Source organism: Chrysoperla carnea, chromosome 5, assembly GCF_905475395.1.
Source record: "Chrysoperla carnea chromosome 5, inChrCarn1.1, whole genome shotgun sequence".
NCBI classification, from domain to species: Eukaryota; Metazoa; Arthropoda; class Insecta; order Neuroptera; family Chrysopidae; genus Chrysoperla; species Chrysoperla carnea.
This window is the reverse complement of record NC_058341.1, coordinates 20,876,528-20,937,475: the sequence shown is the minus strand read 5'-3', so window position 1 is coordinate 20,937,475 and position 60,948 is coordinate 20,876,528. Positions and strand designations below refer to the sequence as shown.

The window sequence follows — 60,948 nt, the reverse complement described above, 5'->3', positions numbered from 1 at the left end:
AAATCGCAGTGCTTGAAATTCAAATGTAACTTTAACCATTCTTATCTAGAAAACTGCTTTTCTTTATAGATTTTTTTTCCCAATAATGAATATTTAAGAGAATTCTAAAAAAAGTATAAAGTTCCACGCCAATCAAAAATGTGTATAAACAGAACAGCCTTAAAAATAGATAGATGTATTATTTATTGAACATAGTATATTTTTGAAATGGTGAAACAGGATTTATCATTTCATACTATATCAAACTTTTTGTATTCGAAATTAAATCTCAAGAGATATCTATCATCTATTCCTTTGTTTTTAAAAAAAAGATACATTATTTTTCAAACATATATATTGATCAAATGAATATTTTTTGTTACAGAAGCAAGAAAACTATTTGGTGGTTATCGAATAACACCACGATTTTGTCATCCTACACGCACGGTACCAGGTGTAAAAGGTGGACCATCCATATGTATGTTCAATCATGAATGCGCTCAAAGAAATGGTCATGTTGTTGGCGCTTGCATGGATGGATTCTTGTTTGGCGCATGTTGTCAATTACCAGCAACAACTGTTGAAGGGGATGAAATGACAATACCTGCACAGTCAGATGTTGTAATCGCACAAGATAATACAATCAACGAATCAACAAAACAAGCCATGAAACCAATAATCCAAAATTCTGATTTGGAGTTATCCACAAATCAACCCCAAACGGTATTAGAAATAGCTTCAGAGAATACAGTTGTTCAAATCCCACAAGAAGAAAACGTATCATTCCAACCATCAACTCTTGTCACAAACGCGTATCCAAATTCAGCGGAAACTGTACTAATTCATACAAATGGTAGTGAAATAAACAATTATATTAGCAGCGAAGATTTTACAACAATGAAACTCAACAATACAAGCACAAGTCGTATTGTTGAGTCTAGTACAAAACCATTTTATTACCATTCCTCCATAAATTATTTAACAGCTCGACCTAGTACATCACAACGACCCATCACGTCACATCGACCCAGCAGTACAACGGATAAATATATTTTGGTACCGACCATCACAAAATTCCCAACATCGCAAGAGACTGTTCGACCTTCGTTAAAGAATGTCACCGCTCCAGAAATCGAATCAATTGCGAATATCATACAAATGTTAGATGATAATTCACCAAATCGTATTATCACGTCCGAATCGAAAACTCCATCGCCGTCTTCTTCAACAGCATCGACTGTTGTATATTCTAACACACCCATATTTAGTAGTACAAATAAATTACCTTCGACGTCTTACGTTTATAGTACCACAATTCCACCACGTCCCGGTTATACAACTTCTGGATTAACAACATCGAAAAAACCTACAACAAGCTACTTATTTAGTCCAACAAAACGTCCCTTAACAACCACCACGAAAAAGGGATCAAGTAAAAAACCAACAAAAAATCCACCATACGAACACTATTCTACCAATAGTGCACAATCATATATACCAAGTTCAAGTCCTCCACCAACCGTAATCGTACTTGGACCAATATCAGAAACATCATCTTCAACGGTTCCTTATAATAAAATCACTGTGTCGTCAACTCCACGTCCAAAACCTGTATCTCAAGTTACAATTAATAATATGATACAATCAAGTAATACAGTACATATCGGTGGTCATAGACCTGAAACATCTTCAGAAAACCCATCTCCAACTGTTTTAATTACGCCAAAACCTTCTAGTGCGTCAACGGCTTCGTCTTATTGGACAACAAATAAGCAACCATTAACAACAGTTATTGTAAAACGACCTGGTTCTGACGATGGTTATGAATATTTAACGACCTCAAGTTTAGCTTCTTCAACCGCCGATGATTTAATAAATTTCCCACCTGTACGTAATCCAAATTTAAATATGTCCGCTTCAACAACTAGTGGTGAATTTAATGAGGGCAATTTTGAAATAACAACTCCAGCTTTTGTCGAAGATGATGAATTAAACGATAAAGTTGAAACATTTGTCAATAAAATCATACAAAGTTTACAAGGACCGTTTGATGATTTACGAACTGTTATTTATAGTAACAAAACAAGTTCCTCAACTAAGAAACCGCCAACGAAGAAACCATCTTCGAGTACAACAAAAAAACCGATAAAAAATCAAACTACACGAAAACCAGCTGTAACTACAAAAAAACCTAATTCACCAACGAAAAAACCAACAACTACGAAAAAACCAACAACACAAAAATTAACAACCCGTCGTCCGACAACTGTTACCACTACAAAACGTACTAAGCCACCGGTGCGCAAAACTACCACAACTACTACATCTACAACTAGTGCACCATCTTCATCGAGTGAAGAAACTTATGAAGAAAGTGATGAATATTATGAAGATAATCAAGGTTCTCAACAACAACAAATACCCGACTATAAAAGACGTAAGTTTGTACAATTATTGTTGAAACGACGACCAAATATACAATACGATCGTTTTAAACGTCTTTAATAAACAATCAACCATCTTGTTTTTGTATACGTCATAATGTGTATATCACTATCTCTTTTTAATTTTTATATTCTTTTTTTTTTTTAAATGGTGACGGATATATTGACAAAGAGGGTTTTATTTTAATTTCTTTTATACACAAATCTTTCAGAAAATAGTGTATTCTTTTGAATAAATTGATCTCAATGTAGTTTAAATTACTTTGGCTAAGAAATTTTTTTTAGTAGGTAAGTCAAAAGTCATAAAGACTCAAAAATACAAAAGAATACACTTAAATAATTACCAGTTAATAAGAGCCTAATGAGCAAAAAGATGCATATAAGGGAAGGTGTTCTATAGTGATCCCCTAAGACCAAAAAACTATACGGCATATGCACCTACATTTGATTTGTACAAACTTTTAGAACTATTCAATAATTCTTAAATGAGGCCGTTTTACCGACGTTCTAGAAATATCCGCCATATGATGGGGGACCATTTTACCTATTATATAATTTTATATAATAGGGATCATTTTCACCTTTATAAAGGGGATCATTTAACCCGTGAATAAAGTTATAAAAACTGATCTTAAAATTTTGTATACCTACGTCTATTAAAATGTGTTATAACTTTATTAAAAGTTAACAGAAGCCAAGAGTAAAACATCCAGTCGGCGAAAACCAACGCAAAAACACTTTTCTAAGTGCTATACTTTGGTAGAAAGTGGCAAAATGTATCTTTTTGAAAGTATTTGGGCGTTTGACTCTTATAAACTGGTAGACAAGTGTATTCTTTTGAATTGATCTCATGCTTAATTTTTAATTTAACTAACAATTTGCATAATTAGAAGTTTAAGACCCATTAGACTTAAAAAATACAAAAGAATACACTTCAAAAATAGTTATAATAAAATGGAATATGGGTGCTCTTTTCAAAAAATTTCTTTTAAATGCTTTCTCCTTTATTTTCACTCACTGCTTTTTATTTCCATCATACTTGCGCAAATTAAAATCAAAATCCAAACTTGACGCTTTAAAATAATCCCCTTAATAAATAAATAAACGAGAATAAAACGCTACGATACGTACGCAAATACAATTTTTGATGAGCAAAGAAAAGCTACACACCAAAAAAAAAACATTGGTAGAATAGTGGAAAAGCGTTTAGTATGGTGGAAAAATAAAGACAAAGAGATGAGACAAATAAATGAAATAATACAAAATAAATAAAATTAGTTTGTGGTGTTCGTCCATTAATGCGAAGTGGAAGGATTGTGGGTGGAAAAGGAGCAACATTTGGTGAATGGCCATGGCAGGTATTAGTGAAAGAATCAACATGGCTTGGATTATTTACAAAAAATAAATGCGGAGGTGTTTTAATATCCAGTAAATATGTGATTACAGCGGCACATTGTCAACCTGGGTAAGTCAAATTATTATCATTCTTTTTTTTCAAATCCAAAGATCTCCAAGGGTTCGTCATTTCGAAAGTGAATAAACGATCGATTCCTTAGCATGCTCGTTTATTATCACCAGTTTTTATTACTAGTTTCTTCAAAATATTTCTTCTGACCAAGTTCTTTATCTAAGTATCTTTGGATTTGAAAAGACATTTTTGACTTGAAGAAAATCATTTCTAATCAATTTTATTGTTAAAGATTTTTAGCAAGTTTGGTAGCAGTATTTGGTGAATTTGATATAAGTGGTGAATTGGAAAGTAAACGGTCTGTCAGTCGTCCTGTCAAGCGAGTTATTGTACATCGTCAATATAACGCAGCAACATTTGAAAATGATTTAGCATTATTGGAATTGGATACACCTATAACATTTGATACACATATTGGTAAGTTTCTTAATAATTATATTTATGTAATTCCTGTCAAAAATGAACCAGGGATTCGACTTCTGGAAGAAATATAGCTGGATACTTGAACTAAACACGATATATTTAGTAATACGAAAGTCTGATAAAAGTTTTAGTAACATCAAACATATCCTATTACCCTCGTAATTCTTTAGAAAAGTGAGTTTGCGACAAAACGTCCTCAAAGAAATGATTTTTGCTCTCATGGAAGATTGGGATAAAAGAAGTTTTCAAAGTTTCTGCCCAAATTTGCCGCCCTAGGCACGTGCCTATAGAGCCAGACCTGATGGTGTTCTTTTCTTTTAGCTACAGATACGTATATACATAGCTAGGCGAAGGGGACTTGCATTAATATTATTTTGCAATTTTAGTAGATTCATAGCTAATCTTGATTGTAACATCCTGTATATGCAGTAGTTTAATTGCAGTTTGTAGGTGTAGGAAGCCACTTGTTTGTTCATATTTATTATGATTATATAAAGCTCTAAAAAGCTTTAAAAGCTCTACAATATCATAACTTATTTGCAATTTAAATATTTAAACTCTAACATAATACCAACTTAAAACGTATTTATGTTTATAATAATTATTTCTATATATTAAATATTAATATATTCTACGCCAACATAAGAGTTAAAAAACTAAAGCTCGACCACATCAAAGAGGAAAATTAGCAAAAATTTTAAATGGCATATCAAAATTCTGATTCCCTTTGAAAGGTTTTGGATTACAAATAGTTGTAGTTGAAGGCTTTCCTCCCTTCACATTGATTTTTTGGACCTTTGACTATAACTATCATTAATCCAAAATCTTGCAAATAAAATCGGGATTATCATATGCCTTTTAACTGTTTGTACATGTTTCCCTCTTTTGAGTGGTCGAATTTTATTTTTTTATTTTATGGGGGTGATTTTATAAAAAGTTTACCTTATATTTCCAAAATGGAATGGAAAATATTTACACGAAATCTCGTATACGGGAGCGTCTTTATGGTCAAACATTGGTCAACTTTGTTTATTTTAATGAAACTACATATTTTTTAGACCAGATTTTTGTTCTTTATCGTAAAAAAACAAATGAGTAAGGATTCACTTTGAACGGAAGTGTTCAGTTCAAACACCATGTAAATTCCCCTTCAATGTATTTAAACTAATGGGTAGAGCCAAGTCAAAGTTGTAATACAATCAATTTGATCAATAACAGACATTTTTGGTAGAAGAAATGCGTATAACTTTTTATTTATTTATATGAAATTTCCTATATTTTCAAATAAATAAAATATAGGCAAAATTATTACATAAATAACAAAACCATTGTGTGAAAACGCATATTAATCATTTAATGTATATATAGAACTAAAAATATATATAAGAAGAATAAATATTTCGCACGGATTTTTTTCCGACGCTAAATTTGGCTCTGTACGCAACGAATATACATCAGAATCTTTGAAAATCGTAAGAATTTGTGACGAATTTGTTACTAGAAACATTTTTATTAGTTTTATTCAAAACGTTAAAGTTTTCACTATCTCTAGCAAATTAAAGTAAGCGCAAGGCTATATTCTAACAATGTTCGAAACATTCTTTTTTAGAAAACCCTATGTATTCGACATAGATCTAAAATAGTGAGTGATATTTTGACGCTTATAATATAGAAAAGAGTTGTTTCCGGGCACCCTACCGTCTTAATTATTAGCCCATTTGTTCATATACACTTTGTACATTCCTGTAATCTTCGATTTTGTTTCATTCTTGATAAAAATTGACACATTTGCATTCCGTTGGGAATATTACTTTTAAGAATTGTTAGATTATCCCCATGAACTTTTAACATTAGCATATACAAGTTCTTTTTAAAATAAAATTTTTGTATATAAAAAATTTATTTTTATAACAATACATGTTTGTTCATATATTAAGTGTACTCAATGCTCAAAACACATACCTACTCCTTTTGAGTTGTTAATTGTGAGTATAAACAACATCTTGAAAATCAATAAAGTACAGTGTAACCATACCTTTTTTTATAGTGCAGAACAAAGCTAGCGCCAGTGTAAGTTAACATACTGATTTCACTATTAGGAATAATTTCATTTATTAAAATACACTACAATCTAACTAATCTGGCACTTCAATAGCTCACCCGAGACGTCCAATAGTCCGGCACCCAATCGAATTTTATGATGTCCGGCACCCAATCGGATGCAACTACGTTGTCAGGAAACCTATCATAAGAAGGTCAAAAACTCTTAAATCGGTTTTTTTCGTTAAAAATGCATCTAACGAAAAAAGAAATCGAGTGTAAAAAGCGTCCATTAAAAAGACGAATCGAATGAGCTTTTCGTAAGTTCCAATCGGTTCTGCAGTTTTCGTACAAATTGCAAAAAATCACGTTTTTGGACGTTTTTTCAGAAATTCCTAACTCGCGTTCTAATCAGTATTAAGAATATCAAATTTGGTTTTATAGTCCACAATATACGCACCAAATTTCCACTCAAAACAAGTTGTTCGCTCGTAGGATAGTTTTACAAAAAGTTTTTTCGTCTCCCAAAGCTACTCTACAACTTACTTTAATGGCATTTCTTTTCAGCTAGTTTTTTCGACATTCCAACGCCCATAACTGAAAAATGTTTATATTTGGAGCGTGCTACCGATATTGATACTTTTGTGTACCTTGTTTACTTAACAAAACATAAGTTTTTTTTTTCACGGTAATTCATCGAAATTTTCGGCACTGAAATTTGTATATGAACCTTTTTTAAAATAATGAATATTAGTAAGATAGGCATATTATATATATTCATGTCTTATGATCCCGAGAGGGACATAGGGCCTCAACAAATGCTTGCCAACGAACTTGATTCTGTGCCTTCTCCCCAGGATTTGCCTTCTTCCGTAATTTCTTGCTCCAGGGTTCTTCGCCAGGTATGACGAGGTCAGCCCACCCTTCTTTTTCCTTGGGGGTTCCACTGGAGTTTGATCACACGTGTCCATCAGGTTTTCATTGGAAAGCGTGTTGGGCCAATAAATGTTGAGGATGTGAAGATAGGCATAGCAGGTAGTAAAGGGGCACTAAACTCGATTCTGCACGTAGCGAATATTAGTAGCAGAGCAATTTCATTTATATAAGAATGAATATAAGAGCTGGTTCAGTGTAGTTTTACTAGCTTCTAGTCATTTTATAAAACCCAGTAACAAGTGGTACTGGTAACGAGTAGTTATAATTTAACACCTACGTATTTATTATGTAACGTGTAACAAATGTACCCACACGTTATAGGTTTGTTTGATCTATTGTTAATTATATTTTTCTAGACTGGAATTTTTTATTCGTAATCTGATAAGAACAGATTTTCTAATAATGAATTAATAATTATGTAATTAAGATATCTTCTTTAAGTTATAGTGTGCTATAAAACCAGAGTAAAAAGATTAACTAAGTATAAAATCGACACAGGAATAAATTATAGTCGTAGAGCTTTATCACAAAAAAGATGAGAATTATTACTATCGAGATACTTACACTCATTTTGCACTTTTCTTATAAGCCAAGGAGCCGTTTTTTGCAATGGAATAAATATCCCACAAACCTGTGTTTTCGTAGGAGTATCCTACGAAAAAAGATTCTCTAAACCCCCTTTTACTTCAACAAAAACTTATCGAAACAGAAAAGGTTGAAAGGTTCTATTTTTCGAATGACTACTACATTTATCGCGTGCAATGATGGTTCACTTCACTTTATTCATTTCTTCAAGAGTATGTTATTGGTGGCTTGTTACCTCTTAAACAAATTTTTTTTACCCTTACAAAAATTAAACCCTATTGGCTTAGCTGGATAACGCGTTTCCAATTCCGTACGCGGTTTATAGCTGGGATAACGGGTTTGATTCCCGCCGTCACAATAAAAATTATAGATTAATTAATAGTTGTGATTTAGACGAAGAAATTTAGCATTTTAACTCTAAAGTTTTCGAAGTAAGGTAGGTTCTAGAAGGAATTTATAAACTTTGTGAATATTTCAGATTATTGAGAGATAATTTCTCTCGTTTGTACATTAAAAAATGCATTTTTGAGGCAATTGTAAGAAAAATATTATTGTCAATAATGTACCAAATGAACTGAAAATGGTTACACAGGATGTGTTTGGGTCACTGAACACAAATCCGATATCAAAAAGGTCCTCGGAGTACCAGACCTGGGCATTTTGATTTCAAAAGCAGAACTTAGAATTACTAGAATTACTCAAATACTAGGGGGCAGATAAAAAACACTTTTTGGTTGATAAAATGGATTCAAATTTTGCTAATATGCAACAAAATTTTAGAAATTATACTTTTTGGAATTCCATAAAATAAGCATAGACATTCTCATAATTCAAACAATCCTAAATCGATATTTAGTTACTATGTCATTAGCGTACTTCAACTTTGTTTAAAAAAAATACTTTTATAGCAAAGTTTTAAAAATGTTTTTTATACAAAACTTTCTAAATTAAATCAAATATGTTATAAATTTTCTATACGTACTCACGCCATATCCAATCCAGTTATAAGCGCATACTTTAAAACGCAAATGTTAGTTAATAACATCATCGAACATAATACAAGATGCTTCATACGTTAAAGCAATCAAATCAAAAAAATTTATTTGATCTGAAAGAGAAAAATCTAAGTTAACTACTTACTTGTATACATAGTGGCTTATTAAAACTGTGTAACAATTAGGATTATAAGTACACATTTTACGCAAACATTATATTCGACCTGAGCTTTCAAGTTCAATAAAAACTGATTGCTTTATAGCTGATAGGAGACAGAAGAAAGCTCAAATTAGAAAATTGTTCGATGTTAACTTCGAAATTCTTGTGGATCATTTCTTTAATTAAAGTTTTTCTCTATCTATTACTTTTTTCAAAAATTGAATGAAAAAATGAACAACATAGTAAATTTTTGCATTAATTTCTGTTTGCCGTTTTAATCAAAGGGCATTCACTTGGGAATAAATGTTTCTTATATACCCAATGAAGGAAGGGGGTTGTCTAACGAGTTTTGGCAATATAGGATTAATATTTTCAATATATAGCTCCAGATTCCGATTCACCTGGGCTTTCAGGGAACTATAATAAAACGAGAGGCATTATTTAATATTTTGGTATCATTTTCTTTCTAAAAAATCAAATTGAAAACAGAATTAAAAAAATAATTTTTATTTATTTTCAGTACCGATATGTTTACCACCAGATGATGAAGATTTTACAGGGCGAATGGCAACTGTAACCGGTTGGGGTCGTTTAAAATATGGCGGTGGTGTTCCATCCGTTTTACAAGAGGTACAAGTTCCAATTATGGAGAATAGTGTATGCCAAGAAATGTTTCGTACAGCTGGTCATTCAAAAGTTATTATTGAATCATTTTTATGTGCTGGCTATGCGAACGGACAAAAAGATTCATGTGAGGTAAGCAGTATTCTTTTATTTTTTTATCTATTTTACCCTTTGTCAATACAATTATATTCAATAAAAATGTTCCAATATTATTTCCTTATTTATATCAACAAATTTCGTGAGATTCGGGACTTCAATCTCCATCAATATCAGATTTTCAATTAACCGTTAACTTTTCTTGTAGTACAGAACAATGTCGCATTAGTTCTTCTTTATGTTTATTTTTTGTTTGTTTGTTAAATAAGTAATTTCACGTGAAAAGTCTTGCATCTGTTGAAATATTTCCTTTATTTAGATATAAGCACGGTGTCCGAAAGAGCATTTAAAATAATCGACTTCAAACTTTTTTTTTGGAGTTATTGGTTCATTAGTAACTTCTTCGTCCGATCTACCTTTAATGCGTTTGTGGTTTGAAAAATAGCTGCGTATTAAGTTCGGATGCTAATTCAGTTGCTGTTATAATAACTGGTTCGAAACCTGTTTGTCTTATTCGCGAATTAATACGCTGAATTTAGTATCCCTTTTACTCGCTAGGTATTCAAATTAAGTGGCTAAGTGGAGCTGGCACACCCGGCGCCCTCGAAAACTTAGCACCCCGAGAGGTCCCCCCTCCCGGGTGCCCCATCCTAAAGCCACCAATGTACCTTAGCGTAAATATTGTATGAAAAAAAATTACATATCACTCAACGATTTTAACCACCGTTCACTCTTTTAAAATTTTAGCTACCGGAAAAGTCATGACCCTAGACTTTTTTTAAACCATTAACATCATTTTATTTTGAACAAAATTATCCCATACAGTGGTATAATAAAATGAGATTTAGATGTTATTTGAAATACCTACGTGATATGAATTATTTTGGAATACTTTTTTATTTGAATATATATATATTTTAAAAATTGATTTTGACACAATTTGAATTGGTATACAGGGTGACTCAGGTGGTCCATTAACATTACAACGTAGTGACGGACGTTGGGAATTGGCTGGAACTGTATCACATGGTATCAAATGTGCTGCACCATATTTACCTGGTGTTTACATGCGTACAACATATTTTAAACCATGGTTAACATCCATCACTGGTGTACATTGAACAACACGTAACTATTCAACCCTAAACTTTTTGACTGATTAGATTGACTGTTTTTGACAGTTTTCAAACTGTCCAAAAACACAAATAAAGTTTATATACATAAAAAAAAAATGCTCTCTTTTTCACAATTCTAGATAAACAATATTTTTAAATATGTAATAAACATCTGTGATTTTTATAAAATATTTTGTTGTTGTTAATATGTGTGTGTGAATTTTTTTTATAAAGGTGCCTTCGATTTACCAGTGAATCAAAAAAAAAACGAAAATTCAATACGTAAGAACCGCGTAAATTAAGCGAATTTCCTTCGAGACAAGCAACTAAAAATATTCCCCATAATAATAATAGATACGAGGGATTTCGGAATCAGATTTCTAATACTTCCTCCTATAATTATTCAAAGTCTTCTTTGAGGTTCTTCTTCCTGAATCCATATAATGTTGTAACTGCTACAATTCCTTAACTCTGCCGTTCATGATTAATTTTGGCCTTCCTTAAAAGTATCGTCTATGCAGATACCTATCTCGTTTACTATCTACGGGAACAAATAAAAGTCCTCATGACGCTTTTAGCTTTTACTCGGTAAAAGTTCGTTAATCGAATTAAAGATTGATTATCTGATTTGAATTTTCTCCAACGTAGAAATTTTTATGAAATCTAACCAATTTTGAACGAAATAGCTTATCATAGGATTTTTTTGTTCCAAATACTCTCTATTGGGACTTCTCCCATGACGGATTAGTCCAGGTTTCTGGATAAAATATATTTTGCTCCCTCTACAATTCTACTGAACACAAAGAACTTTAAATGACTGAAAGAATCTTTCAGGCAACTTATTATACATCTATGAGCTTTTTAGCAAAAATAAGCGGTAGATCGCGTTCGGCTTAATCCAAACACAAACTTGTGCACAAAAATAATTCTGGCTAGCAGAAAAAGTAGCAAAATAACAGAGCGGTCGCTTTATTTTTGTGCGTTAGCAAAAAAACGAGCGCACCATAGACTGCCTATTTCTGCAGAATAAGCCTTTTATCTTCGTATCTTGTAGGTAAATAGCGAAAACTTTTTTCTTCTCAAACTCAACAATTTTTTTCTTAATCTACATTGAATTCTATAAATTCAACAACCGAGAATTGATGAACTGTTTCAGCTCTCTTCAGTAGACGTAGAAATCTATAACCAATAGTTCCATTTCTTATAAATGAAAGGAAATTCGCGTTAAAAATATATAGGTAACATAAGCTTCTTTTGGTCTTCCACTTTGTAAAAATATTGTATCGTAAAATGATTTTCCAACTGAATAATTTTATTTACCATTTGATCAAATAACTAGCAAGCAACACCCACATTTGTTTGTGTATATTTTCCCTAACTAGAGATAATTTTTTATTTATTTATTTATTATTGATGTAAAATATAAAAATAAAATATGTCAACTCCGTTCGTATTTGATAGAATCCGTATTTATATAACTCGGGTGAACAAATAAATGTCAATGAAGATAATTTTTTTTTTATTCAGTTTAAAATATCAAGTGGAATTAATTTTAAAATAATTTCACTATTTCTCATAATTTAAATTGTAAATTTTTAATTTATCGTAATTTATTGAATTAAAAGGTAACTGAAGATATGCCGAATACATCCGAGTATATTCGACAAGTTGCAGTTCATTAAATTCTTTTATAAAGTTTATTATCTCACTAGTTCATTCGGGTCCGTAACTAGGGCGTAGCAAAGTAGGCACTCGCCACCAGCGCAACAAAAATTGAGGAGCAAAACAAAAAGTATGTTTTATACGTAAAACAAAAAGTTAGTAAAGAATCATGTAAAAGGCGCTCATTAATTTACAATATTATATCATATAATTTGGTGATTTTAAAATTTTTTGAATTCTGATGACGTCATAGAGTTAAAAGAATTCGATTTTTTTGATAACACGGGTAAATTTGATCCGATCTTATTGGAATTTTTTTTGAAACCCACTAATTTTGAGTCATTCTTTTCAGCTGTGATGTCAGTTTTTCGCTAGCTATCGCTTATATGCTTAATTCCAGGACCAGGACTCCACATTTCTGAAACCTATTACAGCTAGGTTAATTTTGATCACAAATTTGAAAAGTATGACCCAAATTTAGTAGAATTACATACTTGGTTTATCAAATTTGGATAACATTTGGATATTATAGAGCAAAATTAAATTTTTTGGATTCTGATGACGTCATAAAGTTAAAAAATTCGACTTTTTTGATAACTCAACCAAATTTGATCCGATCTTATTGGATTTTTTTTTGAAACCCACTAATTTTGAGTCATTCTTTTCAGCTGTGATGTCAGTTTTTCGCTAGCTATCGCTTATATGCTTAATTCCAGGACCAGGACTCCACATTTCTGAAACCTATTACAGCTAGGTTAATTTTGATCACAAATTTGAAAAGTATGACCCAAATTTAGTAGAATTACATACTTGGTTTATCAAATTTGGATAACATTTGGATATTATAGAGCAAAATTAAATTTTTTGGATTCTGATGACGTCATAAAGTTAAAAAATTCGACTTTTTTGATAACTCAACCAAATTTGATCCGATCTTATTGGATTTTTTTTTGAATCCTACTATTTTTGAGTCATTCTTTTCAGCTGTTATGTCAGTTTTTCGCTAGCTATCACTTATGTGCTTAAATCCGGGACCAGAAATCCAAATTCTTGAAAACTATGAGAGCTAGGTTAATTTTGAACACAAATTTGAAAAATACGACCCAAATTTAGTAGGATTACATACTTTATTTATCAAAATTGCGAATATGGTACTTTTGGATACAATTTACAATTTTTTTGATTCGATGAAATTTGAGAATTTAATAAATTGTCCTATGAATACAAAGATGTGATTGGATAAGACACATTTTAATACAACTAACGGCGTAATTAATCGAAATTAACGCACGATTACCTCGTTTATGGTTAATAAGATATGAGCTTGTCCAGCAAAGTTGTTAATTAGAAATCGAATAATTTTAAAGCAATTTTTTGTAAAAAATTAAAAGCAATTTTTTGTTCGCATTGTTTGAATGCAGTCATCACTAGACACTCTATTATATCAAAACAATGACATATTTATTTTTATTGTATGTAAATATTATTTTACAATTATAATATTAAAATCAATCTCCATTCTCCTTCCATTTTCATCCCCATTCCATTTCATTATCAAAAATAATAAAATAATATTATTTTAAAAAATAAACTAATTGCTTGTTACTTCATTATTAAAAATTTTTGTTATTATTATTATTTATTACTATTTTTTAAAATAAAAATTGTAAAAACACAAATAATAATTTATAAATATTTATTTATTTATTTTTTTTATATAAATTGAACATTTTTATAATAATAATTATAATGTTCAATTTATATGGAATACACTATTATATTTAGTTTAAATATTATTATTTTATTTATTTATTTATTATTTTGTACATATTATTTTTAATTATTTATTTATTTATTTTATGTTTTAATTAAATTCTTGTTTCTAAATATGATTTTCTTTTGCAATAATTTTCATTTTAAAATGTTTGCATAAATTTTATAAATAGAGAAAAAAATAAAAATAAAATTGTAATTATTATACATGAGAGTTTTTTATTAATTATTCCTATTTTAAAAATTATAAAAATTTGGTTTTCTAAAAATCTTCAAAATTTTATTAAAAAATGTTTAAAACTATTATTTATTTTAGTAATATACAGGATGTTTTTTAACTTTAAAAAATTTTCAATGATTTCGTGTTTAAACAAGAAACACTCCTTCATGTTCTACAAATTTTCTTTAAAAACAACTGTTCTCGTATAAAAAATCTGTTATTTTTTCCTCAGGTCAAGAAAAAATCAGGTAAAGTTATCTTTTTTTCCCTATAAAATACGAATCACCTACAAAAAATATAGGGTTCCATTTGAAAAAATGAAGTTAATCCTCTTTTAACCTAGAACTTATTCAACGAAAAATAAGCATGCATTTGGAATTGATCGAGCTTTTTAAATGATTAAACTTTTTTTTGAAATAATTTTTTGTATTTGATTCTTTTATTTTGTTTATTTTTTTCCAAATTTCAAGTTAAGAAAGACGCCCTGTTTATAAAATTGTATCTGTAATAGTCTTACAAAAGTAAGTAAAAAAGAGTTGGGTAAGTTATTCAAAATGGGGTTAGTATACCCTTATGTCATTAAAATTACATCAGTCAAAACGTTCTAAGTGTTATTACTATACGTGTGATGAGTATATTTGGTTTTTCATCTTTCCAAGGCTATCTTATTTTATAAGTTTGCAAAATATGACCGTTTGAAACTCGTAATTAAACACAGAGGAAGATACTTTAAAAATGACGTCATTATTGAGTATCACAAGGAGATTACTTATAAAAATATGTGTTCCAAGAGGGTAAAAAACTTTGAATGCTTACAACTTCTTTGTTTTTTCATCAATTTTAATTAAACTTTCAAATTTTGTTATGTCTACCCAAAAATTTTAATTTCATCTACCCAATTAAATCAGTGTAGCCAAAATACTAGTAATAAATTATCTTGCGTAACATAATTTCACAAATTTACGAGAACTCGATTTACAAGAAACGCTGGTATCACAATCTATTATATCCAAAATAACCATTTTTCTATTGCCCGTAAAAAATTCTTGTTTGCTGCGCTCTATACAATTTTTGCAGTTTACCGTGGGGATATAACGATCACAAAATAAAATTGGGTAATTTAACTAAAAGTGTAAATCTGAATTAAATAAAATTGAAAAAATACATGTATATCAGAAATCGAATCCAGGTCCTAGGGGTTAATTCCAAGTGTCTTACCAGCTATATAAGGAATTGAAACACAGAGAGTAAAAATACGGTAAAATACGTGACATCAACACAGAGGAATTTGACGAAACTTGAATATAATAATACTTCTATTTCCCAATCACAGATAACGCTCATGTACTAAAATTTAACAATAGTTCTATTTCCCATTCACAGAAGGCAATTTATTGCCGTTCTACATAATCAATTATAAATATTATTCGTCGTGAGTACCCCATACATTTTTTTTTTCTCAACTGGAATTACACAAACTCTATAAGACATATTTTGTAGTTAGACATTGTGGTATCATAATAAATAATTTATAAATTTATATCCCTTATTTTACGACATGAATTATGGATGTTATCTTCTACATGATGAAATTTTTTATTAATAACAAAAAAAAAAAGAGAAAATATGAAAATAATAAAAATAGATATTTTCACCTGCGTTTATTAAAAAAAATATGGATCAGAACTAAATTAAACTAGACACGATGCGATTATTTTTATACGATTAGATAGATGATTAGACGATTAAATGACAATTTTTTTTATATAAATTTTTATTTTTCCATCAAATAGTTTTTATATATTCTATTACGTAATAACACAATCTTTTTACGTAAAATGTCGTAAATACCTTTATCTATGTGTGTTCGTTATTCAAACTTTTTAAGGGTATATCGTAAATATAGATATTACGTAAATACTAGATTTATAACGTGTTCCTTAAAAGAACAACAAACACCTACTCGAATTCGAATATACACACTTAAGGTAAAACGAGTACCAAGGCAATTTTAGATTTAGGGTTGAAATTATTTGTATCTTATTTTCAACTTTTATGATGAATTTTGTTATAACTTCATGAATGTAGACGTGAAATAAAAATAAAATTTTGTAATATCTGCCTTGGTTTTCTAAGTATCGAAAGCTAAATAAAAAAAATTTAATTTTTCGATATATATCGAGAAATTTTATCGATTTTCATTAATACGATAAAATTATTCAGTAGGAATAAATGATTTGTGTGGGGGTAGCCAACGATCTAACAAAATCGAATCTACCAAACAAAAAAATGTAATGGTAGTCCTGTGTAATGGTAAAACAGGTCTTCCCGCTCCAGTCATCGTAATGAATAGGCTATATTGAAGTGTCTCGCCGTATGTTATATGGTATAATGTTTTAATAGGTAAAAGCTATTAAAAATATCTTGCATGACCTTCAAAAGTACGAAGATAAACAAGAATTTGAAACAAATGTATATTTGGTTATATAATAAAACTATGAGTTACTAGTGAAAACAAACAATTGACTGAGTTAATTGTTCAAATATTTTTTATAGAAATTGTTAAATGTCAGTGCATGCATTATTTTTAATTATAATTTTGTTTCGAGAATCTTTCACAAGACCTCTAGTTGAAGCTATCTGCAAATTTTCAGTTCCCTATCTTTTATAGTTTTGGAGAAAATGGTCACCAAAGATTTGTCCTAATTTACGTCCTCACGGATAAACCATGATCCATACCAAAAAAATGTTTAGAACAAAAGTTGTATTTATTTAACGTGATTTCATGAATTTGTGCTCAAGCAGATCCACCATTTCATGAAAAAATCAATGAAGCTCATTTTTTGTTAAACTGCTTCATGATAGAGCAATAATTATGGGCGCTTTGGAATCAAGAATACAGTCCATTAATCATATTTACATCCATAAAAATTAAAAGTTTGGGATAGTTTGGAGTTTAGAAGTGGTTATTAAAACAATTTGTTACAAAAGAAAATGGGCATGAAATCATCGTTTTTAAATAAAAATTCTGGCGTTTGTAATAAAAACAAGGCTGTATCCTTCTGCCGTGGAGCTCACTGGGCTCGTATACAGCTCTAAAAAATATCTATTCACAATACCTGAATAATAATAATAAATTATACCTCAATACTATTCAAATAGCTTATCACAATCCTATATAAATATGGTGGGAGCGCAAATAAATACATTTGAATAGTCATACATAGTGTAATATACCATTTATATGCGTTTCCACCATTTATTTCAGGGTTTTAATCTTTTGGTACGGAGTCCTGAAAAACATTTTTAAGTGGACCAAATTGAGAATCTAATCCATCTTCGCATTCACTCGAACACACACAAACAAAATTTTATCAAAATCGGTAAATCCGTTTAGGAGGGGTTCATCTAAAAAGTGCTTAACATGCCAAAAAAAAGTTTTCACTTTAAAATACGTTGTTCCGTATATTCTGGGACATTTTTTTCTGAACATGTTTCGTCAAATACTTTATTTGCCAAAAAAAACAATATACTAAGACACTAAACTTCCTGAAACTTAATTCGGTTTCGCAGATTCAATTTATCGAAGTGAACATATACTACGAATATTGTGAATCGATAATCCTATGTGTTATACCATCTTACATCCGATGTTACATCAATGTTTACTAGATTCAATACTAATCTATTTTATTGTAAATATTTATATTAGAAATATATTCCATCATACATCGAAATGTCGTCATTGCTAGAAAATATAAAAATACATTTGACGTCTGTATAACTAAAATCGGATGAACTATTTTGTAAAAGCAATATTTGTTTACCCATAGGTACAATTTGAATAAAGATAAAAGTTAATTCATGAGATGTATTTCAAGAATCAAACACTCATGTGTACTGTCAAGAATTTACCAAAGGTTTCGATTCTTTTGAACATAAATAATTTTAGATGAAGTCTTCACTACATTACATGTGGGTTTTTGTTTGCTGAATAATTAATGAAAGAGAAAATTACTAATTATTAGGTTTACTTATGAATAATTAATAAACAATAAATCTATTTTAACACAAGCAATAGAGACTTTGAGCTTAAAAATTTCTTAAAATCGATGAAAATTAGATTATAAAATGTAGAATATCAATAGCCCTGTACCGTAAAGATCAGGAAAATTTAGGGAAATGAAAAATAAGCATCAGAAAATTGATTTTACGCGTATAACTGATATCGAACTTACGCCTTGCTGAAATGTCATCGAAAATTATGGTAATCGCATTTCGTTATAAATCGGTGAAGACATTTGGCCAATATAATCATCCATACATACTATAATCCAAAATAAAATTTTTAATAATACATTTGGAATCACCTTTCTAAGTTGTTATGTACGAAACCTAAATATTTTAGCAATTTTCGGTTTGTAATAAGTACTTGTAAAACTAATGGGTAAGGAAAAAAGGTCATTAAAAAATAATAAATACTAGTTTCAGTAAACAATTTTATTGAAAAAGGTGAATAAAAGGTATGTATATAACTTTATTGATCAGTATAACATGACAAAGGTAGAGTAGTGGCTAGCTCAGTTGCCTCCGATTACAGAGTACCTCGGTTCGTATCTAGCATTGCTTCGATAATTTTTATTTAATTTATTATACCGAGATAAAGTCGTTTTTTTAGATAATTATTATGAGATATTTTATGTTATTTTAATTCCCACCCTCTCTCTCTTTATCTGACAGAAGAGTGATTTATGACATATGAAAGTGCGACTAACATAATTCTTTCTTTTTTTTTTTGTGAAATATCATGTTCTCCTATTACAAAATCTTATAAAATTTCATTTAAGAAGAATAAATTTTAGCATGTACAACAAAAAAGCAAGCAAAATAAGTATTTTTTTAAATATTTTGTAATAGGCGAATATGTTATAAAAAAAGGAAATAAAATATTTAACATGTTCTTCTGTTACAAAATTTCAAATTTTAGTCTTAACGAGCAATTTTTTAATTTATAAATACTAATTTTAATATTTTGTAATAGGAGAATATGAGTGAGATAAACTATATGACATGTTCTCCTATTAAAAAGTTTCAAATTTTTTGCATACCAAGCCATTTTTGTACATAGTTTTAATATTTAGTAACAGGAGATGATTTTAAAGAGTAAGATTGATTTATGATTATTTAAATTTCCACCCCCTGATAGAATAGTGATTTATGACATATGTATAACTGGAGTTATTTATAGCAAAGAGGCGGATTATATAGTTTAATATAACCCGCCCCTTTGCTATAAATTTGTTATACATATGTCATAAATCTATAATTTTAACTAGAAAAAGAACGGGAAATTTTAAAATCAGAAAAAAATCATTTAATTTAAAAATAAAGTTTAAGACACACCAGGATACGAACCAGCGTACCTTGGTTTCATAGGCAAGTGCTATATCCACACAGCCACCTTGCTTCTTAATAATATCATAATTAAAATAATACGTTGGCTAAGTAATTTATTCATTGATAATTTTATTCTGAAAGAAAAAATAGGATAGAAAATTAAAAAAATAAAACAATTTAAAATATTTAACAATTTTTATTTATTTATAACAAAAAAAAAAACTTTGTTTTAAGTTTTCATGAATAATCAAATTGAACATTGATCGCTAGCCTGTAAGTGAATGCGATATGCGAAGCGAGAGAGAAGACTTTTTGAAGACGTTAACTTATTTAACTCTATTGCTTGTACTATTCGTAATAACTTTAACCAAAATAGAAATTAAATTTAACATTTAACACTGAGAAGGATACTGTTAAAGCAGCCCATACACGTTTTGCATTTATGTTCATTATCTGTATAGAAAATATATTCTTAACATTTAAGTGAATAAATAATTTCGTGGCTAAAGAAAATTTATTTTTGATCCAAATATTGCAAAAATCACAACAATTTGGATTTTAGACTTCTGTTTTTCAAAATGATGAGAGTAATATCTCGAAAATTTAAGTTTTTCCATAACTGGAGACTAGATAATTTGTTCTATTTATTCCTGTAAAGCACATTATGGTCTTATGTCATCTGATCAATTTACAGACATTTAAAGCTTTAAAAAAAGGCTATTCTATATACTGACCATGAGACCAGAGATATGAATTTAAAAATGTCCATGGACAGCTTATCTTATACAAACAATATACATTAAACTGAATAAATAATTACATATACTGGATCTGAATTAATAATGTTTTCATTATCAACTTACCTCAACAATTATGTAATTAAAAGTTGAATGACATGAAAGCTAATAAAATCTAACTTGTGATCTGCAAATTTTAACATTTAAAATTAAAAAGAAATTCTAATTCTCTTAGTTTGGAAAGTGATAGATTTAAAAGGTTCATGATGTCTACTGTTTTTGAGCAAACTCTTGATGTTAGTTCAAAGATTCATCTTAATATGTCAGGAAATTATATTTTTCATCGGTTTTCTCCAAAATTTGTATAATTTTTGAATCTATGCAAATAAAAAAATAAATTTTGTATGCCTGTTTGTACCGACTAATCTCCGAAAAGTCTGGACTGATTATAACGGGATTTTCACGGGCAGATATCTGATGTTAAAAGAAGTAACTTAAGCAACTTTTATTTTAGAAAAATAATTAGGATTTCGTACCAAAAAATTGATGGAGAAGACCCGATTCAATGATCAATACAATTATATTATAGTCACTACTATGGTCACTCCCTGGAATAAATATATTGCAGCGAATAACACGGTTAGTTATAAATAATTTTGAAAATTAGTTCTTGTGAGAAGATATTTGTTTATATTTTCGGAAATAAGCAGAAGAGCGGGCGAAAAACGGCTAGTATCGAACATTCGAGAATATTATACATATGAAATATACTGTCCGTACGTGGAAATATAATATGCACACAATTATTTTGTAACTAATCAATATACTATTGATTAAAAATTGATTCAATTGATATTCAATCAATCATTGTTACTGTTAAACATTCATAAAAACAAAAACTTAAATCAGGGTTTATTATATTTGCGCCCTTCGGGTTCTCAAAATTCATTTTTAGAATCCAATTTTACAGGCACAAGACCTATATTTTACAGGCACAATTTTTTTTAATAAATAGCGCTTATAGAAAAAAAAATACAAAAAAAAGCGTGTTTTTCGCACGCTTTTAGGCCTTTAAAAAAGGGTAGCATTAAAAACATATTTTTGTTAGGGGATACAAAATAGAAATGACAAACCAAATGAGCCAAGATTCATTATTCGAACGAATCGTTTTAGTTCGTAAATACATGGTATAATAGAAAAGTACACCCCAGCGGTGATCGAACCTGCAACGGACTAGCGCTCTAATCAACTGACCTATCGAATGTATTTTACATTGTGCATTATTAAAAAATTATTTTTCATTGAGAATTTCATTATTTTGTAAACTATCGTCTATTCATTTAATAATTAGTAAATCCCATCAGAAATCAATACCAGAAAGTACCACCACAAATAAAAAATCGAGGGGGAGGATTCGGGAGCAATGGTTTATACTTGATTATATAATAATATTATAATAATAAACCAATATTCTTGTAAACAAGAGCGTTGATAGGTTATCGGATGCACACAAATGCATTCATTCATTCATTATTGATATATTTATACTTGTTTGGTTTGAAATCAATAAATTGATTTCTAAATAAATTAATAACATTCTTTATAACATTTTGTAGAATATACAATGTGCAACGAGCGATGTCTCATATCTAGAAAACTTTTATCTCAAAAATACATCAATAATTCTTTTTTTTAACAGAATGTCCCAAAAATTTCACATCATTAGAAGATTATATAGCATAGAGCAGTCTTTCGGAAATACCGCCCCTTGTAAGAGCTGAAAATTTTAAAGAAACCAGCGAGAATGCTCTTTTGTGGGTACTAAAGACTTTGAAAAACTGCTCAAAAACTTTTATTGAATTTCATTCAACTGTTATATTAAATTCCGGATTTACTAAACAGGAAAAAATAATCAAAATTTTAGCCTCCGTGAAAACATCTGGTAATTTAAAGAATCTAGAGTAGTAGATAAGGAAAAACGTTATGAATGAATGGGGGACAGGCCTCTCTTGGGTGACTGCTGCTTAAAGTGAATGGTGGCCGCAGCAAGTTTGAGAATCTCAATATTATTGAGAATATTATTTTAAGGGCAAAGAGCTCTTTGGACTAGATTACAACATTAAACAAGTGAAATATACAAAATTTAAAAAAAAACTATGACAAATGTTTCGGGTACAGAACCCTAAACTCACACTTAAAACATAGCTAAGAACTCTCCAATAAATTACCCTTTTCTTTATGCCCTTCTCCAAACTGAACCGATTTTGAAAATCATCACCTCTTTTTTAATTGTTTCGGGTACTGAACACTAAACTCGCACTTGAAACATAACTAAGAACACTTTCCATTACGTTACCTTTCAAATATTTAAAAAAAACGGTTCATTCGTTTAAGAGCTATTATGCCACAGACAGACACACACACATAGCGGTCAAAATTTCAAATTGAAGATACGTTTATATCTTTATTTAACTTTTATCGAAATTGAAGTTATTTTTTGCCATCCCTACTTCTAAAACAATAGTTTTGAACAAAACTACACAAAACAACAAACTTATTAATAAATCAGATAGAAAAAATTGGCTAAAAAGGTAAATGGTATGGGTAAATCATTACACAAATGAATCTAAACATCTCAACCCCAATTTAAACTAATGTAATACTCTTTAACGTTAATAATATTGACGTATACTAATTACAGGTGTACTGGGGATTTTTTTCAATGAATTTTATCTAATTGTTAAATATTTATCAAAAAAAAGTTTTAACATGCAATGTTAAAACATGTGACGTCATATGTACACCCAATTGTACTACAGGAGTGTGTAATCTAATAAAATATAATTACATATTATTTTCATTATAGAAAAATAAAATGAAATAATTGTTTTAGCTTCTATTCGCAGTTTTGAACAAAATGAGAAATAGAAACGAATGTCATCGAATCAGGAAAATCGTCCCTTTTTTTAAGTTTCTGCAAGGAAAAAATCTAGAATCAAAAGTTACATTTACGTGTTTTTATAGGCGTATTTTCTTTCGATTAAAGTGCAATAATGACATAGTTTTAAGTCATGAGCACAGGCATTTCCTTCGAAAGCTATCGATATTCAAAAAAAGTAAGTCCAATCTGATATCAGAACATGTCCCCATTCAATCTGATATCATTAACTATTTGATAGATTAACTACAAAATGAGATATTTAGGTGTTTAGATTAAAATGACATTGGTCGAAAATCGAAACAGAGAATTTTGAAAAAAAGAAAATACCAAATGAGGATAGAAGTTTATGTGGAATCATTTTGCAAATGTTTTTATGAAGTGAAATGTTGTTATTAAAACACATTATCTTTATTAAAAATCATACAATACTTCACTCATATAATTTTATCAATAACAAACATCGGTCAAGTGCAACTGTCTCGAAAACAAAGGTTCTACATTTTAATGTTATCAGAAAAAAGTAAACACCAAAGCTTCTTATCTATATTTTGAAAAAAGCGGTTCCAGTTTGGAGAGAGCTGCAAGGAAAAATCAGGCAACGTCAGGCAATTTTGAGATTGCTCGCATACCACCATTCTTATAATTAAAAACGAAATTTTCAAATCATGCAACCGCTGGCAGATGTCCGTCGTACTTTATCCCTACCTAATTTCAATAAGAAAACAAATGTACAAAATTCGCTAATCCTAAAATTCCATTTCGAAAACATTGCCATTATTATTCAAAAAGAACTGTCACATTATTGAACGCGTGATAATACTGATATTCTCAAATTCTGTAATATTTAATACAATAAAAACTCATTTAATTAGTGTTATTAATCGAATTTATATTTAATAGGAATCGGGTTATTGAGATAATTAATGCAACGACACTTTTCAATGCGCGATGGCGGCATATAATTTGTGTAAAAAAAAGCAAAAAGCAATGTGGATCAATCTAAAATTTTGTATATCTAAAACTATAACCACTTTAGTAAAAGGAATCGGATTACTAAGCTAATTAGTACAACGACGCCTTCGGATCGATCAATAACATTCCATTCTCGTGAAGTTTATTAGAAAAATACAAAAACTGACCTTTTAGAAGAGTAGTTTAAAAGTACTCCCTATTCAATAATAAACATGAATAGAACAAACAATTGTATTACGAATGGATAGATATTTTTCTACAAAATTTAATTAAATTTAAATAAAGTACATGTGAATAAAGTTTAATGCATTTAATGTAATTGTAAAGAAAACAAAACATTTATTGTTTCCCTTTGAGAATATGGTCAAAAGCGTAAAGAATCTTTTACAGAGAGTGTCCGCTATTTCTATGCCATCTTTAAAATTATACTATGCCTTATTTGCAACAAATTTGACCTATGGACCCTAGCATTTTTTAAATTTTTTCAAAGTTTCCATCATAGAGATATTATAAGAATAGAGTTTCCGAGTTCTTACGCTAGCCATAAGCAAGAGTGTAGATAAATGAGAGAAGAGATGGCGTCATTATAGAGGAAATGTGCCTGAAATCACCGATGGGCAGGCTTTGACGGCTTTTAACTAGAAAGGTATGTTCCGAAGTCATAAAAATAGTTTAAATACAGAGAGTCTACCTGTTTAGAATCTAAACAGAAAATAGTTCACTGTTGTTAAAAGAATTACAAGAGAAATTCTATTTTATTGGTAATTCATTCATTTATGAATTTCTTCGAGGATTACTTTGAATAGGGTATTCCACTTTATTTTGAAAAAGTACTTCAAAATGTTGATTTTGCTAATAAAAAGCCACCAAAAATTTATTTCGGAAAAATACACACGCTTTCTTGCCAAAAACTTAAATTAAATTTTAAACATTTTTTAAACTGTCAAAAACGCGGACATCCAATTTGATGACGTAATATCGGTATTATTACACGAAATAACACAAATAAGTTTGACAGATATATTCATAGACATCTGATTATAATAAATATAAATACTTATTATCTATGTATATATTATACTCAGCTGTCTACACTAAACTAACTGATGGTCTATGACTCATACCGCTATGACATCACAGCAGTGCTTACCGCGATTTAGGTCACGTGATACACAGTTTAAAAATTACGATTTTCAATTTTTATATTTTAAAAGAAAAATGTGCTTTTATGACTCGAAATCCGAATATTTAAGTATATTTTTACATAAATTTTAACTATTTTCAAATTTCATGATTTATTTTTGACTAACGATAATTGAAAAAGTAATTATTATTTTTAAATCAAAATTTCATGCAGATGGAAAAATTTTTTTTTTTTTTGCTACTGTGAAATTTCATTTTTTGTAGGGCTTTTTAATTTATGACGGTAGTATAAGTTTTGGAACCATATAAAAGAGACTTTTCTAACATAAAAATGTATAAAAGTACATGTGATTATATCGTTAAAAGAAATAAAATTGTAAAGTATTGTTACACTAACTAAAACCTTACATTAAGATTGTTTCAAAATGATTACCTATACTTATTATGTTATTATTATTATTTTTATAAGAAAATTTTTATAATAATATTAAATATTATAACAATCACATAATAACGAGAACGCTGAACGACTATTATTATTATTATTATTAATATTATTAGATGTAATAACTAACTTACTTACAATCTACACTTTACACTCTACAGCTACTTTTACAGTTTAACGTTCGTTTTTACCCTACAGCCTGAAGGGAGTAAAAATAAACTCAATTATTTTTACTCATATATTTTGTAATATACCGTTTTCTCAATAAAAAAAAAAACGTAGTTAAAGTTTTATACACAGTATATAAATTTCTGTAGGTACTATTATGAAACTACAGGATCATGTTTTCCAGAAAATTTTTTCTAATCATATAACAACACTTGCATTTTCCGAATTGTCTTACCAAATACCGAGACCAGGACTCCACATTCTTGAAATATATTATAGCTAGGTTAATTTTGAACACAAATTTGAAAATAATGAGCCAAATTTAGTAGGATACCATACTTGTTTGATCAAAATTGGATAAAATTTGGATGTGATAGAGCGAAATTTAATTTTTTGGATTTTGATGACGTCATTAAGTGTAAAAAATCGATTTTTTTGATAACACACGCAAATTCGATCCGATTTTAATGGAATTTTTTTTAAAACCCACTAATTTTGGTCAAACTTTTCATCTGTAATGTTAGTTTTTCGCTACCATTCATTTATGTGCCAAATACAAAGACCACGGCTCCACATTCTTGAAATGTATTATAGCTAGGTTAATTTTGACCACAAATTTATAAATTATGACTCTAATTTAGTAGGATACCATACTTGGTTGATCAAAATTGGATAAAATTTGGATGTGATAGAGCGAAATTAAATTTTTTGGATTTTGATGACGTCATTAAGTTTAAAAAATCGATTTTTTTGGTAACACAAGCAAATTTGATCCGATCTTAATGAAATTTTTTTGAAACCCACTAATTTTGGGCCAAGCTTTTCATCTAGATAGGTAGTTTTTCGCTACCATTCACCTATGTGCCAAATACCGACACCAGGATTCCAAATTCATGGAATGTATTATAGCTAAGTTAGTTTTGACAAAAAATTTGAAAATTATGACCTAAATTTAGTAGGATACCATACTTGGTTGATCAAAATTGGATAAAATTTGGATGTGATAGAGCGAAATTAAATTTTTTGGATTTTGATGACGTCATTAAGTTTAAAAATCGATATTTTTGATAACACAAGCAAATTTGATCCGATCTTAATGTAATTTTTTTTGAAACCCATTAATTTTTGGCCAAGCTTTTCACTTAGAAAGTTAGTTTTTCGCTACCATTCACCTATGTGCCAAATACCGACACCAGGAGTCCAAATTCTTGGAATGTATTATAGCTAAGTTGATTTTGACCAAAAATTTGAAAATTATGACCCAAATTTAGTAGGATACCATACTTGGTTGATCAAAATTGGATAAAATTTGGATGTGATAGAGCGAAGTTAATTTTTTTGGATTTTGATGACGCCATTAAGTTTAAATATTCGATATTAATACAAACTCTAAATTTAAATTAAAAACATTTTACTTTCGATGACTGTACAAAGTATAGTAACAGGTTATACCATTCTTCGTTGTACGTTTAATAAAATAAAAGACTTCTAAAAATACACTACCGTTTATTTAAAATAATGACTATGTACAATTTTATTTTTTTAAATACATTGTTCGTTTATACACGATGTTCGTTAATATACGATGTCCCCTTGAAGAAGTTTACACCGGGGCTTATTTGCAACAAATTTAGTCAGAATACTCCAAGCGAACAATAAACAGACATCGAGTTGTAGCATTTTCCAAAGTCTCCATACTTTTTCCCAAAAAAAGCGTGTATTTTATTTTAAAGAAGTTATTAGCTGTTACAAAAAACTTCATTTATAGATACCCCCCAAAGCGTCGTAATTTCAAGCACGTCTTTTTTGGGAAAAAAGTCTAAAAAGTTAAAAAATATTACACCTAGTATAAACTCCTTTAAGGAGTCTTTTAATTGCACACTCTATATTTATATTTTTTTCACATTTTCATTCCTCGTATATTCATTTGTCATAGGACTTTACGTGTATATTTCCATTTTATTATTGTCCTCCCAAACCCTTTACGTCTCTACTACTCCCACCCAATCAAAATAAATAAATAATCTAACATTTTTTTGTAAATATTATTTTAGTGATAACTTGTATTTCATGATACGATTTTCACGAAAAACCTAATGAATTATACATTTTTTCATGAATAAACTCATACTCATTCCGTTCTCTCACAAACTCATTTCGAGGTCTGGTCAATGGGTATTTAATATATCTTCTGTATAAATTTCAAGTCGATTGTCTGTTCGGCTGACGAAAAATTACTTATTAAAAACCGACATTTTAACATAGTAGTATATGGAGAAGTCGTAATAAATGTTGGTTTTTCGTCAATAAGTGCTTTTCAAAAAGTTACCATTTACATAAAAAAAGTTTTATCTATATTCCTCAAGTTTTAAGATTTATACATCATACAAAAATTAAGAACTTTCTCATTATTTAATAATTTTAACAAAACTGGGTATAAAAATGAAATACCGATATATTTATATACTCAGTCAAAAATAAACGCAAAACTTAAACCATTCTAAGTGTTATCATTACAACATTACATGTGATTCACATATAATGTTATAATTATAATACTTAGAATGATAAAGCACGTGCATTTTTGTTAAGTAAAGAGTGAAAATGAAACCAAAAATTTTAAATTTGATTTATCAATTAATCACCTATTTATACATCTTTTGTGAACAATGCAAATCAATTATCTGTAGAATTTATAAAAGGATGATTAATTGATAAATAAAATTTTAAAATTTTTGGTATAATTTTCATTTTTCCGGTATCGAAATACCTTGGGTAAATTAGTATATTTAACGGACATGATACGCTATGAGCTTCGTAACATCATCAATAAAGTATTCGAAAAAACTATCCCAGGCGAGATAGAAAAAAAACCCTATTCATTCGCGATTAATTTTAGCCAATAATATCATTTCTTGTTACTATTAGGTCACACAAAATTACCGTTTTTTGATCAAAACTCTTATTACCGGGGGAAATGAAAAATAAAAGAAGCCTTGCCAGTCAAATAATGGTCAAATTGGTTTTTTGAAAGTGGAACTACCTATTTTTTATAGCAAATTCTAATTCTTTGCGAGAAAATATCAACTTTTGTCCGGAAATTTTTTTTACAATACCTAAATTTTCAGTACCTGAGATTACAAGAGTCAAAAACTATTTAAGACATTAATTTTATGCTTAATATAAAATGTCGAAAAAACAATAGATCAAAAATTGTAATTCTAAAAAAAATTTTCGGGGCCGCTGTTCACTCTATATCAAAAGTAGATATGACAAAGGCAGCAAATAACAAATCTAAGCGATATTAAAGAAACCTGCTCGATCCAAACCATTGAAGAAATATTTAAAATGAATTCATATCAGGATAAACATACTTCCTTCCGCATCAACAAATATAAAGCTAAAAATAAAAAATAATGATAATAAATTTACGTATGAATTCATTGACAGTGAAATGAAAATAAAAAGGTGAATGTGCTCTCACATACGTAGTTATTATTTATTCATACAAATTGTATGGTACTTAATTATGAAAATATTCTAAAATATCCTTTATTCGAAAAAAATTGAGCTAAATATAGTATTATATATAATTTATTCCTTTTGTATTTTTTAGTTTAAAACGGAATCAACAAACGAAACGGCGCAAGTCGAGCGAATTCAAGTTGGCAAAATATAACAAGAAGTTTTTAACTTGTTTTTGTAACAAACAGAAAACTTACTCCGCAAAAAAAAACCCTTAAACGCTTTGCATTTCGCGAAATGAATTCATTCATCATTTCAACTAAATCGAGCTTGCCGATCATATCCGAATACATATGTGAAATAGCTACGTTTTTGAGCCGATCTTGCAACATTATCGATCTCAAATATGTTTTCAGTCTACGGAACTCTGTTCATTTGAACAAGATGATTCTGGAATTGTTACTAGCAAACGAAGGAGGCGCACAAACGAATCTTAATCGACGCGGAATTTGAGGTTATTGAAATTTGAGTTCGATAATAGCTTTGACACTTTTATCCCAAATTTCTTCAACCTTGAAATGGCGAGATGTGTTTAAGGCATCAAAAACTGCTTTCACTTTCTCATGCGATTAAAAAGCTACGTGTTCAATAAGATCGAAAATTTCAACTATCACTGTAATGCCAAAACTCTGTGCTCTGACTGAGACCGCACTATCGTTTTGGTTGTCCACTAATCAATTATGGAGAAATTCTTGCCATTTTGGATAATTCTAACAATCTTCAGAGGCCGTGATCGCATCGCCCATCTGTAAAATATAAATGGAAAAAACATTTTCTATCGTGACTCAACAAAATTACGATAATGATTGTAACCTCGTCGTGAGTTTAAAATTAGAAGTTGAACATACTCGATGATATTATGAATTCGGGTGGGTATTTACCTATTTGGTATTTCTTGAATGGGTAGAACTCCCTACTCCGCCCACTATACCTGCCGGGACTGCATAAATGTTGGTGTTATTGGCTGCATTACTGACAAATATATTTAATTATAAAACAAATTACTAAAAACATATTTAATTGGAAATTAATTTTGCGAGTCAAATGTGTTTTCATTAAAAATAAATGTAAATGTGTTAAATTGTAAAATATATCACAGTTCAAAACAAATTCCCCTGGGATTTTTACAGCATAGAAGCCAAATAATTGTTACAATTGGTCATAGGTACGGTGGAAGGAATTGAAAAATGGCAACTTTGAATAATTTTACTGAAAGCCGTGGCAAGAAAGGTTCATTGATTCATTACGAATTACAGAGGCACTGATTGGGAGGCAAGAAATAGGGAAGCTCAATCAGTTAAGGTTTAAACAGGTTAAAGTACCAATCAATCAGCGTTGCTTTGACATTTGTGGACGTAAAGTCCGAGGAACGACTGCAAAAGTGCAAACAAGAATGGAAACGACCGAAACCAAATTCGCAGAAAGAATGCTAAACAGAGGAGATTCCTGAAAGTCAAGCACCAGCCATTGATAAAAGTTCTTCGAAGTTGAAATCCTGAAAAGAACTGTTAAAACTTTATACAAAACCACCAACTTTTGTTGGAAAAACGTAATAGACCAACTACTTCATGCAGTTTGCATCTGTTGCTGCAGGTAATGAGTGGTCAGATAATTGGGAGGCAGTAGTATTAACTGTGACCTTTAAAGGTTGATACAGGTATGTTGAAAGCATTATCACCAGCGAAACGAAAACGATTACCAACAATTGATTCATCATCCGGGAAATTCAATTTAGACATTCTCACTTGGAAGTTGTATTGAAATTTGTAACATCTATGTTCATTCAACTATGATCAGTGAACATATAGGATGGTCCATTTTAATTTATACATCTTAATATTTCGTTTTGTAGTTAACCGATCGAAAAAAACTTAAACAAAAGTTACAGAGTTTGATGGGGGGGGGGGGCATCATGTTCTGGCATCAGAATGGAACTAGTTCTTCAGGTTTCTTTAATAGCCAATTTAGATCCTAAACGATAGAAGATCCTAAAAGATAGAAGATAGAATAACACTTTAATTTAGAAAGTTAATCCTCATAAAAAACTAACAATTTTTGTTCATAGCTTTAGCTTTCGGAGGATAAGCAACTTACAAATATGTCATTCTTGCATTTAGTCGAAAGAAAATACGTTAGCTACGGAAAAATGTTTTAGTCAAAAGTTGTCAAGGGAAATTCACCTTTATAAATGACTTTGACCTACAATTATCCATAAACTTTAAGCGTATTTTCTTTCGATTAAATGGAATAAAGATATTTTTAATTAGCATTTCCTCCGAAAGCTAACGTTTTTCGAGAAAATGTTTAAAACAATAATTGTTGGGTTTTTTTTATGAGGATCAACTTTCTAATTTAAAGTGTTATTCTATTTCTTACCGTTTAGAATCTAAATTGGCTATTAAAGAAACCCGAAGAGCTAGACTCAATCTGATGCCAGAAGATGATGTTCCCCATCAAACTCTGCAACTTTTGTTTGCATTATTTTCTGATTGGTTAACTACAAAACTAGATATTTAGATGTATAGATCAAAATACCCCAACCTGTATATGTTTCAAATATAAATGAAATGCAATTCAATGATCAGAAAGCCTTCAAAATAATATTCGTAACCTATTTCCAGCATGTATTCGTAACCCATTTCAATAAATATATATTTTCCAATGGGAATGCACGATTTTTAGAAAACATTGTAAAAAAAAAAGAAGCATACATTGTATATTCAACACGATACAGTTTCTCTCTTCACTCGTACAATTGTACCGACAGGATGCGATATAGTACTGTATAGGTACAGTCCTCCATGTTGGTGGAGGTAATGGTATGAAGGTTATATTACGTATGGTGGAGGAGGTGCAGAAATGAAATCAATGGGAAGCAATATCATAAACCCGCCAACGCAAAACCATTTTAAGGTAGTTTGGTACTCAAATCTATTATCTTTTAATTTGAATTATTTTGTCAATATTTCAGCACCGAATTAAGCCTGTGGCATGAAGGGAAGGCATCCTCTCATATTATATTTTAATTAACATGGTCGAATTGGCCACTAAGTATTTTTATTACTGTTCATAAGTTGTTTCTTTTTTTATAATTTTCCAATAACATGCGTGGCACTCGAAACTTGCGGGGCCAAGGGTTACAGCCCCTGCTAGTCCCCTGATTAATCCGGTATATTCACATATAAAAATTTATTTTTACCTACATTACCGACTAAGATTTTTAATAACGTTTAGGTTCATTCACAGAAAGCGAGACTATAGTTCGCGATATACCTTATACCTGAGTATTTTATTTAAATAGTTAAAGACCCAATATAATTTGACATGCAAAAAACCTTTGCGTATTACTCTCACTATAAAATTCCTTGTATCATTAGCTGTAAAAGAAATAACTTAAAAACTTCTCTTATTTGACTTCGTTTTGTGAGTGACGAATAAACTACCTTAACATAAAATGGTGAATGGAATATATGTATATTGTATTCGAGTTTATACGAACATGTACGTTTAAACGATTCTACACGAAGGAAATTTTAAAGATTAAAGAAGAGATTTTTATATTTTACAATCATTTTGGTTACATTTAATAGAAGAAAAATACGGTTTAACAAATTAGCATAGATAACATAAATACGTTTTCAAAATTTATAAAAATAAGAAAGGTTTTAAAAAATTAGCATAATTGAGGATTTTGTTATAAGTTGATATGATCAAATTGAAAGTTTATAACAGAAAAAATAATTGATTATAGATATAGCGGAACTCATTTTTTCATAAAATACATTTAAAGTAATGAAATGAATGGCATTTGTGTGTTATTTTCTTTTACAAGTTATTTTCGCTAAATCAAGGCATAAAAAATTTCAAAAACTATGGTATATATCAAACAAATTTATTTATTCTTAATTTTCGTCTAATTTTTCCATGTTCTAACAGAATCCACCCTCAAAATTTGAATCCTATAAATCTCAAATATTTTGATAGACTCATTTATTTGCGAACGTCTCTTTCATGGCAAGTTTTAAGGAAAAACTGTTCGAAAAGTTTTGTATATTTGTATTGTCTGATTTCTCTGATTACACTTCAAAAAATAGCTTAAAACCATGCATCATTTTTTATATTATATTTATAGATGAAAGATAAAAAGAAACATAAAAATCCAATCCCTAAAATAAATAATATTGTAAAATTACGTATTAGATGAAAATAAACGATAATAGTCGAACCAACACGAATACACAAAACAAAATATAACATGAAAATACGAGCTATACGAAGCAAAATACGAGTTCTACTATTCGTGTACTATACTACATAATATTTAAACGGGAAATTGTTATACTGAGCTTATAGATTCACTGCAGTATTCAAAGCTTTCACGTCTCTCACCACCAATCAAAGTGTCTGAAAGCTTTAAAGAAACTTTAAAGCTTTTTTATTAAAACGTACGTTTATTAAAATAATCCAGCAAAACTTTTTTTAATTAAGAAATCAGTGTAAAACAAAAGAAAACAAAATAAACTTTAACCAAACAAAAATGAATAATTCAATAGTGAATTTAATAATATTTGGTACATGTATATGTATAATGATTGGGGGTCCATACGGTACCGGTGGTGTACACGCTTGGGGTGGTTTATTTAATCGTTTCTCACCAGAAATGTTAGCGAACATGGGTTATGGCGGAAATGGTTATAATTCACAGCCTACTTCATATTTACAGGTAATGATGATTTAATTTATCTAAAAAGTACTTGCATTATGATGAGAAATTTATACTTAATGATAGAAATTTAAACAATTTTTGTATGAGATATCATTAAAAACAAGTAAAAATAAACAATTGATTGAGCTAATTGTTGAAATACCCTGTATAGGAAATATAGAATATCATTGCTTGCATTATTTTTAATAAATTAGAAAAGTTGAAAAAACCAATAAAATTGCTCATTTTCTAGAAAACTTGTTTTTTCGTTTTGTTTAAATCTTTTATAAGGCTGGCTAGGTGGCTAGTTCAAGCCACCTACAAATTTCCATCTCTCTATCTTTTATAGTTTTGGAGAAAATTGACATCAAAGTTTTGCCTAATTTGCTTTCTCGCGTGAAAACAAAGTTGTTTATGAAAAAATGTTTCAAACAAAAGTTGTTTATTTTTTTTACAAGTAATAATTTTTACGTTTAAACTTTTGTTCTATCTCTAACGGTTTATAAGATGTGTCCTACGGACCCAAAACCCAATTGACTTAAATGACCTAGGATGGTCATTTAAGAAATCAAGCTCACTTTTTACGTGCTAAGCCCACTAAACAAGTTTCAATTTGATATCTCCTTTCGTTTTTGAGTCATCATGTTCACAGACAGACAAACGGAAAACCTATAACACAATTTTATTTGTATCAGCAATTTTTAAGCGTTACGGACTAAAATTAGTATACCTTTATAAATATTTCATATTTACCCACAGGATATAAAAATTTTATGGCAATTTATGGGGTGATACATGATACTAGCCAAATTTTATCCGCAACGTCGAAGGCAAGCGCATATTATGGCATTTTTTGTGCTTTTTTAAAAGAGATCTCGATCAAACCTCATATTTTGATGACGTTCACATATTATCTGATTATTTTTTAAACATTTTGGTTGAAAATTTCTTGCGAAACGACGAATATTCTATTAATATTGACAATATGAGCCAATGAAAAATTGAACTGTTGCATTTCGTCTAAATTCATCATCAAAGTTGAACATTTTAAAAATAGTTTACGATGGGCTTGAAATGTTTTCAAAAACAAAATTTTATGCAAAAATTTGCCCCAAAATCATCTTTTTGGCGGGTTTTTTTCTAAATTTTGAAAAATGGCGGTTTTCTGGGATTTTCACTAAAAAAATTAAATAGAAAAGTTGAAGATAATTCACAAATACGTATTTTTAATCAAGACTCGATCGACCCTTTATTGCCAGCAAATTAATACAAAAATTTGATATTTAGTATAATTGTCAGCGGCGGTCCATTAATTTTCAAAAAGAAACATGTATAGGCCAGTTTCCATTATTAATACAAATTCAAAAAAAATTTCATAAATAGTACATAAAAAGAACTACCTTTTTATACTATTATTATCCCCAAAACCCCACCCTTTCCGAGAAAAAAAATTTGAAAATTTCAAAACTTCAATTGCTTATAACTAGAGAATTTATGAAGATGCAGGGTCGAGTCTTGGCTAAAAATACGTAAATTGAATTATCCTTCCTATTTCATGTTATCAGCGGAAATTAATAGTTTTCCCAAAAAACTCGCCCTTTGTTGAAAACTTTTCAAAATACCCGCCAAAAACGATTTTTTTTGGGCAAATTTGTGTGCAACCTTTTTGGATTTTTGTTTTTGATAACATTTCGAACTCCCTATGATCACGAAGTGTGTATCTGAGAAAAGTTTTTTCTAAATAGGGGGCCTGAACTAAATTAACGCTGCTAACTTAGTTTACCCTGGTCGTACTTTCATAATTGTATCTAACTTTAAGTTAACAAAATTTTTTAATATATTTTTCAACACTTCTAATAAACATTTTAATTAAAAAAAATTTATCTGTTTATTAAAATTTATAAACAAAATTCACGATAAACTTCTAAATACCCTCATTCAATGCTCAGTAAGGTTCACTAAATTATTGATAACCTAACATATACTCCCTGAAGATTAATGTACGGACGAATCAAAAGTTATTTTTAATGTTTGTTATACCAGGTATCCCTAGGGAATATATCCTCCTGCGTCTGGACTTGTATTGACATTGAATTGACCTAGATAAGAATGCAGAAGCATCTCTCTCTTCTTTAAAGTAAATACCGTTTGTTTGAATAATTCGTGTAGATGTAGCCAATTGATTTTCACGAGAACGAGTGAGCCTTTTCGATGTATTTTTGCCCGCAGAATCCGAATATAAAACTCATGTTTTCGGAAAAATTTTTATTAACAAATTTAATGTTTATAACGCTTGAAATTTGCTGGAACAAAAATTTAAAAAAATTATTGCTTCAAGTCTAAGATATTGCACAGATAGTGCGAAAAGGTTTACTTTTTAGTCGTTTATTTAAATTATTTTGGGGTTAAAATTTTGTGCTCTAGTATAACAACATATATATTTTGTACATGTGCTAATTAAGCCCTTTCATTTGATACCCAACACGGCATCATTAAAAATTACTATAATAATTTAATCTTTAGAGGGCGACATTTTCAATTTAATATGACAACCAGCGGACGTTCAAGATGCTTCGAACGGTACCTTAGGTGAACAAATACAGTTTATTATTAAAATATCTCTTTTTGCTAATATTTAACGATTTATTCTAAATTTTGTTTTTCTCCCTTCAGAACTATATTTTGCTTTGGTAAAATCCTACCAATTTAAGTGTGGATCAAATGGGAACGATTCCTCACAGAATCCCACAATCAATAAAATTAAAACAGTTGAATTTCAATGTGAAAGATATCATAAAATATTTAATTTTGCCTTTCGAGTTGAAAATAAAAGCTTTCTACCAGAAAGTTACAGAAATGATTTATCAGGTTTTTCGAAGTTTGTAAAGTTAATATTATGGATAGATTTTAGAATAGATAGAATCACACTCTTTTGTAATACACGGTTGTATAATTTAATTGGTGTATAGAGATCTTACATATTTTCCTAACGGAACGGAACGTGCTTCGATTTTATAATTAAATTTTGTTTGCCTCCGTATTAGATTAGTGTAGACGCTATATGGCAATGAGTGTTAAAATATCAGAGAGTATATCAATCTTTCTGATCAATCTGTTTTCACCTTTGATAGTAGTGCAAATTTAAAACTGAAACTTAGCATACCCGCCAAACTTTGCTTAGCCATTTTTAGAACAAAATACGAAGGCTTTTAGAATTTAGATATCTAAACAGTTACAAGAATTAATTTAAAAAATAATGAAAAATGTGAAAACTGGACCCGCTAGTAAAAACTGAGGCAAATTACTTCCTTAAATCCAGCGTTGTAGCATCTTTTCCAAATCTGGTGAGTAGATAACCTTGCCTAAAAGGTTGATTTTTCGAATTAAAAAGGCTAACTTTCAAAAGTTCTAATATCAACATGAGGCCAATTGAATTTCAAAACGCGCGCAACCAGCTACTATAGCTCTCTACACAAAGTGAAATCTGGTTTCATAGCTCAAATTGAATGAAGTCTAAATTGCAAAGATCTCACTGATTTGGAGTATTATTGTCAAGTTTACCATAATAGTGCACGGGACAGCACTCTTTTTGTTAAATGATCAATACATACTTGAAACTTCGTAAGTGGCTCCCTTTTAGGCGAGTCTTTCAAACTTTCTCTCTATGACTTTTTTCGAAAGTACTGTATTTTAAAATGAGCATGATAACATCATATTTATGCTATCGGCTTGAAAAAACACATCATGCTCATTTGAAAACGGAGAATTTTCGAAAATAGTCATAGAAGAATAGTTTGGTAGACTCTCCAAAAAGAAGCCACTCACGTAGTTTCAAGCATGTGTGAATCATTTAACAGAAAGGGTGCTGTACCGCGGACTATAACACATTTTTACATATTCAACTCAGATGAGTATATGCACTCTGCACAATATTTTTGGCAAAAAAATTTTATCCAAAATGTTGTATACTACCGTTACACGTATACCAGGATTTATAATATCCAATTTTATGAATTTTATTATCGTTAAATATTACTTAAAAAGGATGTCGGATGTATCCTTATATTTTATAATATATCCTATGGGAATATTACATTTTTAATGTTGGAAATTTATTAATAATATATTTACATTGATGAGAAACGGATGTAAAGGTGACTCAAACAGAAGATGTAGGTTATACAGCTTCAGGTCTTATTATTATTAATCTAATTTCTATATCGAATCTATAAATTACCTACTGCCGGGAATAAGAAATTAACGCAAGGTTGTTTGTTTTTATTAAATTTTACTCAAAATATTTTTATCAGAGAGTTCCAAAATGTTTCTGGGCGAATTATAGACAGCAATAAAGTGTATTTTGAATTTAATATAGAATCAATAACAACACATCTCTATGCGTGTGAGAAATCCCATGATATAGTTCGTACAAAACGAAGTGGCACCGAGCAAGAGAGAGTGTAGATACGAGTGCACATACATATACATCATACACTCTCTCTTGCTCGGTGCCACTTCGTTTTGTACGAACTCTACACACAAAATGATCTTTAGAAAAGCACTCAAGAGAAACTGTTTTAAACAGGTCGTAGTGAATTTGGCTTCTGGGAGCTTACAACTTTGTTTATCATAAACGTTTCCATTTTACTTAAACTAAAGCAAAGATATTCCAAATATTTATGTTTTAAAAGCGTAAATTATCTTAAAATATTGTGACCCACAACTATTTATAGAAAAAATTATCTGGAAATATATAATAATAGGGTTTAACCTCCGTTTCTAAGACCACGTTTATAACAGAGGCCACCCACATCATTATTTTTTAATCTTTATTTATTAAACTACATCCGATTATACAATTAATTTTATGATATTGGTGGAGTCGATTACTTGGTTCTTATCCAAGCAACGACAGTGTGACCAATTTACCGCCCCATTAACTATTTTTGTTCACAAAGGCGCTTCCTGGATTCGAATCTGCAACCTCTCAATCAGTAGCCTTAGCTCGCTTGGCTATTTAGACGGTTTTCTGTCTGTAAATATACAGCACTTACAGAAAATGTGATAGTTATAGAAATGATGTGATAGTCATAGTTTAAGAAAATGAAGCGGCGAAAATATTTAATACAAGTGACGTGTTTTTTCTGAACCTACTCACACAAAAAAAAAATGGTTTTTAGAAAAGCACTCGAGGGAAACTGTTTTAAACATCAAAGAAATAATATTTTTATTTCAACTTTACTCTCATATCTATTCTACACAATGAAAACTTATGATTAAAAGTACTTTCTAAAAAAAACAACTTGTTTTTCTTACTACAAAAAGAATAATAATAAAAAAAAACAAACGTTTAAATGTCTGCCACACCATTTTTCATGTTGTGATAATATGCTTTTTTTATTTTTGAAGCTTTAATCTAATTCTATCTCTCTCTTTCTCCTTATGTATTTTTCTAATAAATAAATAAAAAAATTAATTGCTTTTTTTTCGAAACGTTTAATTGTGAAATCATTGGAGAAAAAGTATTAAGTCACCGTAAAATACTGCGACAAACTTTATTCAAAGTATGTCATAAAAATCCTTCTCCATCATTTAATCAGTGCTTCCCTTTATGGTCTGATATAGAAAAATATTTCAAGCAAAATTGGTCATGTCATAAAGGGGCAATTCAATCATAGGCATCTTGAATTGAACTTTACCTCTAATCAAACCTTACCTACACTTTCGATCAAATTACCCTTTCAGCAAAAATAAAAAATAAAATCAGTTTAGGAGCTACGATGCCACAGACAGACCGATACACAGACACGTTGATATTAATACTAATTTGCACCGTGCAGTTTTATTGGAGTCATTTCCATTGTACTTTATTAATATAATTGTATGGCGATGGACATACAATTCCATATGGTTTACATTGAAAATTTAATATTATTTTCTAACAAAATTTAAATAAATAATTATGTTAATTTTTATTTAAAAAATATAATTTTTGCAATTTCGTCTTTTATTTTCACAATTTTTTCGTCCCATTTTCGGGGCATTTTTTGCTAAATTTGCAATTTTTCTATGCACGCGTTTTGGCAATATTCACAATAATATCTTTTTTTTATAATACAGCCTGTATCTGTAGAAAAGGACGCTCTCCTGGCAATAAATGTATTTTTAAATTTTCATTATTTAAACGTTACCATTTGATCAAAAAATCCTGCTGTTATAACTTGGTTCACCATCTGTATCATATAATTATTAAGGTAGGAAAACACGTCAGTGTTTTCTTTGAAATTGGGAAAAACTCGTACTAGAAAATGAGAGGGAGAGATGAAAATAGTTAGAAAGATGGGAAATTAATTTTTTCCGATACAAACGATTGAAGATAGTACAAAATTATTAAAATTGAAGCAAATTCAAAAATTTTGAGTTAATTTCAGTTAACAAGTGAGATTTAATAACGTATGACCTTTTCCCTCGTTCATTTCCTTTGGTAAATAGACCTCCTATGAAACTACGATCATGTGTGTAGGTGTCCTAGAGGGTAAATAAAATAGTACAATCACTTTTTATATTAAAAAAAAAAAAAGACTTTTGAGCAGCATATTTTCATCACTAAGGTCATATTTTCCCCTCATTAGATGCTTCTTCTTATTATTAGATATTCTTGAAATGAGATTTTTGTTTTTTCATGTTTTTGAAGCCATTATAATCGCATAAAGAAATACATAAAATAGCCATTCTTAGGGAGTCCTCAATAACCCCGCAATAGCCCCGATTTTGATGAATTTTTTTTATAATGTTTCTTTTTATATATTGTTTAAAATCAGAAATATTTCAGAGGGGGCAAATTATCTGGGGCGAAACTTAGTATACCTTGATATATGTTACATATATAGATGGCATAAATATGTCTCATCTGGTTATCAGATGAGTGAAGATCGACCTAATACCGTTCTACCGTCTCTCGTACTAATAGCGTTCTTTTTCCATTGATTCTTCGATACAGTACGTAAGTCTATATTGTTGTGGAAAATATCATTGAAAATAGAATTTTGCTTGCGGTATAATATAATGATGTTCCGTGGTATAGTCGTTGCGTTGTATCCTTTATATACTTTATAACTAGGTACTGTTACTATATATGACAATGACAGGATAGCAGTGGTTAATTATATTTAACCTACGTATTTCCTTTACCTCGTCAACGAGAGAACTATATTCTTTGAGGTTTCTAACAAACAAACGGAACCTAAATAAATTATGATTAATTATAATAACTAGAGAGACGTATTATATCACAACTTGCCGTGTTTCATTGTTATGTAATTGATTTTTATTGTTAATAAATAAGTCCTTTGTTGGAAACAAGAAAAAAAATGCTGCGATACATTCTAAGATAAAGTGTGTACACAACAATTTCTGCCAATTTCATGAGTGCAGTCATAATGATGTAAACTTTCTTCGCTTCTTCTTCGTGGTATTTGATCTGGCAATAGTGGCAGGTAATGATTACCAAAGAGAATGGAATTAAACAAATTATTTAAAAAATTTTGATATCGTTGACGATATGTGCTTGCTGGCACACTTTTTCCGAAGACTTAGAAGCAAAGCTAAGTCATTTAAATAGGTTTTAGCAAGGGTTTACCAATATTGCTAACTAGAGAACATCATTGTCACTGTTGAACGGTTTGGTCACGGTGGCTGAAATAAAATGTCGAATAAACAAAGCAATAGGCATCTATTCGTAATGTTTCAGTTTTATTTCGATGTTTTTTCGATCAGCACAATGTCTAAATTTTTCTTCTCTAACCGAGACGTCAGAAACCACTAAAAACCGTGAAGTTTAAACGCTTAGTGCTCGAAACGAGACGGATTCTATGGGATAACGTGGACAATAGAGAGCTGTGGATAATAGACACGTGGACAGAGAAATTTTCCATAAAAGGGGATGGTTTTTAGAATACCCTAAACTGGCATTGTAGCTTCTAAACCGATTAAGATTTTTTTTCTTAAAGGGTAATTTGATCGAAAGTGTTCTTAGCTATTCGTTTTAGTGCGAGATTAGGGTTCCGCACTCGATAACTACTAAAAAAGAGGCGATGATCTTCTACCGGATGAGCAGATTTTCTTGAAACATGGATAAGAACACTCTTGAATTACCTTTCAAACAAAAACAAGAAAACCAAATTATTTCATCCGCTAGGAGCTAAGAACGTTACCATAAACGAATCAATCAAGCCTGATTTTATGTCGAATTTTTAATTTTATTTCTATTTATAAAAATATTTATCATAAGCAAAGTTGTATTAAGTAAAATTTACTATATTTAAATACAGTAAAAGTAGAGATTCATCAACGTTGAAACAATACAAATTTCCCGAGCATAAAGTAATAGCGCTTTTTAACAAAACAAATAATATCAAACACGAATACTCTGCCGGATCAAACACGAATATATGTCGGATATTTAAACAATTAAGCTAATCACGGCTCATTTCAAATACAATGCTTTTGTTCATCTGTGAATTATTGTTCTTGGAATTAAAGTTAATATCCACTACGAACAGCCTCATATTTATGCTGATTTTGTAGTCTACGCTCAAATAATGTCTATGCTCGTGCATAAATCGTAGCACAGATAAAAAGATAAAAAGCAAACGATCAGTAGAATAATATAATGTTTCGCTACAGGCATTTTTTTGTATGAATATAAAGAATTCATTACATTTTACAATAATGAATGTTATTACATTTTTACGTTTGAAATATTATTATATTAAATTAAACGAATATAAATATGAAAATAAATTTTCAATTTTACATTTCATATACCTTATCTACTTAGTTCAAAAAAAGAAAATGAATAAAAAAAGAAAATCGTATTTAAATTACCTACCTTATTATTTATCCTTCACTGATTTCAAAAACATTTTTATAAATGAAATAAAAGTTTAAGCTTTAGTTTCAAGTTTATAAAATGTAATTTAATAATAAATAATTTACGTTATTCTTTAATAATACAGTAAATAATTGTTTTTGAGAATTATAAAAAATAAATTACCTACGGTTTAAAAAAACTAAAAAAATACGCTTTAATGCAGTAAAAAGTAGATGATATACGTAATATTTTTAATTGTGATGTAAAATTCAAAGCGTGGGGTGCTTTTTCCATCGTCACAAGCCATGAAAATGACAGGATTTCATGTTATAGCTAAATTAAAGGTGGAAAATGTACTCATTTGTATAATATATGCCTATGTGTATGTAGGCAAATACATATACAGATATGCATAACTATATGCATATGTATGTTTTTTTAATGCATGGGTGTTGTTTTTTCATTCTTGTTTTTTTGAAAATATGTTAAGAAATTCAAAGAAGAAGCAGTGTTAAATGACTTGTGACCATGGGAACTTTCATTTAGAATGACTTAAACTATCATGCGAGGTCTTATCTGACTTATTTATATATTATTATTATCTTTTCTGACTTATTTAGAAACCTTACGAGAAAATGAAATAACGTCCTACATTTGATATCCGCGATAGTTATATACGATATCTTTTGTAACTTATTGAGCACCCTGTAACTAAAACATGCACAATGATTTTTTTTTTAGTAAGATAAAAAATTACCATATTATAATATGCAAATAACGGGTAATAAAACATAAATGAGTAGAAAATATTATTTTTGTAAACATATTTCTACATTAGAATAAAATAAATATATCATTTTCATATATTTTCTTAAAACTTTCAGCATAAAAAATAGCATGCACTACTGCGTACAGTCGTCAACAATAAAATTAAAACAACCTGAAATTAATCGGATAAAAATAAAAACTTTATTTTATTGACTTTTGATATTGAATAGAATGTGCAATCCTCAAAAATGGAAAAGGTATTTGTGCACTGTATAAGAAGTATTCATAGACCACGTGGCCCGATTAATAGGGGGACGGGATTCGTTCAAAAGCTGAGCTGCGTCAGTCAAGCTAACAATTTGCAATTTAAGTTGCGGTATACGGATATTTTATTTCAAACATTGGATGGTTTTATATTTAAAGAATTTTGAATTTTTTTTAAACAATTTATCTCAAACGCTGAAGAGAGAAGGGGCGTCACTATCACATTTCTACCCCGGTTATAAATCTTAGACCCGGGGCTGATTAGAGTAACAACTAGCCTCCAAAACCGTTTCCAGATGTATTAACAACAGTGTAGTTTCTCTGGCAAGTTCAATTTTATTTATTTGTCTCAGTCAGAGTCGAGTAGTTTAAATTTTTAGTTACAATGCTTTTGTTTGGCTACCTATTTTAATTAATAGCTATCTATCCATGCATCGGATCAAAAAATGGAACAGGACTTTTCGTCTTAGAATTTTATTTTCTACCTGATGCAACAAAAGCGTGTTGTACTTACGGGACACCCTGTATATTACATACATAATAAGGTACCTACATAAATAAAACACAATTCTTGACACTATCATTAATTTAATTACCATTTTTCATAAATCAACAAAACAATACCACAAATTCATTTTAATAATTCCATTATTTATCATATTTCATTCATCTTACATTATTTTATTTAATTCTTGGGCAAACAAAAATACAATAAATAATAATTTTTAAAAAACCAACCTTATTATGAAATATAACAAAAAGGTTCTTCTAAGGCTCATCGTTCATCCATCAGTGTTTGTTATTAATGTATCAAAATAAGATACATGGAAAAAGGTTTTTTAAAGCGAATTTCCGCATCGAGGAAAATGACCTATTTATAAAATGTTCATTGATACTAACTAGCAGATGACGAAAATTAGTTAAGGCTGTTCTATGCACATTTTTGATTGACGTGATATTATTCTTTGATTATGGCGTGAAATTTTATAATTTTTTTAAGAATCCTTTTAAATATTCATTGGTGGAAAAAGAAACTTTAAAAGAAAAGCAGTTTTCCAGATAAGAATGGTTAAAGTTACAATAGAATTTCAAGCAATAGGATTATACTCTTTACTCTATCGATTTGAATTTGATATGTTATAGGTATTCATATTATATCTGCCCTGAAAATCCTGTTAATTTTCCCAATTTGTATTGTTTACATTCAGATACTTTTTCTTATTCCACTATACCTGGATGTGAACAATGAAAATTGAGAAAATTAACAGGATTTTATTTTATATGAAGTTGGACTAAGTATTAATCAATTCTGAAGTTTAAATGGGGGGGGGAGGTGGAGTTTCCCGATTATTTAAATATGACTTCAAAAGTAGGCATATTTAACCATATTGGTTTTTATGGTAAAACGGTAGATGGATGGTATGTTTTCATTGATTTCTCCAAAACTATGGACTGCTATTTCTCCAATTCTTATTTTTGATCTATATTCATGAAGTTATAACAAAATTATAACAAAAAATCATTAAAGTTGAAAATAAGGTACAAATAATTTCAACTACAAGTCTAAACTTACCTTGGCGCTTGTACTACCTTAAAGTTAAAGTTAATTATAATAATAAATATTTGGAATTTCTAAGTGTTAATTTTATATATTCTTAAGTGGACATTCACTTGGTTTACGTAGCTCCTACGTGGCGAACTATTTTTTTCATATGATACAAATGGGAATATGGAAAGTCTTGACGTAATACGTTTTACATATACCTACTTAAATATCGAATAGAATTTAGTTGATATCCCTTAGAGTATTTGCTTCAACTTCGATTTAATTTTATCATTAATCAAACATTTTTTTGTTACGGCATTCGACTATTACTAACAGTTTAACACATTTGTCAACAGTCATCACAGACAATTTATTATTATTTAATAGTATTACTTATCGTGATCTTTAAAAAGCAAGATTTATATAAGATATTAATATTATAAAACACTGCAAATGATTCCTCGCAAACTTCTATCCCCACTTTTCATTTTCTTTAAAAAAATAAATTTCGAACGATTTGTGAAGAGGAGCGTAGATTTGGATCTTCTAATTTTGATCCCCATTTCCTTTGGCTTTTGTTTCCCCAAATTATCATGAGATGTTCCATCCCTAGATTTTTTCAACCATTTCTATTCATTTGGCTTTGTTCTTCGGATCTCTCGTCCAAAGGCTACCACATATCTTCCTTCTTTCGTCTACCCATCTTTTATTTTGCCTTCCCCCGTTTTTTTCCTGTCTAAGGGTGTCGATTCTGTCAGTTTTTTTTTCTTCACTTGCTTTTATAACATGGCCAGCCCATTTGAACTTTAACTTCTTTATGACTTTCTCAATCCGGTTTGTTCTTAATATCTTGTTAGATATTTTCGTTGGCTTGAGTTAAAGCCCATGTTTGGCACCCAAGAGCAAAATTTACTGGTGAAATAAAAAAAAAAAAAGCAAATTAAAGTTGCACACTTCTCTGCCCACTCTGTATATAAATTGAATTTCTTTTTTCAAAAGGAGTGCCGCATACAAGTAACTCTAAATGAATAATTTTATTATTTAAAATAAAATCTACAAGTTTAAAGAATTAATTACGAAAAAATTATGGGTTGATTAAAATTACCTAGAAATATTTGTTAATTATTTCCTGAATACGAAAATACAACAAAAACTTGCTTATTCATGTTTTTAATTATTATTACCAGACATAATATTACTCATATTATTATGAGTAATAAAATTTACCTCGAATATTCTAAGTTAGAAAAACTAAAATCAATGTTTTACAAATAAAAACAAATAAAATATAAGGTGTTTATGTTATAACGTCATTAGCGAAATTATTAATATTTATAAGTGCGCACTATTTATAGGTAATATCGATCGCCAAATTGAAAACAAAATTATTATCAAAATTGATTTAACACAGTGAAACGAAAAATTAATGGTAATTTCAATGTTTATCACCACTCGAACTGGAAAGACAGTTTAGAGAGATTCATTTCATGGTGCTTTTTTCCCTAAAGCTCTATTCTCAGTGATTGGGGGGCTGCGCAATTAAGCATTATCTGAAAACTATTGTACACTTCGATTGTCCGAGAACCTACGATCAACGTAAGAATAATTTACGGATTCTTGTCCTTATTCCAAAATAAGGAAAAGTAAATTTTAGAGTCTCTCTTTCAAATGAGCACATAATAATGTAATGAATAAAGGCGTAATGGAAATGTCAAAACAACTTGGGTTTAGATAACTACTCATTATCACCATATAAGTTTTGCCACGAAATTCGGCTCATTAGCGGTCTATATATGATAAAGTCTGTGATAGTCTGCCTACGCGGTATAGAAGAATATCCCAAAATGGTTGACTTCAACCAAAACAATTTATATATAGACAACTATAGAGTATTATAGGATATAAATATGTATTCTCTATGATCTATGAATGAAACGGCCTTGGCAAAAATGGATTCAATACTCTATGTTCCCCACTTCTTTATTTTATAATTATTTAGTTATAAATTAATAATAAAAGATTCCTTTTTTACAGAAACAAAATTCCGATGAGAATGTTTTTGGTGAATTAGAATCTGATGATCCCATTCCATGTTATGAGAGACAATGCTCAACAAATGAACATTGTTGCCCAGGACAAATATGCTATGATGTTGACGGAAGTAAGAAATTATTATTTTATTTCATATTTGAAAGTCGTCAACATTATTTATTTTTGTTTTGGTAATAGTTACGGGCTCATGCGTATTCATATATGGACGTCGAGCTGGTGAATTATGTCACAAGGATAGTGAATGTGAGAGTGGCCTCTTATGTGGTGGTCCAATTGGAGGAGATGGCGGAGCACGTGTATGTCAAGTTCCAGCAATTGGTGAAAAACAATATGGAGAATTATGTCATAGCAGTAGTCAGTGTGATATTGCACGAGGATTATGCTGTACTTTACAACGGCGTCACAGACAAGCACCCAGAAGAGTAAGTAGCTAATATCAGTGTAGTTTGAAAGACATTTTGATAATTATAAACCGTCATACTATAACCCTTAGTACAGAGAAGAAGTTTTTAATGATGTCATTCTCTTTTTTTCTAGGTCTGTTCATACTTTAAAGATCCTTTGGTATGCATTGGTCCTGTTGCTTCCGATCAAATCAAAAATACTGTTGAACACACAGCTGGTGAAAAACGTATCACCGGTTACAAACATCGACTAAATCAATTTTAATTCAGTAATGAATTTAATTTAAAAAAAAAATATATTTAACTCCCAGATTAAAACACAGGCATTAATAACATGATATATTATTTATGAAAATTCCCTAAAACTTCCTCCATCAACCCTTATTATTTCCTTATCTCAAAAACAACTTCCTCCTATCATAAATTTTACATTTCAACTCATTCTTAAAAAACAATATTAACTCTGTTTTGAAGAACAAGACTATTCTACTCATCTAACAAAATTGACAATTGGTCAAAAGTATTTGAAATATGAGAAATTTAATGTTCTAGAGTTAAATAATATTGTTATTTTTTATCAGAGCTTAGTGCAAATCCATTGAGCCACAAAAAGTTAAGCAAAATGTATATGATGATAACATATCTTACATTAGGTTACGCAGTTTGTGGATTAATCTAAGCCCTACGCTCTATTGGGCTGAGGCTTAAATATAAGTAACCATGCATAGATTTCGATTGATCATGAATAAATGCCCAATAAATTATCATAATTTCTACAGTTCGTTGGATATTTTTGCATCCCAGAATAAAAATCTATGGGTAGCTTTCTCTATCTAATTGGTACCTTTTATTTAAGCCTCAGCTGAATGCATTATATTATTATTCATTTATAATTTAAAATCAAATCAATCAATAATCGATAATAAAACCTAAATGTTTAGAAACATTCCACAAGAATTTATGTAAAGGTTAAAATAAAATAAACACTCAAATAATCAAATCCTAACTTCTAAAAAGTTAATACCTTAAAAATATCTCTAATGTTAATTTAAAATTAAAAATAATTAAACAAAATAAAATAAATAAAACTGGCTGAGGCATTCAAGTAGTTTTTAAATTAATTAAAAGTATATTAATTAACTGTTATTAAAATGAAAATAATATGTCGCTAATTACCTTATAAAAAAAAACAGTTTACATTAGAATCTATTTTATTGGCCTAAAAATGGTGTCAAAGAATATGACATGACAGACATTATTCCTTATAGTTGCGCGCACAAATCACAAACCAAAAATCACCATACAAAAATCAGGTTGAGTTTTCATCGCAACTTACAAATTACAAAAAAAAAAAATCATCATAAAATTTATTTTATCTTATTACTAAGTATCTGTGATTGAAGTATTTTTGACGGTTTAATAAAGATTTAATAATGTTTGAAGTATTTATTATTATACAAAAAAAAACTGATGGCAAAACAACAACTTTGCAGTTTAATCGAAAGTTATTTTAAACTGCAAATTACATAATATCAAAATCATTGCTGCATCTTTATTGCAGACCAATATGTAGGTATAGAAGTAACACTCTGGGATGGTTGCGTTCAACCAAAACATTTTACATATTAACGACTATAGAGTATAATAGAGTATAATATATGTACTCTCTATGATCAAAGAATGAAGCAATTTTGAAAAAAAATTGGATAAGACAAGATGGTTTTGTTCCACACTTTTAAGATATTATTTTCTCACTTATTTTAATATAAAAAAAAAAAAAAAAACTAAACATATCAAAGGTGCAGTCAAATACATATCAAAAAAAGTAAAACATAATATAAAATTTACATAATTTAACTAAAACTATTATATATTAAATATATTATATATAAATTATACAAAATGTTATTACGCCTACAACAAAAAATATTTTAAAATTTTAGAAGAATAACTATTAAAAAGAAAAAAACTATTATATAATTGATGTACTATTGACAAAACAGAAAAAAATATCAATTACATGAAAAAGAAAAATGATTGTAATTATTGTAAATGTATTTAAAACAAATAGTTAATAAATAAATATATATTTATGTGTCTACATCATCTTTTTACTACTTAACTCAAAAACCCTTCGTTATTCTCACAGTTATGTGCCCTAGGTCCAATATGAGAAAAACGATATCTTAGTCGATTTTTGACGTTATCTCTAAAAACCGCGTGTAGCATACTTCAATGCCGCATGCTACATGTTGCCTCAATGTAAATGCGCCTTTAGACTATTTAGTTAATTTTTGACATTTGAATCTTGAAATATGTCAACAAATAATGTCGCAAGATATGGTCATGAATCATGATACTTATTACATTTTTAATAAAATTTATTATTTATTTACAATTAATTAATTTTAACACAATTAATGCGAGTATTAGGATGTATTCAGATAGAAAACGTAAGTGAAATATGTATCTAAATCAAATAATAAAATTGTTGCAAACTATTTTTCGTCAATTGTACATATTATGTATCATTAAATGAAATGTGAGCAAACTGCAAAAGCGACAAATTCATTTAATTATGCAAAAACAATAATTTAAAAGTTGTTAATTAGCTCATAGAGCTGAGCGGAAGTATTATGTTTCATTAAATCCTAAATATTTTAGGGTGTTATTAGAGTTAGCAATTAGAAATGAATGTTAGGCAATGACATTAACATTTTCGGGCTGCTTTTTGCCTAAGCTATCTCAATAATAGATTTTTTCCCATATAGAATAAAATACTATTCCAAAAGATCGTATGTCAAATTTTGATTTTTTTGCTTTATTTAACATTTTTTACGTTCCTCGAACGTCCACAAAGCATCTTAGGCCAACTAAGTAGTGGTCCACTATATTTCAGATTCGATAACGAAAGTGAAAACTGGCATAAATAGAAGCAGTTAAAAAATGAAATTTTGACTTGTAGGGACGATTCACGACTGAATTCTAAAAGTCCTAAAGTATGTCCGGCTACTCTGCGCATAAATCCATAAACGAATTGTCTGTATGATTTCATACGTTTTGTATTTAATCCTTGTACCATGATGTATTTCCTTTGTTTTACAGATTGTCGGACATACTCCGAACACGTAAATTATTTATTACCAAATATAAAATTTTTAGTAAATTTATGTAAAAATGATTATGAAATTATATGCAGTGGAGCTGTCGTACATCGTTATTGGGTGATTACAGCTGCAACATGTTTTACCAAAGATTACAATTCTAATGATAATATTACAGTGGCCACATATTTTATAACACGGTCCTATATACCTCGTAATGTTAATGAAGATTATAAAAAACGTCAATTTCATATAAAAGATGCATTTATACACCCATTTTTTAAAAATGACTCTAATTCAAATAATATTGCATTACTTAAGGTATATATAAAAGAACTATTTTTGGTACAATTTTTTGTTTTGAATATGATAGGCCCTAAACTAACAATATATTCCTTACTCCTCATTTTCTTAAATTGAAACTGACTCGAAAATTCATACTTCGTTGTCAATTATGTTTTAACGCTGTCAATTTTCTCGATCTGACGCACTTTTCTTTTAATTTTCGTGCCTCATCCACCTTCGTCATTGGGTGCGTTACAAAATCCTAGTAGTCTCGATTGTCTTTTGGAACTAATGCGCAAGTAGGTAAAACTCAATTGACTTTTTGATCTTGAGACTGTTGACCATGGTCATGGATATTCGTCGCTTTTTGCGTAAAAAATCACGCATTGAAATTATTGATAACGAAAATATAAAATGTTTCCTTACTCGAAACAAGAATTTCTGGTTTTTATGGACTTTATGACATGATTTTGGATGATTCTGGCGCACGAGCTTGGAGTCGAATATGGTATTTAACTAGAGTATAAATATTGTGAAACATACTCCTAGCTAGAACAATTATTGAAAAAAGAATATCTTTTCGTCAAGTATATTTATACGATGTATACTAAATCTTTCTCAATTAAAATTATTTAATTTAGATGGCAGAACCAGTAACTGACGCGTATACAACATCTATAAAGCTTCCACCTAGGATTTTTATTTTACATCCAGCAATTAATTGTACTACGATAGGGTAAGTAATAATTTAAAATTACTATTAAGTATTGAATAATTTCTCCAGAAATCTATTCTTAAATCAAATTGCCGTACGGAACACGTGTTCGTTCCGAGAAATCCGAAGATGAAATACATAAAGTACTTACTCAAAATCGTTGACTTGGCGATATATAAAGAAAACTATACTTAGATATAAAACTATATCGAAATTCGTTGAGAGCAGAACTCGCATTTATTCGAATTTTTAAAAGTAATATTTGCACCGCATTTTACATTATAGTGATATAAATTTACTGATTATTTTAAAAATGAACCAAAACTATATCACTTGTGTAATACGTATTGCATATACTTTCTTAAAAAGTCTAGTCGGACTAGTGGTTTTTTTTTATTATATGTATTGTGTATAGTTTGAATTAAACTCGCATGGAGAAGATTTCGATATGAATCATCGCAATTCAGTTTTATAAATCTGACCCAAATTTGTTTGGGATATAACTAAAAAAAAAATGTAATATCTGACTTTTCATATATTCTTCACAGAATTACGTCACAGCACTTTTTTTTATTTTGTGTCTATATCTTGGTCTAATATTAGAAATTACGCGCTCCCGTTAATATTCTTGACCGACCTGTAAAGTATGATTTTAATTTGTTAGTTATTGTTACGATAATTCAAAAAACAAAATAGCGTTAAAAAGTGGATGTGAATTAAATCAGGACCTTGAAGATGTTTCACAAAAAGATAATATTAATCCTTTAACAAGATGTACAATAAACAAAGAGATAATGAAGACCCAATCAAATGAAACATGTACATTGATGGAAGGAAGTGTTTTAATATGTTTCCCAAACGTTCATTATATGCAAAGTATTTTAGTCGAAGGCAATCAAAGTTTATTTGTAGATTTAGGAAGATTTCGAGAATGGATTGAGGATACTGTACTTGGAATTGATCAATTTAATGTTATACAGCCATTGGAATTTATTAATTATAAAAAAAATGGTGGTCATCAAATTCAAAAATCATCTTTTTTATTTTTTGTGTTGATTATAAAATTTTTAGTAATTAATCTTTTTTGTTAAATTTTAATAAATTGAAGGGATGCTTTCGAGATAAATAATTTAAAAAAAGTTAGCTAATGTAATTTAACCCCCCACAAAATTTATTTCGGGTTAATTATAAATCTTTTTTAATCCATTATCCGTCGTTTGTTCTTCATTGTTTGATCATTAAAATTATTAGTTCGATCATTATTTATTTATTATTTATTAAACAATTATTTTGTCATTTGTCATTAAGTTAGCCCCCCATACTATTGATTTCCACCTTTTACTTTCTTAATCAATGTATTTTAAAGAATTATTGATTGTTCGTTTATTATTAGCATTTGTTGAATTATAAATATTTCACATTAATTAATTATTTATTTTCTATATACAAGAAAAATAGGTGGTAAGTAATTTTTCAAGAAAACCTACATTTATATGTTCATACGATTATAGATTTATAATTAAAAGTAAGTTATAAGAAAAATTATTAGTAAGATAAGTATTAAATTAAATATATGATTATCAATAACCCGAGTAGCTGTGTGGGTATAGCACTTGCATGTGAAACCAAGGTACGCTGGTTCGTACCTTGGAGGAGATTACATTTTTTACTTTTATATTAAATAAGTTTCTTCTGATAAAAATTTAAAAATTTTCCACTCTTAAACTTACAGTTTAAATTATTTATCTGACTCACTCTCTTGTTTTTTATAACGTCAGTTATGCATATGTCATAAATCATTATTCTGTCAGGGGATGGAAATTTAAATTATTATAAATATATCTATCTCACTCTTTTATATCATGTTCTCCTATTATAAAATATTCAAATTTCCATTAAAATTTAGCGCATTGCTAAAATTTAATTCTTTAAAATCATACCTAAAACAGATGTATCATAAAACAGACGGCAAAAATTTTGTAAGGTGTGAAATAAAATGATAGACTAATGTGATAAGTAATTCAACATTTGGAGACAATTATCCTTACGATTTACGATTAAGGAATACATATTTTTTGCGACAAGCCTAGAACATACGTATAAGTAACAGCTATTTTAACAGTAGGGGTCTTAATGTCTAATATGTATATATATTAATTTATAATTTTGTTATATTTATTTGTGTATTTTTTATTTAGTTATCTTTTTTAATAAATAATTTTATTAAAAAAATTTAAAAATATGTGTGTGTATTTATATTTAAAAAAATAAATCTCCAAATATATTTCTCTGATACCAATCTTCAAAATAATTCCAGCGTAACAAAGAAGTCATAAAATTTTGATTCATACATTTATAATTCATAATAGTCATACAAGTTGCCTAGAACAGCAAACAATAGTGTTTTGAATCATTCATTTATAATTCATAATAGTCATACAAGTTGCCTAGAACAGCAAACAATAGTGTTTTGAAAATTATCCAGTTCATTTGACAAGTGGGTGAGTATTCGAAATAAGTTTCGTAATATCGCTCTTCTAATTATACTTAAGATAGTGACAGAAGAAAAACAAAAGAAACAATTTTTACAATTTGCCAAAATTGGATTCTTTGTGCCATTACAAAGTTCATGAAAACTTTTTTTTTTTTATAAATAACTAAAAATCGTAATATATTTTAAATTTTGTTTTATTTTTTAAATTTTCTATATTATTTGTTCTTTCAGAAGAAAATTATCTATTAATTAATTATTTAGCAAACGTATTAAGTAAATTATAATATCATTAAGAAGCTGGGTGGCTTTGTTGGTAGAGCACTTGACTCTGAAACCAAGGCAAGCTGGTTCGTAGCCTGGAATGGCTAACTTACTTTTAAATTAAATGAATTTTTTCTGATATTAAAAATTTTCAACTCTTTTTATAGTTTAAATTATCTATATAACCCGCCCTCTTGCTATAGATAACGTAATAATTCTAGCGTAACAAAGAAGTCTTAAAATTTTGATTCATATATTTTTAATTCATAATAGTCATACAAGTTGCCTAGAAAAGAAAACAATAGTGTTTTGAATCATACATTTATAATTCATAATAGTCATACAAGTTGCCTAGAACAGCAAACATTAGAAATTATCCAGTTCATTTGACAGTTATAAGTATCCGAAATAGGCTTCGTAATATCGCTCTTCTTATTATACTTAAGATAGTGACAGAAAAAAAAAAAAACAAAATAAACAATTATTACAGTTTGCCAAAATTGGATTCTTTATGCCATGTTTGTGCCATTACAAAGTTAAAAAAAAGGTTTTCGTTTCGTGTATACTAGATTTTCATGAAAACTTGAAACTTTTTTTTTATAGTTATAAATAAATAAAATTTGTTATATGTTTGAATTTTGTTTTAATTTTTAAATTTTCTATCCCATTTCTTCTTTCAGAATAAAATTATCTATTAATTAATTATTTAGCAAAACTATTAAGTTTATTATATCATTATTAAGAACCCGGATGGCTGCTTGGATATAGCACTTGCGTCTGAAACTAAAGTACGTTGGTTCGTATCCTGGTAAGTTTATATTTTTATTTCAATCTTTTTTTAGTTTAAATTATCTATATAACCCGCCCCCTACTATAAATAACGTCAGTTATACATATGTCATAAATCACTATTCTGTCAGGAGGTGGAAATTTAAATAATCATAAATCACTCACTCTTTAAAATCATATTCTCCTGTTACAAAATATTAAAAAATTTGTATTAATGGCTTGGTTACGCTAAAAATTTGAAACTTTGTAATAGGAGAATATGTCATATAGTTTATCTCACTTATATTCTCCTATTACCAAATATTAAAATTTGTTTATATTCATAAAAAAATCACTTTTTAAGACTATAAAATTTGAAATTTTGTAACAGGAGAATATGTAATATATTTTATCGCATTTTTTATAACATATTCGCCTATTACAAAATATTTAAAAAAATACTCATTTTGCTTGCATTTTTGTTGAACATGCTAAAATTTTTTCTTGTTAAATGAAATTTTATAAGATTTTGAAATAGGAGAACATGTTATTTCACACAAAAAAAATTAATTAAATATGTTGTTAGTCCCACTTTCCTAATTATGTCATAAATCACTCTGCTGTCAGGGGGTGGGAATTAAAATAACATAAAATATGCCTCGGTCTCTTACTTATTTGTTGCTTTTGGTTCTCATAACAATTATCTAAAAAAATGACATTATCTCGGCATAAAAACTTACTTAATTAACAAATTTTTACCAGATATGGCCAGATATGAACCGAGGTACTCCGTAACCGGAGGCGATTCAGCTAGCCACTACTCCACCTTTGACATATTATTCCCATCAAATAATATAATATACATACCTTATACTCACCTATTTTTCAATAAACTTGTTTTCTTAAACTTTATTTTATTTTTCTTTTACTTTCATTAAACTTACCCATTATATATATTTCTTTTTACTCATCTTTTTCAATTAACTTATTTATAAATGAATAATTGTAGTAATATTTTGTTAAAAATGTAGGTTTTGTTTGAAATTCCTGAAAACGACCTTCGTGGAAAAAATATTTGAAAAAATAATAAGTCTTAATAAGTCTTAGGAAACTCTGAAAGAGTCTTAGAAACTTGAAAAAAGTATTAAGAACTCAACTCTGAATTAGACTGGTCCGAAAACGTTGAGAAATTCAAAGTTCCTAAGACTTTTTCAGAATTTCTTATTCTTTCTTCAAATATTTTTTCCACCAGGGGATGTTAAGGATAAAAGATAAAGGTAGGTATAATATTGAATAATAATAATTAAACCAAGAAAATTGATAAAAACGATATTTTATTATATATAATTTTACATATTTCACCTAAAATAAATATGAATGAATAATGGTTAACTTTTATACATTATAAAATCATTTTTCGGGATAACGTTTTCGAAAAATGAGTCTCTAGAGTGGGATAACCTGTGATTACTCTTCAGAATTTTATTAAACGAAGTTAAAAATTATTTTATGATTTTAATAAGCTCAAAAATCTAATTTTCAGTCCCGTTTTTTCAGCTTTTAAAATGGTCTGTTTGGAGTTTTTCTAAACATTAAACTGTTAATATCTCGAAAACCTAGGGTATACCTTTTACTTGGTTCAAAAAATGGCATTTGGCTGTTTGTTTTTATGGAGAGGGGATATACAAAAATTGGACTAATACGGTTTCTGGCAACTCTCGGAATATTAATCTAGAAGCTTATATTTCGCACAATCAACCCCATCCAGCGCTGGCGAAATATGAGGGGGTTGCCAGAAACCCTTTTGTCCAATCTTTGACTAGGGAAAATTGTAGGGGGTGACATGAAAAAATATTTATACTAAATTATAGACTTTATTAATTACTATAAATACTTACTGATTAGTATAAGTTTTCAAAAACACAAATAAAAATTATCAAATAAAATATTAAATTATTATAAAATACAAAAAATTGGAATGGAAACATCTTTTTAAGGCACAACAAAAAAACTTTAGAAATATTTTAAAATCAAATGCAAGAATTAAATAACTTTTAAAACCCAAAATTAAATTACAAAAATGTCATTCTCTAACTTTATTTAGAAAAGAAAAAGATTATTAATATAAAAAATTAACCGGCCATAATAAGACGAACAAATTCTTCATAATTAACATTGCCTTGTGAATCTTCTTGGCCTTGTAATAATTGTTCGACTTCGTCGTCTGTTAATTTCTCACCTAATGTTGTTAATAAATGACGGAGTTCTGCGGACGATATGTAACCATTACCATCTTTATCGAAATGGCGTAAACCTTCAATAAAATCATCGGCGGTATCAGCTGAACGTGATTTTGATATGGCTTGATAAATTGGTAAGAACACTTCAAAAGACACACGTTGGTCAGGTTTATGTTGTTGCGTGAATTTTTTTACTTCACTCTCGGTTGGATTCTGTCCAAGGGCACGTAAAGCATCACCAATTTGTGAAACATGAATTTTGCCATCACCACGTGAATCAAATAATTGGAAGGCCTCTTGGAATTCTATACAAAAAAAATAGAATTTTAATCAATTTATTACCCGACTATGCAACGCAAAGGGGTGTTAATGTATTTATCAGCGTATATATGTATGTATATCTGTTCCTTTGTGGCACTCTAGACTCCAAAAGCGTGGGCCGATTTTGATGATTCCTACGTTAATCAATTCTTCTTAATATTGCGAGTGTCACTAAACTCAATTTTGCGACAACCAGACCCCATATTATGGAAAAGAAAAAAATGAATATCGACGAATTATGTTAAGTAGGGTATCATTGATTATGTTAAGAATCATTTAAATCGGTTCTAGAGTTTGGTCTCTACAGCCCCACAAAGGACCAAACATACATACATAAGCTGGGGTATCATTGAATAATTATTTAAAATCTTAACTAAAAAGTGTGAAATAAAATAATAAATTTGAAAAATCAAAAACCCGACTTCGTCAAGGTGAATTAATCTGTGTAAAAAACGAACTTTAATTAAAAACTGAAAAGAAAAAAACAAGCCCAATAGTTTACATAGCGACTTAACAGTCGGAACTCATTCTTAAGCAAAAGAAATTAAATGAAAGAAATATCAAATGGAAATGCTCAGTTTAGGCTAAATTTACTTTTGAAGGAATTTCAAAGTCCAGAGAACATCACCGCCCATTTTTCAAGATAGATATTGCCTAAAACATTTCCATTATTTTACAATTTTTACGTTATCTCATTTGATTAGTTATTTCATAACTAGTATTTTCATAAATTTTAAATCGACTGATCCTTTTATACTGGTGTAAATTGGCTATTGTTGTATAAAACGTTGTTGAACTAAATATACAAATAAGGAAATTTAAATTTTAGATACAAGGACAAGCTATATTTTTAGGTGAATTTCACAGAAATGCATCTATTACGGGAATCCAATCTTCCAACCAATTTTTGTGGATTTTTAAAAACAGATTAAATTCTAAAGGACTACCTAGACTGAAACAACAATTGCAAAAATTGAAAAATATCATATTTCTATGATTTATATTTAATTTTTTTGATTACCTACTGTAAAATTCATCTTCTAAGCTTGTCTCTTATATTGGGACTTTTGAAAATTAAAAAAAATGTAAAAAAAGAACCGACCTTCAACAGTTGATAGCACAATTTTACCAGGTTGATCGTACAAATACATATTACAAAATTTTTGCAAACGTTGCAAAAAAAAATTAAATGTTACGTTGCGTAAAGTGAATATGCGACTAATTCACTTGTGAAAAAGAACCTTACTCATGTAAAGCAATTCATTATTTTTATACTTTCAAAACAAGGCCATATATGGGCAAAAATATATATACAACATATGATGAAATCATTTTTTGTTTAAATCGTTCAATTTCATAAATTAAGATCAAATTTTAAGACGATCAAAAATTATACATCGTTGAAAAGCTCAAGTCAATGAAATCGGGAATTTGCAAAGAATTTCTAGGATAACATAAAGAAAATTATTGAAATTCTTGCAATATTTTCTAGATTAAGAAAAAAAAGACGTTGTGAATCATACTTAAAGGTGGGGTAATACAAAGACCTAATTATTTTATACAAAACTTTCTTACCGGCCATCTGATCTTCTGTGTACGTTGCCTGTGAAAATCATTGAAAATACATTAAAAATTGTGTTGCAATTATAAAAATAATTAAATAAATTATCATTAACTAAAATGTAAACTTACCATTTTTGAATGCTATTTGTCTATCTTCTGTCAAAATTGTCTATGTAGGCGGAAATACGTCATTTCCCAGATAATTCACGCACTCATTTCAAATTCCGGATATGAATATTTTTCAAAGTACAAATTTTGATTTTTTTTTTATTAAATTTGTATTTATTTAAATATTTGATGCCAGAAAATTTACTTTTAAAAATTATTTATCACTTAAATTACGACGTAATTTATTTAAAATTCATTCGATTGTTTCTTACTTCCATATACAAGCTCCAATGTGGTACTTACTTAAAAGCATAGAAATATTAATATTAAATCAAAAGTGTAAAAATTTTCTGTGATAGATACACTTAATATCTTAGTTTTCATAAATGAAAAAAACATTTCCCGTGGAATGATGTGAATGGAGGGATGGAATAACTATTTTTTATGTAATAATACCTTGCATTTGATTTTATTATGCGATTTTTTTAAGTCCAAACGAACTCAATCTAACGGGCTACCTGTTATTAACTGTTCGTAGTTCCAATGAAAAGTTAATGAATTTTTTAATTCGAATTCGTCTACCGTATTTTTATTGAATCTATCGTTTTTTAAAGGCACTATCTATTGTTG

General features: G+C 29.0%; 4 protein-coding genes across 5 annotated transcripts; 3 read left to right on the top strand and 1 right to left on the bottom strand.

Moving 5' to 3' along the window:
• The first annotated feature begins 444 nt into the window (after window positions 1–444).
• On the top strand, window positions 445–10,871 carry LOC123301039 (serine protease filzig). Its single transcript, XM_044883767.1, has 5 exons — window positions 445–2,380; window positions 3,702–3,888; window positions 4,124–4,308; window positions 9,551–9,786; window positions 10,707–10,871. The coding sequence occupies exons 1-5, from the start codon at window positions 460–462 to the stop codon at window positions 10,869–10,871; spliced, it is 2,694 nt and encodes an 897-aa protein (XP_044739702.1). The 5' UTR covers window positions 445–459.
• A 23,283-nt stretch (window positions 10,872–34,154) lies between these two features.
• Window positions 34,155–49,489, top strand: LOC123299700 (ITG-like peptide). The gene is made up of 4 exons (XM_044882003.1): window positions 34,155–34,571; window positions 48,038–48,164; window positions 48,233–48,477; window positions 48,593–49,489. The coding sequence occupies exons 1-4, from the start codon at window positions 34,386–34,388 to the stop codon at window positions 48,722–48,724; spliced, it is 690 nt and encodes a 229-aa protein (XP_044737938.1). The 5' UTR covers window positions 34,155–34,385; the 3' UTR covers window positions 48,725–49,489.
• A 1,404-nt stretch (window positions 49,490–50,893) lies between these two features.
• LOC123301038 lies at window positions 50,894–55,196 on the top strand. The gene is made up of 5 exons (XM_044883766.1): window positions 50,894–50,912; window positions 51,565–51,884; window positions 52,490–52,584; window positions 53,336–53,542; window positions 55,049–55,196. Exons 1-5 carry the CDS (start codon window positions 50,894–50,896, stop codon window positions 55,194–55,196), a joined length of 789 nt encoding a protein of 262 aa, XP_044739701.1.
• Window positions 55,197–58,035: 2,839 nt separating this feature from the next.
• LOC123300035 (myosin-2 essential light chain) lies at window positions 58,036–60,480 on the bottom strand. 2 transcript variants are annotated; one of them, XM_044882493.1, is made up of 3 exons: window positions 60,340–60,480; window positions 60,223–60,250; window positions 58,167–58,631 (listed from the first exon to the last, which is right to left on the bottom strand). In XM_044882493.1, the coding sequence occupies exons 1-3, from the start codon at window positions 60,340–60,342 to the stop codon at window positions 58,219–58,221; spliced, it is 444 nt and encodes a 147-aa protein (XP_044738428.1). In that variant the 5' UTR covers window positions 60,343–60,480; the 3' UTR covers window positions 58,167–58,218. The 2 variants fall into 2 exon arrangements, with proteins under 2 accessions (XP_044738426.1, XP_044738428.1); XM_044882491.1 differs by lacking the exons at window positions 60,223–60,250; window positions 60,340–60,480 and adding an exon at window positions 59,750–59,882 and having other exon boundaries at window positions 58,036–58,631.
• Between the last annotated feature and the right edge of the window lie 468 nt (window positions 60,481–60,948).

Excerpts from the sequence above, each read along its gene's own strand:
- LOC123301039 (XM_044883767.1), top strand. The coding sequence starts at position 460 with ATGTTCAATCATGAATGCGCTCAAAGAAATGGTCATGTTGTTGGCGCT. Across the intron at positions 2,381-3,701 it reads ATATTATGAAGATAATCAAG|TTTGTGGTGTTCGTCCATTA; the intron begins GTTCTCAACAAC and ends AAATAAAATTAG. Across the intron at positions 4,309-9,550 it reads AACATTTGATACACATATTG|TACCGATATGTTTACCACCA; the intron begins GTAAGTTTCTTA and ends ATTTATTTTCAG.
- LOC123299700 (XM_044882003.1), top strand. The coding sequence starts at position 34,386 with ATGAATAATTCAATAGTGAATTTAATAATATTTGGTACATGTATATGT. Across the intron at positions 34,572-48,037 it reads AGCCTACTTCATATTTACAG|AAACAAAATTCCGATGAGAA; the intron begins GTAATGATGATT and ends CCTTTTTTACAG. Across the intron at positions 48,165-48,232 it reads ATGCTATGATGTTGACGGAA|TTACGGGCTCATGCGTATTC; the intron begins GTAAGAAATTAT and ends TTTTGGTAATAG.
- LOC123301038 (XM_044883766.1), top strand. Across the intron at positions 51,885-52,489 it reads ATAATATTGCATTACTTAAG|ATGGCAGAACCAGTAACTGA; the intron begins GTATATATAAAA and ends TATTTAATTTAG. Across the intron at positions 52,585-53,335 it reads ATTAATTGTACTACGATAGG|ATGTACAATAAACAAAGAGA; the intron begins GTAAGTAATAAT and ends TCCTTTAACAAG.
- LOC123300035 (XM_044882491.1), bottom strand. The coding sequence starts at position 59,798 with ATGTATTTGTACGATCAACCTGGTAAAATTGTGCTATCAACTGTTGAA. Across the intron at positions 58,632-59,749 it reads TGTGCTATCAACTGTTGAAG|AATTCCAAGAGGCCTTCCAA; the intron begins GTCGGTTCTTTT and ends TTTTTTGTATAG.